The sequence below is a fragment of the Prunus mume genome, linkage group LG6 (genome assembly GCF_029339155.1).
Source record: "Prunus mume cultivar Tortuosa linkage group LG6, ASM2933915v1, whole genome shotgun sequence".
NCBI classification, from domain to species: Eukaryota; Viridiplantae; Streptophyta; class Magnoliopsida; order Rosales; family Rosaceae; genus Prunus; species Prunus mume.
In genome coordinates, this window is record NC_142703.1 from 16706511 (window position 1) to 16764007 (window position 57497).

Consider the following 57497-nt stretch of genomic DNA (forward strand, 5'->3'; position numbering starts at 1 on the left):
TCAAGGGAGTTGTTTTCTGGAAAATGTAAGAGAAAGATCAATACAATATGGAGGCCTAGTCGACCTACAAAATCTTCTTCTTTATGAGATTCTAAGAGGAAAGGAAATAAAGGTTACCAGTGCCGATAAAGGAATCAGTGTGATAAAGGAAAGGTTGAGTCGTAAAAAGGTCCTTGTAATTGTAGATGATGTGGATCATTTGGACCAGTTAAACAACTTAGTTGGAGGTTGTGATTGGTTTGGTTTGGGCAGTAGAATTATCATAACGACAAGAGATAAGCATTTTCTAAGTTCTCATCAAGTTAGTATTATATACGAGGCCAAGAAATTAAACTTTGGTGAATCTCTTGATCTCTTCATTAGTTGGAATGGTGGGAGAAATAAAAATTTGGATGATGATTATGTGAAAGCTGCAGAAACTGTGGTGAATCATGCTCAAGGTCTTCCTTTAGCTCTCAAGGTTTTAGGTTCTCATCTATGTGGTAGAAGTATAGATGAGTGGCATAATGCATTGGATGGGAATCTGCACTCGGACATTAAAAAAACTCTCAAAATAAGCTATGATGCATTGGAAGATTCGGTGCAAGAAGTTTTCCTTGACATAGCATGTTTCTTTAACGGTAGAAAGGTGAACCATGTGATACCGATCCTGGAAGGTTGTGACCTCAAGCCTGAGTATGCTATTAAAGTACTCGTAGACAAGGCCCTCATAAATATTGAACAAGACACAATTGAGATGCATGACTTGCTTGAAGAATTGGGTAGAGGAATAGTTTATCAAGAGTCACCAAATGAGCCTGGTGAATATAGCAGATTGTGGTTTCATGAGGATGTTTATCGTGTTCTAACAGAAGGAACAGTAAGTCTGTGTGTGATGTGTACACTTGCATTTTTATTTGCTAAAGAGCTTTGTATGTTAACACTAATGTTTTTTGATAACAGGGAACAAACAATATTAAAGGCATCATAGCAAAGTTTCCGACACCAAAAGACATATGCTTGAGTGGTGACAGCTTCTCAAAGATGAAAAACCTTCGACTTTTCATCAATGTGAATGCACGATTTTATGGTGATCACGTGGATTATCTATCTAATGAGTTGAGGTTTCTTCATTGGCCTGATTGTCCTCTACAAACTTTACCATCTACTTTCAATCCAAGTAAACTTGTTGAACTTTATATGCCTCGTAGCCGCTTGTCACAACTTGGGGAGGGATTCAAGGTAATTTAAATTATTTTCATCCCTTCGTATTTTCAAAAGTTTATTAAGTTTTTGGAGTTATGGCTTGCACTTGTTTATGCCTTATCGTTTGATCCTTCTTTTTCTTTTCTATTTTTGTCTTATATAGCGTTTGCAAAATTTGAAGTCCATGAATTTTGAGAGCTGTGAATTCCTAACACAAACCCCAGATATCTCTGGAATTCCAAACTTACAGTCCTTGAATCTAGACGACTGCACGAGTTTAGTTGTGGTTCATCCCTCTGTTGGATGTCATGATAAGCTTGTTGACTTGAGTCTTGTGAGATGCCATAACCTCACACTATTTCCAATAATCAAGTCAAAATCTCTAGAAGTTCTCAATCTTGAAGATTGCAGAAGACTGGAGACTTTCCCTGAAATTGGGGGAAAGATGGATTCCTTACGTTGCATGTTTCTATCTGGTAGTGGCGTCAAAGAGTTGCCTGCGTCAATTGCATATCTCATCAGTCTTGTATTTTTAGACCTAAGGAGTTGTGAAAATCTTACGAATCTGCCACCCAGCATTTATGAGTTGGAACATCTAAATGAAATTGATCTCCGAGGAAGTCGAAAGCTTGTTACATTTCCAAATAAAGTGGAGTCTGAAGATTATGTGTCTACATTGTGCGTACTTGATCTAACACTATGTGATTTCCTTGTAAATATTCCCGAATGCATTACGAAATTTGTCAATTTGCGGGAGCTTTTCTTGCATGGCTGCAAAAGGCTTCGAGATATTCCGGAACTTCCACCAAAAATTGTAAAGTTAGAGGCGAGTGATTGCGTATCATTGGAAAGGTTTTCATCATTGTCCAACATTCTGAAAGGTAAAAAAGACTCACAAATGATTGAGTTCGTGGACTTGTGTAATTGCCAGCGACTCTGTGGCAATCTGGCTCGTGACCTCACAAAGAAGCAAAACATTTTAGCAAAGGAGCAGATCACACTCTTCTTTGATCACCTTCTGTCTTCACAGAAACTTGGATTTCAGGTTGTATTTCCAGCAAGTTTTGAAGCTCTCTCGACGTTGTTCAGCTGTCATAAGGATGTGAAGGAGCGTGATGAAGCATGTGAATTTTTGATTGAAATCCCTCCAAACTTCAAATGCCAGAACCAAGGATTGGCTCTATACGCTGATGTTGAATACCTGCAAAATAAAAGACTAGTTTACGATCATTTTCGAGCAAAAATTTCCGTCAATCAACCAGGAATGCTACCTCATTTTATTCAGTTCGATGACATTTTCAGAAAGATAGGGTCAGGTCATGTTATAGGGTCAGGTCATGTGTGGCTGTGCTATATTCGATTCAGAGAAATGTCTTGCCGGGATGATCAGATTACCTGGCCGCAGTCGCCTGTTGTGTGTCGAGTTAATTTTCTGAATTTGACACAAGATTCGCTGCGTTGTAAAAGCTTCGGGGTCCACCTGGTAATGACACAGGATGAAGAAGACCTGTCTATATTTCCGGAAGATGGTGAGTCTGAATCCGATGACCTGGAAGACTTTAATGAGAGGTTTGATGGAGATAATTGTGTTGATCTATGTGAAGATGAGCAAGACTCGGAACATGACTACTTCAGCTGTGAAGATAATGAAGATGGCTACTTTTACTGAAGATGATGATGAAGAGGTGAATAGGTCGGAGACAGAGATTTGCAATGTTGGAATAAGACAAAAGAAAAGCTAAGATGCAATGGATACTATTGATGAATAGTAATATGTCAAATCGCCCACAATCTAAAGAAGAGAGTTCCGTGCGCCCACGGGGAAGCTTTTCATTCACTCAACAAAACTCATACCCCCACTCTCTAGTCTCTCTCTCTCTCTCTCTCTCTCTCTCTCTCTGTGTGGAATATTCCTAAAACTAAATCCTGTGTGCGAGCCTATAACCAACGGCTGTCTGTGACACACTGATTTTTCATCCAATCCAAGCCACATGAAAGGCAAAGCCCTCTTTCTCTCTCTCTCTCTTCTATATAACCCAACAAGCATAATAGCCAGCTCTCCTCATCATCCTTGATCAAACTCGAAGAGTCAAGACCAAGCCAGTTTTCATGTTTTCAAGTTCAAGCATGTCTGCAGTGGTGGAGGTTTGGATGAGCGAGTTGGCAAAGCTGAAAGACAAGGTAGGGGCTAAGAAGCGACTGGTGTTTTCATCAAAGGGAAAACAAGGAGAAGGTGATGATGAGGTTGAAAAACAACAGCAAGTGTTGAAAGAAGCAAGAAAAGAGAGCAGCAGAATGGCTCAGATTCAGAGGGACTTGGATTCCTCTAGGCTTTCAGAGGCCACAGTTCGTTTGCTTATGGACCGTTTTGTGCTTTGGTGACACCTTGTGAACATGTTTAACTTGTTGAAGGACCTTTGCTCGCTTCTTGGGCCGTGAAAAATGAGATTATTTTTTTCAGTAATTATATATAACTAGGTTGTTTTGATTAAAAAATCATTAGTGATCCATTAGATTGCCTCCATGTAATTAAGTTTTAGTAGATACATAAACTTATTACTAGCGTATTTGTTTTTTGTTTTTCCATTTTAATTATATTTTTGCAAGCTATTAGCGGATGAATGGTTCTTACATTTGGGATTATTGTTTTTCCAAAAGTTTAAATTATTGCCTCCAAGCTTTCCCTTAACAGGACAACCCATTAAACCATATATTATTTTTTAACAAACAAAAACAAAAACAAAATACACAAGTTGTTTTTATACAAATTTATAAATAAACCCAATCCTAGACATGTATTTATAAAAAAACCCAAGCACTATTTAAACATAGAAACACACCCAAAATCAACCCCAAAGTCAACTTTTTGGGTGTGTTTATAAATGAGTTTTAAGTGTGTGTAATGATGGGTTTTGGGTGTGTTTATAAAGTGTTTTGGGTGTTGGGTTTTTTTATAATTTCAACCTCCATTTTGGGTGTTTTAGTGAAACTACCAATGAGGGAGTTATATAACATTGGATACTCTAGACATAACATTGGTCGCAACAAAGTAAAGTACTGCAAATCGCAATAACATACACAGAGAAAACCAAAAAAAAAAAAAAAAAAAAACCCCCTCTTCAACTAAAAAGGAGGAATATTGATGCTATATAATTTTCCTTCTTTTGTACTTCATCAGCATATGTGGTATTCTTTCTTATCTCAGGGTTTTTCCTGTGTGGTTTCTCCGGGAAGGTTTTAACGAGGCCATGCGTTACATGCCCATTATTCCTCCTTTCTAATGGAATGAAATTTGCCCTTTCAAAAAAAAAAAAAAAAAAAAAAAAAAGGAAAAGGTATTGGTCATGCAACAATTGACTATAGCATCATGAAACAACAAGTTTGATTAAATCCTCCATCTTATTTTAGCCCTTGGCATCATTAATTAAAAAGTTACTATCTAGTAACAGCCTATTTGATCTTGTAATATATATTTGGTGGCAACCCAATTGAAACCACCCACCCCAAAACTTATTTGACATTCCACTATACGCTCACTATCTAGCCATTGACCATATAAAGACTTCATTCTGATACTCAACCAGTTTCTGCTCGAAGAAAAGATCAAATGAAGTCCCTCTCACTCTATGTGAATGGGTTCATGATATTATTTTTGAGAATTGCATTCATTCTTAATCAACAAAATATCGCTTTAATTACAATCCTATTTTTTAATTTGGTTATGTGTCTCATTACCTGCAAGCCCCAATTGTTAGATGAGATATATATATATATATATATATATATATATATATTAGGACATTTCCTATCGAGAGGGACGATAATATATTAAACTCGCATACACTATACGAATACTTTTCTATCTAATAGCATGACACATTATGAATTAACTGACTCGCCAATAACAAAATTTTGTGTTCTAACAATTATGGAGGTTATTTTTGACAATCCTGATCTATTTTAGTCATCTTCATCATCAATCGACCTTTTTTCTTTTTTTCCACACCCCAACTACTTGGTAAACAACCATGTTGCAACGAAAGTGTAGTGATGCTTCCTTTTTCTTTTTCTTTTTGTGGTTTGTCGTTGTTTCCTTTTGACCATTTTCTTATTCCCTTTGACTTCACATCCACTATGAAGATGACAGGAAACTACTTCACATCTGTGATGTATATTGATGCTTATTATAAGTGAAATCATGGTTTTTGTTATAAATAATTATTGTCTCATTAATTATACAATAAATAAGGACAATTTTTTTTTTGGGTAAGAAGTAAGGTATTAAGTATTTAAGGTTTCGAAAATTATCGATATTGATAAAAACTAGATTAAAAAAAAACAATGGAAATGATAAGAAAAACATGGGAATTTGTAATGGATTTATTTATTTATTTATAGCACAAGTGATTGGGGGAGGGTGGTTTACACAAATATTCATTGAGTGTCTGGGTGTCTTGAACTTTTACCCACATGAATGGAGGTGAAAGAGCTCAATCAACTGAGCTATATCCCATTGACTTTTGGCACAAAAGAATTGAGTGAAATGTGTTGCATAGTGAGTTTGAGTGATTTAAGATGATTATATTACAAGCTGACAAACAATGTGAATTATATAAGATTACCGAATTCAGGTCGTACTGAGACTATCGAATTTAGTTTATCATCCTATATTCGATAAACACCAAATTTTGGATCATATTGATTTTATTTCCTAATGAATATCCTAAGCACGTCCTATGTGCGTGTATCTAGTGGGGATTAAAATATGACAGCATTTCTCTTGTTTTTTTAATCAATTTTTTATTATAAAATTTTACTTAAATTCTGTAAATAATTAGGCCATTTTGTCGATAAAGGAATCAATATTATTTTTCAAAATGTTGTGGACAAGATCCTAAATATTAGGTCATATAATAAGAAAAAAGGAAAAGAAACAAAGTTTTGTCTTCTAACAAAATATTATTTTTAGAGGAGGTTATTTTATGCATCTTCATCATCTATGCATTTTGTCTTTTTTTCCTACACGCCGAACTACTACGTTACTTCTGAATTGCGAAACAACCGTACGTTGCAACGAAAGTGCAGTCTTCTTTTTTATTCATATTCGCCTTTTGACTTCTCATCCACTGTGAAAATGACAGAGGAAACTACTTCGCAGCAGATGGGATGGCCTAATTTTATTTTATTTTATTTTTAATACAAGCAATTGGCGGAGTAGAGTTCGCACAAATATTTATTGGTGTTTGGGATTTCGAGCTCGCATGAGTGAGGTGGAAGAGACTAAACAAACACCTAATATATATAAAAGGAGCATTTCCCGACATCGATATCTCATCCTTTTTTGCAATCAAATGGATTCAACCACTAATGAAGGTGCCTCTTCTTTCCGCCATTCACAGACATATGATGTCTTTCTTAGTTTTAGAGGTGAAGATACACGCAAGAATTTCACAGGCCATTTGTACAGCAATTTGGTTCAAAAGGGTATTAAAACCTTCATAGATGATGATCTAAGTAGAGGAGAAGAAATATCACTAGCGCTTCTCAAAGCAATTGAAGAGTCAATGGTTTCTATTGTTGTCTTCTCTGAAAACTACGCAGCCTCCAAGTGGTGCTTGGATGAACTCGTTAAGATTCTTGAGTGTAAAGAATCGAAGAACCAAATGGTTTTCCCAGTTTTCTACAAGGTGGATCCCTCAGATGTGAGAAACGAAAGAGGTAGTTTTGGTCAGGCACTTGCAGGCCATGAATCCAAACTCAGAGACAACATGGAGAAGGTCTTGAGGTGGAGGACGACTCTTACACGAGCAGCAAATTTGTCTGGGTGGTCTTTCTTGGACGGGTATGTGGCAAACTATTATAATTTAGTCACAATATTATCTCTTGCTGCAAGTCTTGGTGAATTTATATCCAACATAATTTGAATTATTAGTTCTGTTGTATATTGTTTTAAGAAGAGAAAAAAAATACTAAGAATAATATGAAGACATATAATTCTTTCTTAATGTGGAAAAAAAATCTCTTCCTTTGTTTTCCTTTTTTGTGAGTGTTTGTATCATTTGCCTTTTTTAGTGTTAGTTTAAAGGAAAAGAGATTTAGAGAATGGTTGGTAGTGTTTAGGACAATAGCTTAACTTGGAAAGAAAAACTTTATTTATTTATTTATTATTTATTAATTAAAATAGGAAAGGTACTAATGCTTTAATACTAGAGTTTGGCTGACGGAGAGAGTTTGACAGCTGTATTTTTTTTTTTGGCTTTTCTTGCTTGATTACATAAGTGGGCTTCCTAGAATATTTATAGAGTTGCTAAAGTCGGCACCTTCGGTTGGACAACTCGGTTGCAAAGTAATCGACTTTTCCAAAGTCATTTTCATCCACAATTTGTCTTCTTATTCTAGATTTTTCTAGTTATAATATATTATATAATTAGATTATTCTCAACTTCTCTCAATTTTTTTAGATTATTCTATATTATTCAAGACACAAGTGTGCATTAATTTTAACATTTAACCATATATAGCAAAACATCATTTCATTAAATATTTTGTATACTTCTAAATGGCAGGAACGAATCAAAGTTTATTCATAGCATTGTTGAAAGCATTTCCCTACAAGTATTAGATTGTACCCATTTGAATGTCGCAAAGTACCCAATTGGAATAAGGTCTCGTGTATGCGAGGTATATAAGCTTTTAGATATTGGGCAAAATGACATTTGCATGGTAGGGATATGGGGGACAGGTGGAATAGGTAAGACAACAATTGCTAAAGCTGTTTATAATTCAATTGCCCACAAGTTTGAAGCTAGTTGTTTTTTGAAAGATGTTAGAGAAAGATCAATACCATATGGAGGCCTAGTCGAACTACAAAATTGTCTTCTGTATGAGATTCTAAGGGGAAAGGAATTAAAGGTGACCGATGTTGATAAAGGAATCAATGTGATTAGGGATAGGTTGATGGCCAAAAAAATTCTCTTGATTCTTGATGATGTAAATGAACTGAACCAGTTAAACACATTAGTTGGAGGGTTTGATTGGTTTGGTTCAGGCAGCAGAATTATCATAACAACAAGAGATAAGCATTTGTTAACTGCGCATGAAGTCAATCGGATATACAAGGTCAAGGAATTAGATCCTCATGAAGCTCTTGAGCTCTTCAGCAGTTGGAATGGATTCTCAAGAAATAGACATTTGCATGATGAGTACGAGAAACTCGCACAAACTATCATACACTATGCTCAAGGCCTTCCATTAGCTCTAATGGTTTTTGGCTCACTTCTACGTGGCAAAAGTGTTGATCAATGGCAATCTGCATTAGATGGCTATAAAAGAGTTCCAAACAAAGAGATTCAGGAAATTCTCAAAATAAGTTATAATGCATTAGAAGAGCATGTGAAAAATGTTTTCCTGCACATCGCTTGTTTCTTTAGAGGGGAAAATAAAAACTATGTGATAAAAATACTAGAAATTTGTGACCTCAACCCTAAGTATAGTATTGTATTGCTCGTCGAAAAGGCCCTCATAAATATTGATGAGAGAGATTGTATTGGCATGCATCACTTGCTAGAAGAAATGGGTAAAGAAATAGTTCGCCAAGAGTCACCATCTGAGCCAGGCAAACGAAGTAGATTGTGGTTTTATGAGGATATTTGTCATGTTCTTGAAGAAAATACCGTAAGTACTAAGTAGATTATATACAGATATGAATATATATATACATAAATAATCAACTTGACAACAAAGAAATCTTATCGTTTGATACTTTTGCGCTTTCATACTAGGGGACGAGTAAAATTAAAGGCATCCTGATGAATTTTCCAGAAGAACATGAGATATCCTTGAGTTCTAATAGCTTCTCAAAGATGAAAAATCTTCAACTTTTCATAAATAGGAATGCACGATTTTCTGAAACTCGTGTGGATTATCTCCCCAACGAGTTGAGGTTGCTTGATTGGCCTAAATGTCCGTTGCAAACTTTTCCATCCAGTTTTAATCCAAAGAAACTTGTTGAAATCAATATGCCTCGTAGCAGCTTGTCACAACTTGGAGAAGGATTCAAGGTACGTGTTTTCAATTTCTTTTCATACATTGGTATTTTCAAGAGTTTATTTTATGAAGTTGTTGTTTACATATCTTTAAGTGAAGCTTATCGGTTGATCTTTTTCTTTTTCCTTTCCATAGAGGTTGCAGAATCTAAAATCTATGAGTTTGGAGGGATGCAAGTTCCTCACAGAAACCCCCAACTTTTCTGGATTCCCAAATTTAGAGGACTTGAATCTAAACTACTGTACAAGTTTAGTTGAGGTTCATCCTTCTGTTGGATTCCTTGATAAGCTTATTTGCTTGAGTATGAGAGGATGCCGTAAACTTACGAAACTTCCAGGAAGGGTTCACTTAAAATCTCTGGAATCTATAGATCTTAGTCATTGTGGAAGGCTAAAAAATTTCCCTGAGATTGTTGGAAAGATGGAATCATTGGGAGAGATGAACCTATCCGGCACTTCCATTGAAGAATTGCCTTCATCAATCAGACATCTCATTCGTCTCTATTCGTTAAAGTTAAGCAACTGCAAAAACTTCACAAATCTGCCATGCAGCATTTATGAGTTACAGAATCTTCAATTTGTTTATCTTCGTGGATGCCAGAAGCTTGTGAGATTTCCAAATAAGGTGATTCCAACCAACTCAAATGACATTGCTGGTTCTTTAACGCTTCCCAATCTTTTCCATTTATATATAGAAGGTGCCAATTTATCCGAAATCGATTTCCTTGGGACTCTTGATTGTTGGTCCAGATTAGGCGTACTTGATCTTTCAGGATCCAATTTTGTTAGACTTCCCGAATGGATTACCAAATTTGTCAACATGCAAGAACTGAACTTGGTTGGCTGCAAGAGGCTTGTAGAGATTCCAGATCTTCCACCAAACATATCTTCAGTAGATGTGAGTGGTTGCATATCATTGGAAAGATTTCCGAAATTGCCAAACATCTTGGAAGGCAAAGAGTTACAGAGGCATAGAAGGATGGACTTGTCTAATTGCTGGAGACTGCTCGACATTGCGGCTCACTTCTCTGATCACTTTCTGATCGCTTGTAAGCCATTGTCAGTCGGGGTCGTATTTCCAGGAAGTGAAGTTCCAATGTGGTTCAACTGTCGTAAGAATTTGAAGAAGCCCGTAAAGAACTGTGACATTTCCTTCGAAATCCCTCGAGACTTCAGATGGGAAAAGAAAGGATTGGCTATCTCTGTTGCTTTTGAAACGCCATTTAAATCCGGTTCTTTTTATGCCGTTATTCACGTCAATGAAGAAAAAATTTATGGTGTTATGTTTGAATTTGGTTCAACAATTTTTGAGTCAACTCACGTGTGGCTGCTCTATGTTCCGTTTTGTAAGATGGATGAGTATGTAAAGCTAAATCAGTCTACGTGGCCGCGACCGCCTTTTATTTGTCGAGCTAGTTTTTATCGAGATTATGATCCACTGTATTTTAAAAGCTGCGGAGTCCACCTGGTAGTGCCACAGGATGGTGGAGATATTCATTCGTCTCGTCTCGTCGGTGGCAGTGAGGAAGGAGGAGGATGATATTGGGGTCGATACTCAACACTAGTTAGAAGAAGAAGAAGTTCTGCCAGGAAGTCCAGAGGATAATATACTTTCAAAGTATTAGATTTTGTAAATTATTTTGTAACTCCTTGTGGCACCAACCTGGTTTACATGTAAGGGATGGAGCGTGTTTGATTTACGTTTTTTTTGGTTAGAAAAAAAAAAGAGAAAATAAGCTAGTGCAGTTCTTTTGTCCGTAATTAGTAAAATAATATGTTGCAAATTTTGAAGTGCTGTATGTACATAAAAGATCTCCTAAAAGAAGATATTTTCACTACAATCGAATTTTCCTTTTGGTCCCAATACATAAAGAGTGCTGCTATCCTCTCCCTGCCCTATTTACTCAGTCATCTTATCTTCTCATAATCTCATCTGACTTTTGCGTCGAGTTAATTTTCAGAATTGGACACAAGTTTCACTGCGTTTTAAAAGCTTGGGGATCCACCTGGTAATGCCACAGGATGATGAAGACCTGTCTATATTTATGGAAGATGGTGAGTCTGAATCCGATGACTTGGAAGATGCTAATGAGAGGTTTTGATGGAGATAATTGTATTGATCTATGTGAAGATGAGCAAGACTCAGAACTACTTCAGCTGTGAAGATAATGAAGATGATGATGAAATTATGAAAGAGGTGAATAGGTATTTCGGAGAAAGAGAAATGCAATGTTGGAATCAGACAAAAGAAAAACTAAGATGCAATGGTGTTAGATTGTAGGGGAAACAAAGTGATTTTATTAGATTTGGAGGAGAATAGTATATGGCTTGGTGTAGGCTAATTAGCTTTCTTAACATATTGACTTATTGGCCACCACACTTGATTTAAATTAGTTTAGGTTATTTGGCCCTTACACTTTGATTAGTGAGCTTATTGACTCCCTAACATGGCTAGCTTTGGGTAGCTCTTGGCTCCCTTATAGTTTGGGAGTTCTTTTTGTTGAACTCCTGTATGACTTGAGTTGGGTAGCTTTTTTGCTCCACCTCGTATGACCACATGTATGTCTATTTATTGACATGATCCACCGCCATACCTCGGTCCATCGACTTAGGAAGACTAACCCCAGCCACATATATGTGTGGCTTTCTCTAGACAGTTCTCCAAGTTGCATGTAGCTGCCGACTTCCCATCAAGCTTATGGCACTTTCTTCAAGCTTCTAGATTTTTCTATATTTTTTAGCACAAATGTGCATTACTTTCAACAAATAGAACTCTATCAAAAAAAAAAAAAACAGATGGAATAGTATTGATGAATGGTAATATGCCAAGTCTGTTAGAATTCATAGGTTTCAATGTTTTGGATGTTCGGGAGAAGGAAAAAATCATAGCAAACAGATGAATATGAGAACGTTGCTCTGGAAAAGAAAGCTGGAGATAACTGTTCATTCTATTTCACTATTCATGTGTATTCGTATAAGAGAGAGAAGTGAGCTACTTCTCTAACAGATTTTCACAAAGATTAAATCCTAGCCATTGCTTCTATCATCCTATAAGATGCTTACATTTGTCACTAGCTGTTACTAAAATCTTAGGCTAGAAAGAGAGTCCACTTGAACTATGATCCGATGGCTCTCATTACATCAGAAATTAAAAACTTATAAAATGAAATCAAAACCGACTTTGTGACTTTGGCTTCATGGTTTTCAGCTTAAGGGTTACACATCAACAAAGTCGCCCACAATCTAAAGAAGAGAGTTCCGTGTGCCCACGGGGAAGCTTTTCATTCACTAGTCAAAACTCTCATACCCCACTTATAGTCTCTCTCTCTCTCTTCCCAAGGAATGTTCCTAAAACTAAATCCTGTGTGCGAACCTATAACCAACGGCTGTCTGTGACACACTGATTTTTCATCCAAACTGTTTGTACAAATTTCCTCACGAGGATATTCGTCTAAGATTCCTTCGTCTTCTCCACTTCTCTTTCTCCCTGCAAAACAGATCGGGGTAAAGGACCACACCCGAGGGGGTGTTGGCCAAAGGCCCTCCGATGCCTAAGTTAGGTAGGGTATTTCAAGGAAAACCGGGTGGCCGGAGCCATGTGTGGTGGCCGGAGCCTTGTGTCAGAGAGAGAAAGAAAATGGTGGCTAGGGTTTGTGAGAAATAATTTCTGCAGAGTTTCGGTAGGAATTTAGACGTACCTTGACCTTTGTGCGTAGCCAAGTATTTATAATGGTCTCCGAGATTAGGGTTTCAGAGGAATAATTCCATAGATGGAAGGGAATTATTCCTCCCCTATTTGGAATTGATTTGATTAATTAGGGATTTGATTTATTATGGTAAATCAAATCCCTAATCGTGGTAGGTATCAGATCAAATCCTAATTTAATTAGGTAACTCCTCATTTAATTGGGAATTGGGGAAGGAATCAAATCAATTCCCAACTTAATTAGGTAATTCTCAATTTAATTGGGTAACTCCCAATTAAATTGAGTAACTCCAATTAGGTTGAGTAATTCCCAATTAGGTCAAATAATCCCCAAATGGAAGGAATTATTTGACCTAAGGTATGATTTAATTCGGTTCCCACAAATGCCCCCACTTACTGCATGGCACGTGGTGGCATGTAGGAGATGTGAATTGTTTGTTGGGCTGTCCAGCTGGGCTTCCTCCTTGGATTTGGGCTCTGAATGGAGGAGGCTTTTGACTTGCCAACCGGTCTTTGACTTGGGTTGTCCAACTATAATCGGGGAGGCAAGCTTTCTTTGTTGGAGCAGGTGGCGTTTGGGTCGGCTTATTTGTGGTTGATCCAAACTACTTCAATTCCTTCTTTTTGTGTCACGAACTAGGAACAGTATGAGTCAAGGCGATCATGTGTGGAGCACGGACATGTTAGAAGTCAGCGGCAGATGGGTAGGGGAGGTTGGCGACGGTCCGCTCATTCCTCTCACCTACTGTGATGGTAAGTTGCATCCCTTTGATCTGCTACAGCTGCCATGGAATTCTTTGCTATGTGTTTGACTGACTTCTGTCTCATGCTTGTAGAAAATGACATCCACAAGAAGCTCGATCTCGGCCCAGACATGACCAATGTTCATCAAGCTTTGAACGTCCTTGCCAGGTTCTGTGGATTGCGCTGGTTCTTGAGTGAACATCGGAAGGAGGTGATGGTCCGCCACCGAAGATATTGAAAGATGGGAGCTGCATGGCTCGGACCTAGATGATCCGCCAGTTGAGGGGGAGAAGTCCTCGACCAAGCTTCTCATTCTTCCATGAGCAAGTCTTCCGTAAGGGGTCTCGTTCTTTGGGAATGTCCCTATGGGAGTTGCTTCTTCATCTGCGAGGATCAAGCGCCTCGTCGGCGAGCGAAGAAGATCAATGACATGCGGGAGGTGCAGGACATTCTGCTCGGTATCCGCCGAATCGCCTAAAACCCATGATCTACCCCGTGAGGAGGCTGTTGAGAAGTAGGGTTTGAGCGCTTGTGCGATCTTAGGATCAAACGAGAGGACTATACATCTGTCTAGCAATCACGACTCGCGCAAAGCCACGAGCAGTCAAGCGCGGTGACTCAATGTTGCAAGTTACGGCCAAGAGAGCTAAAGAGTCGCTGCTCGAGCAAAGAGTCCTTAAGTTGCACGAACTGCCGATCCGAGTTGGTGATAGCTCCGCCGGTCAAGTTCGACACTCATGTTGAAGCCACGGAGGCATCCAAGCATGAGATTGTTGCTAATGCGTACAAGCTGGGATATTCGAATGCAGGAATAGTGTTTCTCCTTGTTGCCCTCTCGAACATGAAGACGGTAGCGCTTTATCTTGACTCGCCCCGCTCAAAGTGAGCAGAGCAATGTTGTGGATGCGATTGAAGAGCAGATAGCGGATGAAGCTGCAATGGAGGAAGACAACTCCCAAGGTGGCGTAGCTGATAAGGTTAGACCATATGCGAAGGAGCAGGCAGGTGAGGCCGTTAAGTAGATGGTGCTAGTTGGCTGCTTTGTTATGGAATTTTCAGTTGTCTTTCAAACTTCAATTCTCATTATATCTTGTAAGTGTACGTCCGGAGACATAGCACTTGAAAGAGATTCCATTGAATTTGTACTCGTGAAGTAGCTTGCCCACAATGGAGGTAAGGCTCGTCGCCTGTGTGCGTATGTCGGGGACATGACGCTTGAAAAGACTCCATGAAGTTTGTACTCGAAGAGTAGCTTGTCTTCAGTGAAGGTGAGACTTGTCGCCTACGAGCGCATGTCAGGGACACAATGCTCGAAATAAAAAGATTCCATTGAGTTTGTGCTTGCGGCATTTGTCCGCAATGGAGATGAGACTTATCGCTGCGAGCGTAAGTCGAGGATACAACGCTCGAAAATGACTCCATTGAGTTTGTGCTTCATGGAGCGGCTTATGCAATGGAGATGAGGCTTAGTCGCTGCGGCGTATGTCGAGGACACAACGCTCGAAAAGACTCCATTGAGTTTGTGCTTCGTGGAGCGAATTTTGTCGCAATGGAGATGAGGCTTATCGCTGCGGCGTATGTCGTGACACAACGCCGAAAAAGACTCCATTGAGTTTGTGCTTCGTGAAGCGTCTGCAATGGAGATGAGGCTTGTCGCTGCGAGCGTATGTCGGGACACAAAGCTCGAAAAGACTCCATTGAGTTTGTGCCGTGGAGCGCTTATGTCGCAATGGAGATGAGGCTTATCGCTGCGGCGTATATCGGGACACAACGCTCGAAAAGACTCCATTGAGTTTGTGCCGTGGAGCAGCTTGTCTACAATGGAGATGAGGCTTATCGCTGCGGCGTATGTCGAGACACAACGCTCAAAAGACTCCATTGAGTTTGTGCCGTGAAGCACATGCAATGGAGATGAGGCTTGTCGCTGCGAGCATATGTCATGGACACAACGCTCGAAAAGACTCCATTGAGTTTGTGCCGTGAAGCAGCTCGCAATGGAGATGAGGCTTGTCGCTGCGTATGTCAAGGACACAACGCTCAAAAGACTCCATTGAGTTTGTGCCGTGAAGCACCGTGCAATGGAGATGAGGCTTATCGCTGCGGCGTATGTCGTGACACAACGTCAAAAGACTCCATTGAGTTTATGCTTCGTGAAGCGACCGTCTACAATGGAGATGAGGCTTGCTCGCTGCGAGCGTATGTCGAGGACACAAAGCTCGAAAAAGACTCCATTGAGTTTGTGCTTCGTGAAGCAGCCTATCTACAATGGAGATGAGGCTTGCTGCCGCCATGTGTATGTTCGTAAGACATAATGCTCAAAAAAGTACTTCATTGAAAAGCTTGCTCTTGTATTGATGTTGGTGTGAATACATCGCTTTATTGAATAAAGGAAATTGACAACAAAGGTAACATCAAAAGTAGTTCGTCTTTAATGGAAGTACAGGAGGCTCGTCGCTGCTAGCAGCCAAGCCGTAAGCGAAGAGTTTCATGGATAGTATCTTCGAAGGTGGTGGACATTCCATTGTCTCGGAATTTCTCTTCCTTCTAAAGTATCAAGGGTGTAACTTCCTCTGCCCCCAGATCGGCTGATCACGTAGGGGCCTTCCCAGTTTGGCCTCATCTTCTTTGACCCTTGCCTTGGTGCTGTGATGAAAGTTTTTCTAAGCACAAGGTCTCAGTGTGCGATCTTGGCCTTCTTATTGTAGTAGGACGCGTCAAGCTGCTGGTAGGCGCAACTCGAACAATGGCCTTTTCTCGTTCTTCTTGAGCGGATCAAGGTTGACTTTCATCCGCTTGCGCTTTGGTCAAGACCGCCACCTCAATGCTCATGGAAGGGACTGTGATGTGTGGGGAATGATTGCTTCGTCCCATAAGCCGGGAAAATGGTGTCTCTCCGGTCGATCTCCTTTGGTCGTGCGATAAGCCCATAGGACTCCTGGCAATTCCATCGACCCATTTTCCTCTGCGCCTTCCAGTCTTTTCTTTAGGTAGTCTAGCACTATCTTGTTGGATGCCTCTGCTTGGCCATTGCCTTGCGGGTATCGGGGTGTTGACAAATGCTGTTTGATGCCATACTTCACAAAGAATGCGGTGATCTGCCTGCCCACGAATGTGTACCATTGTCGGTGACTATCGATTGCGGGCAACCGAATCTGCAAATAATATTCTTTCAGATGAACCGTTCCACATCAGCCTCTTTGGTAGAAGATAAAGCCTCGACCTCGATCCATTTGGTGAAGTAATCAGTGGCAACGATCATCATCTCTTTATTGGTAGGTGCCGTCGGCATAGGTCCCACCAAGTCAATAGCCCACTGCATGAATGGCTATGGACTATTCTGCGGATGGTATTCCTCAGCGGGCAGGCCAGAACCGGCTTGTAGCGTTGGCATCGATCACATCTTCGAGCATACTCCGTGGAGTCTTGGCGCATAGTAGGCCAGAAATAGCCGATGCTAAGAGCCTTCTGAGCAAGCGATCCGCCTCCAGCGTGATTCCCACATTCACCGTCGTGTATCTTGCAGAGAACCTCGAGCGTTTGTGGGTACTTGATGCAAGTGAGATGAGGCTCGGAGTATGATCTGCGGATAAGCATGTCGCTTTTCATGTAGTATCTTGCAGCCTTATGCTTGATTTTTCTGGCCTCGGACTTGTCCTCGGGCAGGTTTTCATTCACTAGATAGTCAAATGATGGGGTCTTGCCAGCTAGGATCCTCATCGATCTGCATCAGTCCGGCTGCTCTGTCTCTTCTATGCTAGGCTGGTCGAGGTGCTCAACCGGGATGGAGCATCCGAACTGGTATCCAGCCGATCCTAAGCTTGCGGTGCATCTGCGTGCGCGTTCTCTGCTCGGGGCACTTGCTGGATGGTGAAGGTGGGAAACGCCTTCAACAACTCTTAGACTTTGTCAAGGTACATGATCATCCTCGAGTGCTTCACCATATACTCTCCTAAGGCTTGACTTGTGATTAGCTGGGAATCTGAGTAGATGGCCAATTTTTTGATTGATAACTCCTTTGCCAAGCACAAGCCAGCGAGCAATGCCTCGTACTCTGCCTCGTTGTTTGAAGCCGGGAAGCCAAGCGTGATAGCTTGCTCTAGTAGGGTTCCATCCGAGGTGATGATGACGATGCTGCTCGCTCCTTTCAGTTCGACGCCCGTCTACGCGCAAGCGCCACATGTCTCGGGTTGGTCAAGTTCAATGGAGGTCTTGTCTGCACTCGAACTTTCCTTCTTTTTGACCACCTTCTCTTCTTCGGTGATGGTGTGAATTGCAACAAAGTCCGCTAAGGCTTGAGCTTTTATTGCAGTCTTCGGCGGTAGAGGAAGTCGTATTGGCTTAGCTCTATAGCCCACTTCATGAGTCGCTGAGAAGCATCGGGATGTGGAGGATTGATCTCAAAGGAAAGTCGGTCATGACGATGACTCGGTGAGCTTGGTAATAAGGTCGCAGCTTTCTCGCAGAAACCACAATGGCCAAAATGAGCTTCTCCAATTTGGGTGCGAGTCTCTGCATCGAGGAGAGTTTTTGACGTGTAGAATATCGGATATTGGGCCCCAAGTTCTTCTCGGATGAGAGCCGAATGACGGCCGAGTTGGACAACTGTACACGAACAAGTCTTCACCAGAGGCTGGCTTTGAGAGCGGGAGGTGAAGTAAGGTAGGTCTTTAGATTCTGAAAGCTTTGAAGACTGATCTGCACTTGTCGTAGATTTTGAGAGGAATCTGTTAGGGGCCGCTTGCTCTGCCGTCGGCTTTGTATTTCCTTCACTGTGAAAGCGACTTCATCTCGAGAATGGCTTTGATTTGGCGCGGTGTGCCTCGATACCTCGTTGCGTCACTAAGTACCCCAGAACCGGCCAGACGATACACCGAACGTGCATTTACTTGGATTCACTTCATGCGATATTGGCGGGCAGGCTGAGCGCCTCGGTGAGGTTTTTGAGGTGGTCTGCCCGCTTGGGGGCTTTAACGACATATCGTCGACATACACCTCCATGGTTCTGCCGATCTGCTCTTTGAAATTTTTATTCACGAGCCTTTGATAGGTTGCTCCGGCGTTCTTCACCCAAAGGGCATGACCTTGTGCAAGAGGTCTCTCTTTCGATGATGAAAGAGGTCTTCGCCTTGTCATCATCGTACATCATAATTTGATTATAGCGGAGTAAGCATCCATGAAGCTGAGCGGTGGTTGCGGAAGTTGAATCCACGAGCTGGTCGATTCTCGGCGTGGGAAGTTGTCTTTAGGGCACGCTTTGTTGAGGTCGGTGTAATCAACGCATACTCTCCATTTTCCCTTTTCTTGTTTTGCCACGAACAACGTTAGCCAGCCATTCCGAGTAAGAGACCTCTTCAATGAAACCGCAGCTTAGGAGCTTGTCGATCTCGGCTTCAATGATCGCGACCGCTCGGGAGCAAAGTTGCGTCTCTTCTGCACCACGGGCTTGCTAGCAAGGTTGACATGGAGTGATGGCAGATGATATTTGGGTCAATGCCAGGGCATGTCAAATGGTGAACACGCGAACATGTCTTTGTTGTTCGGAGGAAGATGGTCACTCCATCTTCTCGTCAGGCTTAAGCGCGAGTCGATCCGCGCTTTCTTATCAGCTAGTGAGGATCGAGGGTACTAACTCAACGTCTTCCTCAGGCTTCCAACCTTCTTCAAGTGAGCCTTCCGGGCGGATTCCCTCATCTCGATCCTTCTTGGTTGAATTCGCGCGAGCCGATCCGCGCCTCCTTCTCCGGGCCGATCGGGATCGGGGTACTAACTCAACGTCTTCCTCGGGCTTCCAACCTTCTTCAAGGGAGCCTTCCGGGCGATTCCTCGTCTCGATCCTTCTTGTTCGGATTCGCACGAGCCGATCTGCGCCTCTTTGTTTGGCTGGTCGATCGGGGTACTAACTCAACGCGTCTTCCTCGGGCTTCAACCTTCTTCAAGGGAGCCTTCCGGCGATTCCTCATCTCGATCCTTCTTGGTTGAATTCGCGCGAGCCGATCCGCGCCTCCTTCTCGGCCGATCGGGATCGGGGTACTAACTCAACGCCTTCCTCGGGCTTCCAACCTTCTTCAAGGAGCCTTAGGCGGATTCCTCTTCTCGATCCTTCTTGTTCGGATTCTAGCACGAGCCGATCTGCGCCTCTTTGTCCGGGCTGGTCGGATCGGGGTTACTAACTCAACGTCCTTCCTCGGGCTTCCAACCTTCTTCAAGGAGCCTTCCGCGGATTCCTCGTCTCGATCCTGGTTCCTTAATCGCTATTGTGAGGCGAACTTCCTTCCCTTTCGGGTTTGCTTGCGCTAAGAGCGCTTCTGCCTCGTTGGCGCTTGCATTCGGTGTGAACTGCGGTGCTTGCTCTTCTTGAGCCCTTGGGCGGTGCATCTCCTTGCCATGGCTTGGTCATTGTTGATCTGCCCGATCCCGCCCGAGGATGGGATAGCGGATCTTCGATGTAGAGCGGATGTGACGGCCTCGATCTTGCTGATCCACGGTCGGCCCAAGATTCATCGTAGAGGGAAACCTCGTCGATGACCATGAAGGTCTGTGAGCAGACCACTTGGGGTGAGTGGACATCCAAGTCGATAGTTCCAATAGTGATTGATGTGGCCCCATTGAAGCCGGTGAGCGATCTGGCAAGTTTGCTAATCTTGGGCTCAAACCCCATCTGTTGGATAACAGATAGTTGCAGGATGTTGGCTGCGCTTCCTTCATCTACATGAACTCGCTCGATCACAGCTTGTTCAATTTGGATGCAAATGACTAGGGCGTCATTATGTGGCAGGTCAAGCCCGATCAAGTCCTTCTTCCGGAAGCCGATGATAGGTGTATCCCCAACAGCTGGTACTCCCGTTGTGACTTGGGAGACATAAGTTGCCTGCACGATCTTTCTCTTGCGCTCCTTGGTGGTCAGCCCGGACTCTTGGGAGTCGGCTAGAATGGTGTTGATTCGAATGACCTTTTGGGGAGGTTCCTTGGCAGCTACATCACGATCCTCGATCTGCTGGATAGCCTTCTTTGCAACGAACTCTGTGCAATGGCTCTCTCGACCAGCTCCTCAAGGTGTCTTTTCCAAGCGTTGCAGTTGTTGGTGTAATGATCGTGCTCCCCATGGAATGCGCAGTGATTTGCTGGTGTCTCTTTTAGAGGGTCTCATTTCATGGGTGGTGGTCTCCTCACCCACGGCTTGTCCTTCACCCGAGCTAGGATCTGGTTGATTGGGATAGCGAATCGGTGAAGGTCCTGTTTCGAGCTTTCCTCTTGGGGCCGCGATCTGCGCTTATCTCGGGCTTTTGCTCGAACTTGTTGCTCTTTTGGCTTGCCTGCTTCGTCGGGTGGTCAACTTTCTTGCTAGCTTTCTTTGCGGCGATACGATCATCGTCCCAAAGTGCGTAGCGCTCTGCCGTCGCGAACACTTCGCCAATGTTTGACTTGGAGTTATGGCCAGCTCCCGGTATAGCTCGTGCTCGGTTGGCAAGCCCTTCTTGAAAGCTGAGGATGCAACTTGGTCGTTGCATCCTATGATGTTGGCCTTCTCAGCCTTAAACCGTCTCGGTAGTCTCGTAGAGACTCGTCTGGCTTCTTGCGCAGTTGAACAGGTGGTCTGCATGCTTTCTGACCATCTTGTAGGAGGTGTACTCCTTTGTGAAAATGATGGCGAACTCCTTGAAGTTGCCTATTGATGCGGACGGTAGAGTGTGGAACCAATCCTGAGCTACTCCTCGCAGAGTCATCGCGAACACTTTGCACATCAGGGCGTCGTCGCCTTGTACAGGATCATGGCGCTCTTGAAGTGCTTCAAATGGCTCTTAGGATCAGAGTCCCCCTTGAATGGAGTGATGGATGGCGTTGTAAACCGCTTCTGCGGCGGAGCTCGTTCCACCTCGTCGGTAAAGGGCGAGCAACAACTCGATCAATTTCCTTGCATAGGGCCTCCTTCGCGCTTCCTTTGAGTCGGAGACCTCGGAGTTGGTTATTTACTAGCTTTGCGACATCCTCTGCTCGCAGGGTTGGAGTCTCGGGCCGACGTCTTCGGTGCCTCGAGCGCGACCGCTAACTTCTTCCTCGGTTCCCAAGGGTCGATCCTTGGGTGCTCTGCCGTGAGGCGATTAGGAGATTGAGTTTGTGAGGATTCCTCTGCAGCTTGTCGCCGCGTGTTGGTCCTCGAGCGGGCTGGTAGCGTCGATCGTCATCCTCTGCTCGCAAGGAAGGTCGTTCAGGTCGACGCTCTTGGTGCCTCGGCGTGGTCGCTAACCTCTTCTCCAACTCCCAAGGGTCGATCCTTGGTTGCCTGCCGGTGGGGCGGGAGAGAAGGTTGAGTTTGGGAGGACCCCTCCACGCTTGTCGCCGCGACCGCTCACGAACTCGAGCTCCTTATGGACCTAAGCGAGCACGAACATTGGATTGTGGGCCTAGCCTCTCGAGCACATTGGTCTGGGTCCTAGCCTCGAACGGCTCGAGTACGGCTCGCGGTGTCTGCGCGTCTCGTCTGCACGATCTCGCTCTCTTCCTGCCGGTTTGCCTTTGTCGACTAGCCAGGACCTCTCGAACTGCTCGCCAAAGATGCTCGTGTGCCCTCCTCTCCTCGTCATGGGGTCCAAGGTTGGGGCCTTGATTCAAGTTGATCTGCCTGAGTAGCTGGCCAATCAGGTTGTTTTGATCATCGACCTTCTGTGTGAGTTGATCAACCCGCGAGTTAAGGTCCACCTGACTGCTCGGGTCAAGTAGAGTGGTGTGCATTGGGCCCAACGGCATGTGGGCTAGGGCTCCATTAGACGCGTACACAGGTGCATATGTCAAGTGTGATCGCAGAGGAGGGAGAGAATGGATCTGCTCCAAGGCCGGGACGACGTCGAGTAGCCGTGGGGCTGGTCCGTAGTTGAGTGGTGTGGCTGCTTTGTGCTCCAACGGCAGGACAGCGAGCGAGCAACTCCGATGTCGGTCTTGGCGATCGCAAGGCTGTGGAGGTCCTGGGTCATGTGGCGGCTTTTCTGCAATTCCAGCAGTTGAAGGCGGCTGCAAAGCACTAGAAGACAGCTGCAAGACGTTGGCAGCCATGATTCCGTGCGGTTGCATTGAGGTTTCCACCACAAAACCATGAGATGGGCCCATCGTGGTGGCGTTACTCTTCGAACGTCTTGTATCAACCATGGTTGTTTGAAAAAATGTGTGAAAGATGGATTTGGAGCACGCTTTGAATATATCTCGTGCTCTCAATGAAAGCACCAATTTGTTTGTACAAATTTCCTCACGAGGATATTCGTCTAAGATTCCTTCGTCTTCTCCACTTCTCTTTCTCCCTGCAAAACAGATCGGGGTAAAAGGACCACACCCGGGGGGTGTTGGCCAAAGGCCCTCCGATGCCTAAGTTAGGTAGGGTATTTCAAGGAAAACCGGGTGGCCGGAGCCATGTGTGGTGGCCGGAGCCTTGTGTCAGAGAGAGAAAGAAAGTGGTGGCTAGGGTTTGTGAGAAATAATTTCTGCAGAGTTTCAGTAGGAATTTAGACGTATCCTTGACCTTTGTGCGTAGCCAAGTATTTATAATGGTCTCCGAGATTAGGGTTTCAGAGGAATAATTCCATAGATGGAAGGGAATTATTCCTCCCCTATTTGGAATTGATTTGATTAATTAGGGATTTGATTTATTATGGTAAATCAAATCCCTAATCGTGGTAGGTATCAGATCAAATCCTAATTTAATTAGGTAACTCCTCATTTAATTGGGAATTGGGGAAGGAATCAAATCAATTCCCAACTTAATTAGGTAATTCTCAATTTAATTGGGTAACTCCCAATTAAATTGAGTAACTCCCAATTAGGTCAAATAATCCCCAAATGGAAGGAATTATTTGACCTATGGTATGATTTAATTCGGTTCCCACACAAACCAATGGCAAGACCCTCTTTTTCTTTCTCTTATATAAACCCAACAGCCATAAAAGGCTCTCTCCTCACCATAAGCTTCCATTAAACCCAAGAAATTGTAAAACTATACACATTTCAGATTTTCAAGTTCAAGCATGTCTGCAGTGGTGGATGTTTGGATGAGCGAGTTGGCAAAGCTGAAAGACAAGGTAGGGGCTAAGAAGCGGTTGGTATTTTCATCAAAGGCCAAACAAGGAGAAGGTGATGATGAGGTTGAAGAACAACAAGAAGTGTTGAAAGAAGCAAGAAAAGAGAGCAGCAGAATGGCTCAGATTCAGAGGGACTTGGATTCCTCCGCGCTTTCAGAGGCCACAGTTCGTTTGCTTATGGACCGTTTTGTGCCTTGGTAACACCTTGTAAACCTATTTAATTAGTCTAATCTTGCATATATAATCTTGCATGTTTAATTAGGCTCTGGCCATAAAAAATGAGTAATTATATATAACTAAGGCTGTTTGGATTCAAAAGTCATTACGGATCCATTAGCTTGTCTCCATGTAATTAAGTTTTAGTAGATGCATAAACTTATGACTAGTGTATTTGTTTTTGGTTTTTCCATTTTAATTATATTTTTGCAAGCTATTAACGGATGAATGGTTCTTACATTTGGATTTAAAGAAATTACATATAAACCAAAAGTTTAATTATTGCTTCAAGGCCCTAAACAGGACCAAGCATTAAACCATAAACTATTTTTAACAAACAAACAAAAATAAAATACATAAAGTTGTTTTTTATTTATAATATTTTCTTTTGACCGGAAATTATTGGGCTCACCAGAACCTAGGCAAAGTGAGACAAATACGTGTGATAAAGGGTGTAAAGTGAGACAAAATGAGTTTCCAGGGCAATGTGAGACTCAAATGCACTTTTAGGGGTATATCAAAAAATAAGCCTTTTTTATTATTATTTATATACATTTCAAGGTGTATATGGTAAGCTTCTCTACATCTAAACCTCAACTAAAATAATCCAATTCATCCTCAATTCAATTCGATTACAGATTAGTTCACATGCCATAAATAAATGAAATTTTTTATAAAGAAAAACTTGAAAGTTTGGCCTTCAGAAAAAAAATTTATACATATCAATTGTGGCCCAAATAACTAAAGAATTGGCCCATATCAATTTTGGTCCAAACAAAAAGTTATACATATCGTCCACTTTTCTTTATTTTTTAAAGATTTTGGATCCGTTCCGGGAAGGTCGTTTACCTCTAGGCCATTGGCTTATTTTATTTTAGGTAAACAACAAATTCAATTGATGTCAACGCCTGCGAAGTTGCACCCAAGGTAGCAGGAAACTGCTTCGCAAAGACGATGATCAAACTCTTTGACTATTTATCAGTACCATTTCCAACCCTTTCAGCCTGTTTAGTTAAACTTTCAACAAAATGGATTCAAACACCACTCAATTATTAGGAGCTCCTTCCCCACCTTCCTCGTCTTCCACCAATTCATGGACACACGATGTCTTTCTCAGCTTTAGAGGTAAGGACACATGCTACAACTTCACAGATCATCTACACAAAAATTTGGTCCAGAAAGGCATCAGAACCTTCATCGATGATGAGCTACCAAGAGGAGAAGAAATTGTTAGGTTGCAGTTAGAATTATTGTTAGTATGTTACTGCTTGGTTAATAAATCCCTATTGTTTAGGGAGTATTTGTTTGTTTTGACTTAGTCTGTTACCACATAATAGGTTTTTAAACGTGGGCTGTTCTTTCATTCTTAGGTTACTCTTTGTAAGGCTATTTAAACAGCCGTCACTGCTATTATCAATTTATCAGTTTTTCTTCTAAATACTTGACATTAGAAAAGCTCTTGTTTCCAACAATTGGTATCAAAGCTTCCTTCTAGGGAGCCTGATTTGAAATCAGAAGAAGCAGCAGTCTTCTAGGTGTGAATATGACATCAGAGAACAACTATGTGCAGCCAGCGATTCCTAAGTTTGATGGGCACTACGATCACTGGTCTATGCTCATGGAAAACTTCTTGCGATCAAAGGAGTATTGGGGTCTGGTGGAGAATGGGATCCCTGCAGCAGCAGGAGAAGCAGATCTCACAGAAGGACAGAGGAAAGCCGTTGAAGATCAGAAGCTGAAGGATCTGAAAGCCAAGAACTATCTGTTTCAAGAAATTGACCGTTCAATCCTAGAGACAATTCTGAACAAAGACACATCAAAGAATATCTGGGATTCTTTGAAACAGAAGTATCAAGGCACCACAGGGGTCAAGCGAGCACAGCTACAAGCTCTTCGTAAAGAGTTTGAGATTCTTCACATGAAGGCAGGAGAATCTGTGAATGAATACTTCGCCAGGACTCTCACCATAGCTAACAAAATGAGGCTACATGGTGAAAAATTGGGAGATGTGTTAGTCATTGAAAAGATTTTGAGGTCAATGACTTCTAAGTTTGATTATGTTGTTTGCTCCATTGAAGAGTCACATGATTTAGACTCTATGTCCATTGACGAGTTACAAAGTAGTCTACTGATGCATGAGCAACGTATGAATGATCACGTCATAGAAGAACAAGCATTGAAGGTAACGTATGATGAGTCCTCTGGAGGAAGAGGTCGTGGACATGGAAGTTTTAAAGGAAGAGGTCGAGGGAGAGGCATGAGCTTTGACAAATCCACAGTGGAATGTTACCACTGCCATAAACTAGGACATTTTCAATATGAATGCCGGCAAGGAAAAAGGAGCAAATTTTGTAGAGCCTGAAGAAGAGATATTGCTGATGGCTTATGTAGATGATAAAAAGAAGAACATGGAAGATTTGTGGTATCTTGACTCCGGTTGCAGTAATCATATGTGCGGGAAGAAGGAATGTTTCTTAGTTTTGGATGCAAGCTTCAGAGACTCAGTAAAGCTTAGAAACAACTCAAGCATGGCAGTATATGGGAAAGGCAATATAAGGACGCAAGTGAATGGGATTGATCAAATTATCACTGGAGTGTTTTATGTGTCGGAGCTAAATAATAATTTGCTGAGTATTGGACAACTTCTACAGAAGGGACTTACAATTGTATTTCAATGTGGAAAGTGCAAGATCTTTCATCCTGAAAGAGGCTTGCTTATGGAGTCCGGAATGTCATCCAACATGATGTTTGTTCTACTTGCTGAATCTCAGCCAAGAGAGTCTACGTGTTTCAATACAGTCACAAAGGACCAAACACATCTTTGGCATTGTAGGTATGGACACTTGAATTTCCAAGGCTTGAAAACCCTCCAGCAGAAGCAGATGGTGAAAGGATTATCCCAACTCAAGACTCCTTCCAAATTATGTAAAGATTGTTTGGTGGGCAAATAGCACAGGGATTCATTCCCAACAATGAGCACTTGGAGGGCCTCTCAAATACTTCAACTCGTTCATGCTGATATCTGTGGGCCAATCATGCCAATCTCAAATAGCAAGAAAAGGTACATGATCAATTTTATTGATGATTTCAGTCACAAGACATGGATTTATTTTCTGGTAGAAAAATTAGAAGCTTTTAGTACTTTCAAAAGCTATAAAAATCGTGTTGAAAAGGAAACAGGTTCAAGTATAAGGGGGCTGCGAACAGATAGAGGTAGTGAATTTACATCACAAGAGTTCAACAATTTTTGCAATGACAGTGGGATACGCAGACAATTGACGGCATCATATACTCCACAACAGAATGGAGTTGCAGAGAGGAAAAATAGAACCATAATGAACATGGTTTGCAGCATGCTCTCAGAGAAGAAAATTCCCAAAATTTTCTTGCCATAAGCAATTAACTGGACTGTACATGTGTTGAATAAAAGCCCAACTTTTGCTGTCAAAAATCAAACTCCTGAAGAAGCCTGGAGTGGAGTTAAACCGACAGTGGATTATTTCAAGGTTTTTAGGTGTGTCTCTCATGTACATGTACCTGATAGTAAAAGAACAAAGTTGGATGATAAAAGCATAAGGTGTGTCTTGCTTGGTGTCCGTGAGGAGTCTAAAGCATACAGATTGTATGATCCAGTCTCTCAGAAAATACTTGTAAGCAGAGATGTTGTGTTTGAAGAGGATAAAATTTGAGATTGGGACAAAAGACATGAAGAAGTGATATTAGCTTATTTGGAGTGGGGTAACAATGAAAAAAGAGCAACCAGAGTCACTGAAACTGAAGAAGAAGGTGTTGCGGACTTTAATAATGAAGGTGCTGCTGACTTTAATAATGCCACAGGAGAAGAAATGGGAAATTCTTCTTCAGATGAACTAGTTGAAGAAAATCCTCTCAATTTCAATGAAGGGAGAAATAGAAGACCACCAGTCTGAATGGAAGATTATGAAACAGGAGGGAGTCTCTCTGAAGAAGATGTGTGGCTCATTTTATCATGCTTGCAGCTGTTGATCCAATTCATTTCGAAGATGCAGTGAAAAGTGAAAAATGGAGAAAAGCCCTGGATTCAGAAATCAAAGCAATAGAAAAGAATGATACATGGGAATTGAAGGAGTTACCTGCTGGGGAAAGAAGATTGGAGTGAAGTGGGTATATAAAATGAAGCTTAATGAGAAAGGAGAAGTAGACAAGTATAAGGCAAGGCTCGTAGCAAAAGGATATTCTCTACAACATGGGATAGACTATACAGAAGTGTTTGCACCTGTGGCACGGTTGGATACGATCCGTCTTGTAATAGCACTTGCAGCTCAAAGACAATGGACAATCGACCAGCTGGACGTGAAGTCTGCCTTCCTGCATGAGGAATTAAATGAGGAAGTGTTTGTTGAGCAGCCTCAAGGTTATGTGCGCAAGGGCAATGAAAAGAAAGTCTATAGGCTCAAAAAGGCTTTATACGGGCTTATGCAAGCTCCACGAGCTTGGTATAGTCGTATAAAGGCTTATTTCATGAAGGAAGGATTTGAAAGATGTCATTATGAACACACTTTGTTCACAAAGACAGCAAAGGAAGGTAAAATTCTAATTGTGAGTCTTTATGTTGATAATCTCATATTTACTGGCAATGATGAATCTATGTTTGCTGAGTTTAAGAGATCAATGAAGCTTGAGTTTGACATGACTGATCTTGGGAAGATGAGGTATTTTCTTGGTATCGAAGTTATGCAAAGAACTGATGGAATATTCATTAGCCAAAAGAAATATGCTTTGGAGGTGCTTGAAAAGTTTGGAATGAATAAAAGCAATCCGGTTCTTAATCCCATTGTCCCAAGTTGCAAACTTTTGAGAGATGAAGATGGAGTAAAAGTAGACAACACCATCTACAAACAAATTGTGCGACGCCTCATGTATTTAACTGCTACTAGACCAGACATGATGTTTGTGGTAAGTCTTATTAGCAGGTATATGAGTAATCCTACTGAGCTTCACATGGAGGCAGCAAAGAGAATTTTAAGATATGTAAGAGGAACAACTGATTTTTGGGGTGTTCTACAAGAAGGGAGGAAAATGAGAGTTGAATGTTTACACAGATTGTGACTATGCTAGAGACCAAGAAGACAGGAAGAGCACCTCAGGTTACGTTTTCTTATTCAGATTCAGGAGCTATGTCCTGGTCATCAAAGAAACAGCCGATAGTAACTCTATCTACCACTGAGGCAGAGTTCATTGTTGCTACCTCTTATGCATGTCAGGTAGTATGGTTGAGAAGGATTTTTGAGATGCTTGGTGAAAAGCAAGATAGGCCTACAATTGTTCACTGTGATAGTAGCTCAGCAATTGAACTTGCAAAGAATCCAGTGATGCATGGACGCAGCAAGCATATAAACGTTCGTTTCCATTTTCTTTGTGATCTTATAAAGGCAGGAACTGTGGAAATGGTGCATTGCAACAGTCAAGAACAAATTGCAGATGTGATGACAAAACCTCTCAAGTTGGATGCGTTTGTGAAGCTGCGAAGTATGTTAGGTGTTTGTCCAGAACCTTGTGTAAACTGATTGGAAGCTGCATTCAGTTTAAGGGAGGAATTGTTAGGTTGCAGTTAGAATTATTGTTAGTGTGTTACTGCTTGGTTAATAAATCCCTATTGTTTAGGGAGTATTTGTTTGTTTTGACTTAGTCTGTTACCACGTAATAGGTTTGTTAAATGTGGGTTGTTCTTTCATTCTTAGGTTACTCTTTGTAAGGCTATTTAAACAATCGTCACTGCTATTATCAATTCATCAGTTTTTCTTCTAAATACTTGCCATCAGAAAAGCTCTTGTTTCCAACAGTAAATATCACAAGCACTTCTCCAACCCAAAGCCACCTTCACCACCACCACTCCAACCTTACCCAACATCACCCACCCAGAACCAACCCTTACCATCCTCCCACCACACAACTTCTCAAGACACCCCACCTCTCCCTCTTTCCTCTCTCTTCTCCCAAGCCCGACATCCCACCCACCCAAGACCTCCCTTCCTTGATGATTGCAAAGAATAAGGGGCTAAGGAAGGGGAGGTCGTGGGTGGGTGGGTGAATGTCGGGGCTAGGCTTAGGAGAAGAGAGAGGAACAGAGAGAGAGGTGAAGGTGTCTTGAGAAATTGTGTGGTGGGAGGGTGATAAGGGTTGGTTGTTGGGTAGGTGATGTTGGGTAAGGTTGGAGTGGTGGTGGTGAAGGTGTCCTTGGGTTGGAGTAGTGGTGGTGGTCTGATGGTGTGAAGTTAGGGGAAGGGGAGAGGACGACAAAGGGAGAGCAATGGAGAAGAAGAGATTGTTTTTAATATTAATTTTTTTCCATTTTTTCCATTTTTTTATATTAACAAGTAATTACATTATTTAATTATAATTTTTTATTAATATTTTAGTCTACTTAAGTAGAAAAAGTGGGGCCTACATCTCACACATCATCCCTTATGGTAAAAAGATTAAAACAATCATGCCACGTCATCAAAATTGACGGAATTATTAATGGAGATAACGGTATGGGGCAAATTGGAACACCAAACCTTGGTCAAGGGGGTTAAGTGGATCATTTTAACTTTCGGGGGATAAAGTGAGATTTGACCAAAGTTTCAAGGGATACTACAGTAAATAAGCCAAAATAAAAATAAAAAGTTCAAGTGATATTAGCACAAACCTAAAAGTTCATATGGCATTTATGCAGATTTTCCTTTCTTTTTGTATTCCTTTCCTATTTCTTTTTGTATTCCTTTCCTATTTCTTTTTGTATTGGGTTGGGATATCTTATTTCACTTGTACTGGGATTCGTAAGTACATAAACTATATAAAGATTCTGTAGCTTTACCCCAAAATCTCCAAAACGCTCAAGACATACGCACTTCCCAACTCCCAAAATCTCTCTGCAATCGATCTGCCCATCAATCCGTCCGTCTTAATTTCACCACGAGACCTGGTGATACTACTTCTACCAACAGAAAACGAAGCTTCAACACTACAATATATCTCAATCTCTTGGACCACTCTGTGAGTCCCACTTACAAAGATTTTAAAAAAAAACATCGCCATTGAAACTTATATATATCAAAACCCACCACCATGTTCAATCTTGATGATCTCTCTGATTTCGTATTGGTTGAAATCCTTTGTCGACTCCCCCGTGAATATGCAGTTCAATGCACGTGTGTGTCGAAGCGTTGGTATAGTCTCGTTTATAATCCTTATTTTCTTGGCCGATTTCTACGTCAACAAAATGATAACCAAACGCCCATTCCACGCCCTAGACTAATCTTCACAAATCCAGAGCACAGAAGAGAATTCTTCACAAATCCAAAGTGCACAAGCAAGTTCTTTTCCATGTCCAAGCAGCCTCCAGAGCCCGAAAAACTCAAGTTCTCTTTGAGATGCCTCCCTTGTTTTCAAGGGCCTGTCAAGACAGAAGAGGGTGAACCAATGGTGGTAGGAACATATAACGACTTAGTTTTATGTTGTGCAACCATGCGTTTTCAACGTGATTACTACCTTTGCAATGCATACACCAAGCAGTGGGAAGCTCTTCCTTCTCCTCCTCAATGCCACGAGGAAGTAGGTGTTGGATTCATCTGTGATCCCTACTATAAGGAATGCAAGGAAGATGCTGACCAAAGAAAAGAAGAAACTAGTACTAGTAAAGCATCATTCCAGCTTAATACTGAGTATAGGTACAGGGTTGTGCGTATAATTCCTGAATTTCCAGGGGGTTCCGTCCAATTCAAAGCAGAGATTTTCTCTTCTGAGACTGGTAAATGGACAGAAACAATTTTGTTATGCCCAAGAAACTTCTATCTGGATGTAAGACATGAAGGCGTTGCTTACAATGGAATGCTGTACTGGATGAGCAGTAGTGCTGGCTCTATTATTGGTTTGGATCCCTATTCAAACATCAATGTTGCTAAAAAATATAATTGTCGTTTCATTGATAAGCCTGAAGATGATCAGGTCCCTGTCACTGCAACATTTGATCTCCTAAGTGTGTGTAGAGTTGGAGGAGGAGGAGAGCGTCTGCGAATGTGCCAGTTCAGCGGAAATAATGACGATGGAGTCGTGGATCAGCTGAGTGTTTGGGAGTTGAAAGATGATCAGGTTGATAACGATAGCAATTGGCTTTTAGTACGCAGAATTTCCCTGAACGGGATGTTTTCACAAAATCCAGTGATCAGGAAATGGAGAGATCAGGGCTGCTGGCACGATGAGATAATGTTGCTTGCTTTCGACCCAAATGATGATGATATCTTGTATGTAGATTTTATTGGACACGTTGTCATGTTCAACATTAACGGTGAAGGATGGATAATGCGTTATTTGAACACTCCGCTTAATTATGGTACAATTCAGAATCACCGTAGGAGAGCTGTCTACCCATTTGCGATCCCATGGTGGCCGACACCAGTTACTACTAGACAAAAACAGAGCTTCAACGCGTATCATTGGGATTTTTAGGTTGCTTGATTTCTTGAGAAGATTTAAATTATATTTATATATTTTTTTAGGATAAGTTATCAATCAGGATATTATTTTCCTGATATGAATTTAATTAGTTTTCTTATTAGTTAAGTTTTATGAATATTCTGGAACTTAGGGTTTCCTACGGTTTTAGGATTTCTTGGTTTTCTATTTAAGCCAACTCATGGCATTGTCTTAATCAGTTTTATCATATTATTAATTAAGGATAGAGATTTTCTCTATTTTCTGGTAGATTCTAGTTGTTGATGGATTTCAATTTATCTTTTTGGGACATTTGTCGATCCGCAAACCTGTGTTTCCGCGCTGCATCCGGTCCTTTCTACAACAATGAAAATTGAGTCTCTTGCACAAGGTTTCTGTGCTAACATTTCAACACATTCCAACAGTTGAAATGTAAACAGTACTATCTAAGATTAACAACTAATTACAGTAAGCACAGAAAGATTTAGGATGGGTAACATATATACCTTCTTCCATTAATAAAAGTGATGAGAACTAAAATTTCATGAGAGTATAAGAGCTATAGGCGAGATTCTTAATCACCGCCTTGCCCCAACTTGAGCCTCAAGGCACCCCTAAGTCTTGCCTTTTAAAACTCTGTCAAGACTAAGTATTGGAAATGAAATTGCTATACCCTGATTTCAAGTAACTTATTGATCAATTAACATCACAGAGATATTTCCCTTACCTATGTTTCCCTTTATGGCAACGCATTATCCAATTTCAGCATTTATTGTTTAAGTATCTTATAACTTTCATCCATAACCATGTGCTAATACATAGTGTTGATGACTAGTCCCAGTTATAAACAGTCAGAAATTTCTATCCACATAGCACGTCAATAATAAATTTAATCAGCCCATTTTACATTAATTCTGCGATGAGGACACTAAATATTCTCTGTTCTTTTTTCTTTGCTAGATCTGCCATGGTAACATCCACCACAAATAAGGAGAAAACTGATCAATTTTGACTTCTTTTTTTCTCATATCTTCAATTTTTTTTCTTTTAGATTTCAGGTCTGCTCAGGGAAGGTCTTTTTCAACTATTCAACACCCCCAACTACCACGTCTGCTGCTGAATTGGTAAACGGCCCTTGGCTTATATTATTGTTTATGTGTTTGCTTTTTTCCTTGATCTTATTCAGTTGACTTTTCACATTCTTGTGAAAGGTAGCAGGAAACTCCTTGGCTGCTTTGCATTATATGATGAAGCCCAGCAAGAGCAAAGAGGCCTAACATCTCATCCTGTTTAGTTATCTGGCGTGCACACAAACCTTTACTCGTGTTGTTTAGTTATGGATTCAACGACCACTCAAGGAGCCTCTTTCTCTCATGTTACTCACTCATGGACATATGATGTCTTTCTGAGTTTTCGGGGTGAGGATACACGCAACAATTTTACCGGCCATTTGCACAGAAATTTGATTCAAAGGGGTATCAAAACCTTCATAGATTATGAGCTTAGAAGAGGAGAAGAAGTATCACCAGCACTTCTCAAAGCTATTGAAGAGTCAAGGATTTCTATCATTGTTTTCTCTGAAAACTACGCAACTTCAACGTGGTGCTTGGATGAACTCGTTAAGATTCTCGAGTGTAAAGAATTGAAGCAACAAATGGTTTGGCCAATTTTTTATAAGGTGGATCCATCAGATGTACGAAACCAGAGAGGTAGTTTTGGAAAGGCACTTGCCAAACATGAACGCAAGTTCAAAGATAACAAGGAGAAGGTAAAGATATGGAGGGCAGCACTTACCAAAGCAGCAAATTTGTCTGGGTGGTCGCTCTTGGACGGGTATCTTTCTTACTACAATATAGCTTACTAGCTTTTGTCTATATTTGAGGGTTATCTATCTTCTGATTGAGCTTTTTCATATAAAAACCGATAAGTTTTAAGTGTAGGATCCAAAAGCTGTATATTGATCTCTACAAATATATATATATATACTTTTTTTTTGGGGGGTTATAATAGGATTTGAACCTAGCCCCTATACTACTTTTTGACCCCATTCCAATGCTACTTGAGCTGCTTCTTGTATAGACTATTACATGTGGAAAAATATGTACTCTGATATATACATCGATGTGTTTCATGATTTTCAATAACATGATACTTTTTTATCAATGAGGAAGAGGGATTTGAAAATGAAAGTTAAGACATATGTGGTGTCAATAAAAATAAATAAATAAGGTACTCACATATGTTTCCGCACACATAACAAAGATCAATTCATTAACTGTATATGCTTTTAAATTTGCAGCCATGAATCTAATTTTATAGTTGCCATTGTTGAAGAAATTTCTGTACAAGTATCAACCCAGAACATCTTGAATGTGGCGAAGTACCCCGTGGGAATAGAGTCTCGTCTGCAAGATATTCATAAGCTTTTAGGTGTTGGGGCAAATGATGTTCGCATGGTTGGGGTATGGGGGATCGGTGGAATAGGTAAGACAACAATTGCTAAAGCTGTTTTCAATTCAATTTCCTCTAAGTTTGAAGCCAGCTGTTTTTTAGCAAATGTTAAAGACTATCCAATGCCATATGGAGGCCTCGTCCAACTACAAAAGATTCTTCTTCTTGAGATTCTAGGAGAAAAAGAATTGAATTTGAACAGTGTTGATAGAGGAGTAAATGTGATAAAGGAAAGGTTGAAACATAAAAGAGTTCTCTTAATTCTTGATGATGTGAATCATTTGGACCAGTTGAACAAACTTGCAGGAGGGCTTGATTGGTTTGGTTTCGGCAGCCGAATTATCATAACGACAAGAGATAAACATTTGCTAACTGCTCATCAAGTTAATTTTATATACAAGGTCAAGGAATTAGATAGTTCTGAAGCTCTTAAGCTCTTCATCAGTTGGAATGGCTTCACAAGAAATAGCAATTCGGAGGATGATTATATGAAACTCACAAAAACTGTAGTAGACTACGCCCAAGGCCTTCCGTTAGCTCTTATGGTTTTAGGTTCACATCTTTGTGGTCGAAGTTTAAATCAATGGAAAACTATGTTAGAAAGTCAACCAAGATTTCCTATTGAAGAGATTCATGAAGTTCTGAAAATAAGCTACAATGCACTAGAATATCCGGTGAAAGAAGTTTTCCTTGACATTGCATGTTTCTTTAAAGGTAAAGGTAAGAACTATGTGATAAACATGCTAGAAGGGTGTGATCTCAACCCTATCTATGGTATTGAAGTACTCATAGAAAAGGCTCTCCTATATGTTGATCATGTAAATAGAATTTGCATGCATGACTTGGTCGAAGAAATGGGTAGAGAAATAGTTCGTCACGAATCGCCAAATGAGCCTGGAAAGCGTAGCAGATTGTGGTTTCACAAAGATGTTTACCGTGTTCTAACTGAAAATACAGTAAGTAGAATATACATATACCTATATATATGTAAGTTTTATTTAAATCCCATTGTAGAATTTGGGGATTCATGTTTATAAATTTAATAAGGAACTTGCTTTGCCAATACTCGCTTTTTCATACTAGGGAACAGACACTATTCAAAAAATTATGGTAAACTTGCCGGAACCATATGAGATACGCCTGAGTGCTAAAAGCTTCACAAAGATGAAAAATCTTCAACTTTTCATAAACTGTAACGCACACTTCTCTGGAGAAGTTGGTTATCTATCCAATGATTTGAGATTCCTTGATTGGCCTGAATGTCCATTAAAAGCTTTGCCTTCCAGCTTTAATCCAAAGAAACTTGTTGAGCTCAAACTGCGTGACAGTCGTATCGAACAACTGGGGAATGGATTCAAGGTATTTTAAATGTTACCTATCCGTTGTTATTTTCAGAAGTTTAGTTTGTGCATGTTGTAAATTTCTTTAAAGCTTATCATGTGACGCTTTCTTCTTTTTTATTTTTTTGATGTTACAGGGTCTGGCAACGTTAAAACATATAAGTTTTCAAAGTTGCGAGTTCCTAACAAAAATCCCCGACTTCTCTGGACTCTCAAGCTTAGTGGAGTTGGATCTAAACTTCTGTACAAGTTTAGTTGAGGTGCATTCATCTGTTGGATTCCTTGATAAGCTTGCCATATTGAGACTTGTTGATTGTTTTAATCTCACTAGGTTTCCAAGAGGAGTCAAGTTGAAATCTCTGACACTTATTATTCTTAATGATTGCAAAAAGCTCGAGTATTTCCCCGAAATTTTGGCAAAGATGGAATGCACAACAAGAATGAATCTATCCGGCACTGCCATCAAAGAGTTGCCTTCATCAATTAGATATCTCGTTAATCTTCAAGACTTAGAGTTATATCAATGTGAAAACCTTAGCCATCTACCGAGCAGCATTTATGAGTTGCAACATCTGCAGCGATTTTATTTAATGGATTGTCCAAAACTTGTTACATTTCCAAATAAGATGAAGCCTGAAAATGAGTGTGAAGGCAATTTAGCTCTTCCAGAGCTACGTTTACTCGATATGGGAGGATGTAATTTATCAGAAAGTGCTTTTCTTGGTAATCTTGATTGTCTACCGACCTTAGAAATCCTAGACCTTTCAGGAGGCAATTTTGTTAGTCTTCCCGAATGCATTAGCAAATTTTTCAACTTGTCGCGACTTAACCTATATGATTGCAAGAGGCTTCGAGAAATTCCAGAACTTCCACAAAAGTTAAGGCATGTAGGGTTAGGTGGTTGCATATCGTTGGAGGGTGATTTTCTTCGTACTCCTGGTTGTCTTTCCACATTGGAAAGTATAGACCTTTCAGGAGGCAACTTTGTTAGTCTTCCCGAATCCATTTGCAAATTTGTCAAGTTGAAGCATCTTTCCCTGGCTGGTTGTAAGAGGCTTGAAGAAATTCCAGAACTTCCACCAAAAGTGAAACATGTACGGGCCAGTGGTTGCATATCACTGGAAAGATTTTCAAAACTGTGGAACATTTTGGAACGTAAAGAATCGAAAATGATTAAGAGCCTCAACTTATCAAATTGCCGGAGACTCTGTGACAATCTGGCTTATATGGTAGAGAATAAATACACTTCAGTGAATGATCACGCGGCTCTGTTCTCTCTCTGTCTCTCTTCTCAGCAATCTAAATTTGGAGTTATATTTCCAGGAAGTGAAGTTCCGAGGTGGTTCAGCAGTCGTACGGATTTGTCGGAGCCAAGTGGTAAATGTGAAGTTTGTGTTGAAATCCCTGAAATGTTGGAGAACAATGGATTGGCCCTCTGGGCTACTTTTCATCAGAACACGCAAAATAAATCTTATGATGAGTCCATCTTTTTTGAAGCCGAAATTTGCATCAATGAAGAATGCATTGGTAAAGCTAAAACAACTTTTTATGGTTCATTAGAGATAGAGGCAGCTCATGCGTGGCTCTACTATATTCCAGACCTTTCAAGGATAGAGACGTGGGGACATTGGATGGATGATGAGTCGCTGCCTTGCATGTGTCGAGTCAATTTTACTTGTGAAAGTTCACTGGCCTTTAAAAGTGCCGGGGTCCACCGGATCCTTCGGGACGAAGACAGTATACATTCTGATTAGTTTTTCCCTGTACTGGACAAATAGGTCATTGTTTTTCCTCCTCCGGAAGGAGAATCACAATTTGACACATATGCAAAAATAATTCGTCAAAAAGAAAAATTTATGCACACATGTCAAACTGTGATTGATATGAAAGTATATGAGTTCCTCCTACAGGATAATGAGGCAAAGTATTTTCGGAAACAAATACGTACATACTTCCCAACTAACAGGTGAGGACCTCTAAGTTGTTTCTGAGAAAGCAGCTCATAAAAAGTTTTATGGGTTTGCCTCTCTTTCTTTATCATCCATTCATCCTCATGATTATGTTTCTAGGTTTTAAATAGTTATATTCCAAATTAGTTGCTCGTAACTAACTATGTTTGATGTGTTCTGGTTTTGCAGCATGCACTACTGAAGAAAATGTGGAAGCAGAAGGCATGCTGCAGCTGCTTCAATACTCCATTTTCGATGAGGAAGTTGAACTGTTTCTTTTTTCTCAAGATACGATGGTTTTTGTTTGTGGGTTGTTTCTTTATTGTAGATTGAGCTGAGCCTTGTTAGTATAATTTTTCTATGGGAGAGTTTTTGCTTTTCTATCTTGCTCCATATTCTTTCAGTTACCACAACCATGCACATACTGTATTATGTAATTTTAGGCAATAACATATGGTGTTTTATTACATGAACTTCATGGTGAGCACTTGGGGGAAACTAAAGACGACTTATCAACCCATTTGGGCATTTGGTTTTCTTCAATACTTGTAGTTGTGCAGGCAGACTTTTGCTTTTTCAAACAAATAAAATTTCAGACAGCCTATTGGAAAGATATTATTCTTATTCATTTGCTAATCCGCCGTGTCAACTTCCGCATAAGTTATGAGAAGCAATACCAACAAAAAAATAGAAAATAATCTGAACTCTATTTTCTTCTTATATATCTGTGTTCCGGAGTGCATGTATACAAACAATTTGAACAAATGTAATGGATGCAGGCCTTACAAGCCACATTTACTCACATTTACGCAGAAGAACTTGCATCCATGCTAGCAGATGATAACTCATTAACTAATCTGGGTACCTCTTCGTCCCACTTTTGAATCTCACGAGCATATTTGAGAGCTTCATCTACAGTGTCAGGCTCTAATGCCGTAACCAGTGAAACAAACAACTTTCTATCTGTTAAAGAACGAAAGAGTCTTTTGAACTTCATTGCAACATACTGAAAGGCTCGGTGAGCCAATGTGGTGTTATTACTGTTATTATTGCTGCTGCTGGGATTTTGGCTGGTCACTGGATTGAAGTCATGAAACCATTCACATCGACTGAGAGGGACTTCGTCGATCTTTTCTTCGAACAGATCAAACTTGTTGAGTATCAGGAGGAAGTCTTTGTGGTCAAGGGCCGGATGAGTAACAATATTTTCAAAGAGCTGCTTACTTGCCATCATCTTGTTCATTGAAATGCCATTAGAATCTACAGACAACTCATCGTAGTCTGTCAATGCAACACAAAATAGGACCATATCAACATCTTCAAACATCTCCACCAACTTGCAGTTTCCTCCAAGGCTGCTATGATGCACTCTAATGAGTTGGTATCTGCAAAGAAAAGCATGCCAATGCATGTTAAAAGGCACTTTGATACCCTGTTTGTCAACACATGAAATAAGAATGTTTCAGTTTTTTTTAGATAAACAGAATGCTCGTCATTATTTCAATAATTAAGAGACTGGAAAAAAAGGACCATTTAAAACTTTGAAATTTTGAATTCAATACCATATCTTGGAAATTTCTTGTGCTTTCAAGTAACTTAATGATCAATTGGCCTCGAACAGATATTTTCCTTGCCGCTGTTTCCCTTCATTAGCAAATTATATAATCCAATTTCACTACTTATGATGCAAGTATTTTATAAGTTTCATTTTCAAATAATACTTTTGTTGATGACTAGTCCCAGTTATAAATGATCTACGACTGCACATCCATTTCTATCCATTGGGCAATGCACGTCAAAAATAAATTTAATCAGCAACAACATTAAGCAATAGATTTGGCCAAAATCACGCTCAATGAAGAATAATTAAAGCATGTATTGCTCAAACATCATTTAATTCAGGCATGAATCAGGAACCCTAACCTTAAAGAAGGGTCATGCTGATAGGGAGGATCCAAATTGCTATTTCCTTCTGACATGGGAAATGCAAATTCCATGCTAGTAAGGCTGTTGGATGAAGTGATTCCTTCAGCATACAAGATGTCAATGTTTGAGAGCTCATAATCTGTCCTTGAAATCTCAACAGCCTGCAAAGAAAGGTATATAAATTGATTAACAAGGGTATATTATCCAATATTATCCACATTCCATATTCGTATCTAAATTTATCCACAAGATCAAACGAACATTCTGAGCATCTGGCGCATCAAATAATTGAAAACTCAAATACTTAAAGCTAAGAGAGATTAAACTTAAACAAACAAAAAATACGAGAACAAGCACTTTGAGAATGTGAATTGGCTAAAACTAGAGAGGACAGGGACCACAGAGCGTGATCTCACCCGATTAAGAAAATAAGTGGCTGGTCTGGGTAGCATTTCTATTTCATTCCTCCGGTCATATGTGGCCTGAATAGCAGGATCCTTCCACAACTCCTCAATGAATGGTGCATATTCACGAGTAGCTGCTGGAAATATGGCTTCTAAATTACCGGATACCATAGCTTTGATGAGCCAATCTGCAAAAGATTTCAGTCTTGGGCCAATGGAATATTTTGTTTTATTGTTAAGCCGGCTTGCATTCCCTGTCGTTAAGTAACAAACTTCAGACATGACTCCATAATGAAAAAACTGATAGCAATAATTTATACAAAAGGTAAGCATCATACTTGCTGTTTCATATGTTATTTGTAAGCAAAATGGTAAGGTGATAATCAACTAATAGAAAGATATATCAACTTGATAGGAAATCGAAAGATCAGTAACCCACAAGAAGCACCAAAAGTATTCAAAAGAAGCAAGCTGTGATACAAAGATACCATAATGAAATTCTAACTGAAAGCTTTAACGCAACCCATGTAGTCCTTCAAATAAAGTCCAATTACCCGATTAATATCAGTGAAAACAAATATGTTTTTCCTTTATAATTAATTTATAGGTGATAACGCTTTTTATTAAAGCACTATTAGATAGATAACTGAGAAACCATGGGTGGAAGGTTTAGACACTCAATGGTCAGAAACAAATTGGATGAACAATTCACGAATCAAATAAAGAATCACACAGCTGAGATGAAAAAGTATGAAGCCATAAACCTGGGAAGATCATACAGAAGATAAGAATTGTATAAATTTGTCCCACGGTAGATTATTTACATAGTTTGTGAGGCAGAAAAAATCAATGCTGGCCTTTTTTTCCACGTGCTTGGTAAATTTCTACACACTTGAGAAAAGTTAACTTACTAAGATCTTGCAAAGGGTGCCTCATCTTTCTTTTATGTTTAATACAAATGTATGTTTCCTATCTGAACAAAAAGAAAATCTAAGATCTCATCTATTTTAATTGAAAAAACTAATTTATCTAAAGTTAGAGATGAACAGGACAACTGACTTTAGTGGATGAATTGCTATCCGTACACAATTGTTACATATTGATGTAAAAAAAGACCAGATTATGTAAACATAATGTAGTGAATAAAACAAGGTATCAGTTTTTATTGTACCCGAAGGGCCACGTTCATCTAGAAGCTGTCCTTTTCCTTTGCTCTTCTCAAGCAAACATTCTTCTTCAAACCATTCACGCCCCTCAAGCAGTATACCAAGATAACTGTACAATCTGCTTTGGATCATGAACTTTATATTTTGCAGCTCATCTTCAGAGAAAGGAACATTATACAGAAGCTTGGCCTAAAATAAGCAAGTACTTAGTGTCACAAAAATTCCAGGCAGTATTCAGAATAAATTTATTGGAATGAAGTGTTTCTAAAAGTAACATTCCTAGTAGCACTGTTTTACATTGAACAAATACACAACCACTTACTAAGAAATGTTTAAGTTAGTATCACAATGTCCTTCCAATAGTTTATTGAACACAATATAAAAGTACACAAATATAGAACATTGGATCCTATTACAAATGTGGAATGACTTACTTGATATAGGCTTTCATGATAAGATTGCTCCAGCAAAAGGAAAACGAAGTTATGTTTAGTTATCTATGTCCATATTTGCACTTGATAGTTATAAAAAATTCTAAATAGAATGTGCTGCTGCTGATACGGTGCACTAAGAAAAACACATGTATAGTAATGCATTAAGAAAAATCCACACAAAGGCATGTGTTTGTACGTTTCTGTATGCACCTTCAACTTTTTACAGGTATACACATTTACTGAAAATTAATCAGCAACAAGTTTCTTGAAAACTTCAAGTCATGCCAATGCTGATTTGGCTGTCAAGTTTTGATGTTGATTACTATCATCTAATGTTTTCCACAACAAATAATTTTGTAAGACCCTGAAGCTATGTAATAGAAATGCACCAATTAGGTTACAAATTTTACTGTACTAAGAGATGTGTAATCGTGTAATTCCCTCCACCAATGTCTTACCTGTTTAAATATAGTGCTTGTGCCAGATTTGCGATACCCAACTAGAACAAGTTTGCTAGGCATTTTCTCTTCAACGGAGTTCTGGGTGTTCACTTCATCCACAGAAACATTTGCACAATCAGAAGGAACTGGCAGCGACAAGACGTTACAAACCAGCTTTATACTAGTCTGTAAAGAAGTAACTTGACAGTTAAGGGATGCTTGATGCATAAGATTGATAGGAAAGACACGCAAGTAATTGCATATACACATGCATGCATACCTTGTCCCATATTTTTCCTTTTACTTTATTCATTCCCTCTTCCTGATAGGACCCATCTGCATTCACCCAGTAATGAAGATTTCCTTCACATGGGACTCCTGCCAACTGCATACGTTCAACAGATGGCATCAATATAATGTGTTTTTCCAAAGTTTATAATACCAACGAACTTGAACAAGTCTAGTACAAAAACCTGCAGTATGAAGGCCTCTAATTTAGTAATCTCCCGACCGTTTATCAATATGTTTGTATCCCCTTTACTAGCATCTCGCCTTATGTGTCCTCCAACATTCAGCTGGGGGCTAATAATTTGGCAAGGCTTATGCCCTTCCTGTTCAATTAAAGCAGGACAATTATCTCAGTGCAGTGCAAGTTGCACAACAATATAGAGGTCTAATATTAACAAGCTGAAACAAACAAATATTTCGAGCTGAGTTCAATTTTTACCTTTCCCCAAAACCCAGATACATTATCATACCAATAACATCCTGGTTTTAGCTTTTTGGGTGGGTTTCTGCAACCTTGCAATCGAACAAGCTCTTCTGGTGAAAGAGGTTCGTCGTTCACAAAAATAAGATTTCCTGGAAGTTGATTTGGTTGGCAAGATATCTCGGCTTCCATTATCAGTTCAACTTCCAATTTAGTGAGAAGCCGCTTGAGCATCCTAGAACACTTTCCCAGCTTCTTTCGCCTTGACTCATCAATCCCAAAACCAATGCAAGTAACACATTTCCTTCCTTCTGGCATTGACCCCATTGCTCTCAGCACACAATTAAAACAATACTTTGCACCACAAACAATGCAAACCTCCTTGTCAGTGAATCTGTTTCCTTTCCCACATCGAAAGCACGAGCCTTTAGTCCCATTCCTCTCAACCCTTGGCCTCACCTGCACATTTTCATCCCTATCAGAAAGTTCAAATTCTTCTTCCTGAACTATGTCATTCGAATCAGGATCGCGAAAAGTCACAGTTGATGGCCTTTTAACATGGTGAGGCGTTTCATCCCCGCCAGCTTCCTCTCTACCAGAGAAAACCTCAGAGTAAAGACTCCGTGAGCTTGAACCAGACTCTGACGATCCCCAATTACCAGGGCTCATATAACTTTGAAAGCCTTGAGCTTCTTGACCATCATCAGGTAATTCCAACACATCCTCCAAGCTTCCAGAGAGCCTACAAGAGAAACCCAATTTCCCAGAGCTTCCAAGTTTATCTGATAAAGTAGAGACATCCTTTTCTCCATTCTTATATTCCAGTGCAACAGGGGCCACTGAATTGGAAGAAAAAATGGCCTTTTCTGGCTTTGCTTCACTTTCAAGTTTTGCCTCTTCTCTGGGTTTCTTGTTAGAAGGGTTGGATTTTGCAATCGGTTGAATCACTGGGAGTGATAAATTGTGCAATAGAGAGGCTGAAGAAACTGGAGCAGCAGTGGGGATTTGGTCAAGATCAACAGGAACTGCATTTGGGATATCATAAGCCAAAGGAGGACCACGGTACTCTATTGCAAATGAGTATTCCAATTCTGTGCTAAAGTCTTCATGGTCATCACGATCACCGTGAACAGCACTTGAAGCCATAGCATGACTCAGTTTTCTCATAATAGCAGCCATATCAGAGTTATGGAAAAAATCAGCAGAAAGCAGGCAATTTCAATACCATAACCGTTGATATCAAAAACCCATGAAGATTAAGCATTGACCTTGCAAACCCATGAAGCAAAACGATGATTCAACAAAACCGATGAAGAAAAATTGAAAATTTTCACAAACCCATCGAGGAAAAGCTCTGGAATTTTGAGCTGAAACACCCCAACCTCCTCCGCCTTGCCCCAAACAAACAAACAAAACATAAACAATACGGGGACTCTTTGGTGAAAGTCACGGGTGTGGAGACACGGACTCGGGCGAAGACCAATAAGTTGACTTCCCATGTTCTCCACGCGATGATGAGAGGAAGCTGCTGACGAATTTCTCACAACAAGAGAAGCAAATCACCACACTCAAAACCCATGCGACTGAGTCTTAGGTTGAAGGGGTTATGATTCTCTGTAGCTATCTATAGGAAGTAAATCTGCTACCTCTCTTGTTTCATTCCCGAACGACGTCGTTCGCGTCGTCCCTGTGAGTAAAACATGATTCCGTACAGTCACATGTCGACTTTTGGTAGTCTCTTTGACTCTTGAAGCAATGAGCTCCGGCCGGCTGCAATTTTCTGGGTCAACTAATCATCACGTCGGATTTTCTCAACGAGTTTAATATAACATTTTTTTGTCTCTGCATTTTCGTTTGATCAATTCGTCTAACTCTATAAAATATAACTGAATATTACTCGTGGTTGATTTAGTCATATGAAGAATTATTATGTAAAAATCAGTCCCATGGAGAAGGTAAATTCTATTTTTAAAACAAAGAGTTTTCTTTGGACGCATTAATTTTCCAATTTTACCCTTCAATTATTTAACTGTTTCATATAAGCCGCATGAACCCCTCCCCAATCGCTTGTACTATAATATATATATATATATGTGTATACATACAAGTGGTGTTTGAAATTAGGGAATCAAAACAAAACTAACTTCGTGTGTAGGAAAGAATAGAAAGGAACAAGTTGGATAACTTTCAACTAGTGGGAAGGTAAGTAGGGGGGATTCTAAATGCAATATGCATCTAAAAGTTTGGTCTTCCAAAAAGACAAAAACAAAAGGACAACCAACGGTCAAAACATATTTAAAAGTTCCTAATTTTGCATGGTTAAAAATCAAAGAACTTATTAGAACCGTTTCTTTGTTTAGAGAAAACAACGTCTCCGATGTTCCAACCATTGGGGGTCTCTTTCAGACGAAGTTGGACTGTTATTGGTAATTTTGTGTATTTAGGGTGTAACACCCCGACTCCAAGTAAATTTCCAATTTAAAGTATTTAATCTAATTAAATGCGAACATACGGAATTACCCTTGGGGCGGGGTAGTTCGATCATTTTCTTAATCCAGAGAGGGAGTTTGGGGCAGTGTTTGATATTTATTTTGAATTGATCGCTTTGAGGTGAGTCCGTGGACATGTGGTAGACTCGATTCGGAATGGTAATGAGGTTTCGGCGATCAAGTTTCCTTCGGTGGCAAAACCGTAATTAATTTGAGAAGGGATGGGGTTAAAAATCAGATTATTTTTTTTGTTTTTTTATCTCTCTCTCTCTCTCTCTCTCTCTCTCTCTCGCGTGCTCGCGTCACCGAGATGGAAATCACCGCCCCGCCGCCACATCCGCCACCTCTCGAGACGGTCCTGCTCGACTCGTAGTGAAGTCCCTGACCGACCAATTTCCCACGGAAAACTCAAAAATCGACGGCGGATCGCTCAATCGGGATTTCTCGATCGTTGTGCCGCCACTCCAACCGCCCATTTCCGGTGATTGAGGTGAGGTTTCTTCCTCTTTTTATCTGTTCTAGCCGCCTATTGCTTAGGATGGAAACGATTTTGAGGTTTTGGAAGTTATTTTCGAATTAGGTTCTTGGCCGGTTTTCAATTCGAAATTCCGGCCAGTTCCTGGTGGTTTTGGGCTTGGCCGTAGTTGAATGAAGTGCTTCCCTAGTTGAGTAGGATCTGTAGCCGGGAGGGTGACTTGTGATTTGGAAATTTTCCGTCGTCGGAATTTCTCTGCACACCCGCTTGCTGCCAGCGAGTGTGGCGGCGCGTGGGCAAGTGTGGTGGAGCTGCAAACTGTTCCAATGTGATCTTTACGTTGTTGCGAGTGCGTAGGATTTTGCGGATCTCGATTCCGAGGTCGTTTGACAATCGAACGGGTTATCGCATATTGTGCGTTATTCGGGTTCAATATGTTCCGACCGTTGGATCGTTTTCAAATTGAAATATGTTCCTTTAGATACCCTTAGGATCGTGTAGGATTCGACGGATCATAAAACGGAGTCCCGGATACTCCGAAAATGCCAACCCTAGGGTGAGGGTTTCAGAATCGTCCAATCGTGCGATCGTGAGCGATCTAACCGTCCGTTTCGACCAAACTTACAGGACGTGTATCCTAGATCTCGTAAAACCTATAGGAACTCCCGGGAAGCTAGGGTTTTATTTTAAAGTTCTGTTTTGAAGCGCTTGATATTCATCGCATTTTCGTATTCAATCGTACTCACCCAACATACGCAGAGGCGGGACCCTCTAAGGGTCAAGCTGTGTGGGACTACTTGTGAGTGAACTTTTCTTTTGAACCTTAGTATGATTTTATTCATGAAAATATAGCATATTGTTTTATTATGTCTATTAATTATTTATATACGCTCGAATGGAAATTCGAGGTTTTCATAAAACTTATTATGATATTTGAATTTTGAGAAGCTATATTTACATGCGTCTATGCATGGGGTACGTGGTGGTTAATATGAGCTATGGAAAGGTAATGTTTGATCTGTTAATTGGAGTGCGTTAAGCACTAATTCATGTACCTCCCCTGATCTAAATTTGGTTACGGATATTGAATACTTTTGAAATTATTAGAACTCAGAACATCCTTGAGGGGATGTTGCTATGGACCCTGGATTTGAGGTAGTCTACGCGCGTAGGACTGGTATTTCAGTGTACAAGTTTTGACTGTGTCGGCTGTATGCGTCTGGCTGAGAGTTAGTCCCCCAGTTGGACGGCTCATTTCCTAGACACATGGTGAATTGAGGAATGGCTCTGCCATGTGGACTAGTCAAACAGTCCCCCGGTTGAATTGTTTCCCCGGTACAATTAAATGTTGGTTATATTTATATACTATTGTTATTATTATTATTATTATTATGTTATATCATATTATTATTATGTATGTATTTGTATATATGAATATATATATATATATGAATGAATGTTCTTTCGTTTTATTTCTCGGTAAGGATACTTCCTCGAGTACGCTTCACGAGAGTCTGCTCTCGGGACTCTTAAGTTGAGTAGTGGATTTCGTGAAGCATTATTCACGGATTACGGATTTGAGATCCGGTATATATGTGTTAGTATATCTTTATATACTGTTTATGATGGTTTTGTTATGTTTATGGTTTCATTGCATGTTTTAATAAAGGTGGGGGTTATACTACTTTGATTTCACTTGAACTGAATTTGATTTATGTCCACTCACAACTTTCTTTTTGCGCACCAAGAGCGATCGAGCGTTGCAGCCGGACAGTGCATCTTGGAACTCGAGTCTTCGTAGAGACTCTTGGTACTTTTTCCTTTCGCTAAACTACTTGGTTGTATTTTGAATTCGTAGATATGCTCAGACGCTGAGGGTTTAAATTTTGTGAGGCCCAGAGGCCTTGTTTGTAAATTATTTTATTGCTTGTAAAGCATGATGCCAGTTGGTTGTATTTAATCTGTAGAATTTTGAATATGTTGAAGTTTGAAATGTTCAATTTACATGGGAGACTCGCCAAATTTTTGGTAGAAAGTCTCGATCTTTAGTAAGTGGGCCCAAAGATCGGGTTGATGTCGAATTAGGCGGGTCCGTCCCAGATTCCGAGGAATTTCAGGGCGGGTCTTGTCATAGGGGCCGTTTGTTATACAAGCTTGGCTTGGTTTGATTTTGACTAAATTTAGTATCATATTTGTTTCATCTAATCCTAGTCTTAGATGAAATTGCTAATACCGGACCCACCAAAAACACCTAAGGACTGCTAAACTCATGTCAAAATGAAAGATTAACTAGTCTCATACTTACCAATGTATAAGATAATGTAATATATATTTTTTCGCTGCATTTTCGTTTGATCAATTCGTCCAACTCTATAAAATATAAATGAATATTATTCAATATAACTAGTGGTTGATTTAGTCATATGAAGAATTATTATGTAAACTATTTTTAAAACAAAGAGTTTTCTTTGGACGCATAAATTTTCCAATTTTACCCTGTAATTATTTAACTGTTTTGTACAAGTAGTGTAAACTTCCTTCCCAATCACTTGTACTATAAAAATAAAAAATACAAGCGGTGTTTGAAAAGAGGGAATCGAAACAAAAACAAAAAAAACAAAAAAAAAACCAACGGTCAAAAAAATTTAGGGACATTTTGGAAAAAGCAAAAGGAGAGAGAAAAATTTTAAAAGAAGCAAAAATGGACAAAAATGCCCTTATTTATTTTTAGATTTCCTAAGGAATCCAATACATTTGCATGTCTTTGATTTGAAAGTTGAGTGGTTTTTTTGTCTTTTTTGAAAAAGTTTTGGCTTTTTCCAAAAGTGAAAATTTTTTTATGTCTAAAACCTAAAAAACCTAAAAATTTAAAACTTTCTAATTTTGCGTTAGAACCGTTCTTTGTTTAGAGAAAACAACGTCCCCGATATTCCAACCATTGGGGGTCTGTTGTAGACAAAGTTGGACTGTTATTGGTAATTTTGTGTATTTAGGGTTTAGGTGTGTATTGATCAAATTTTTGGGTGCCTGTGGAATAGCCTAAATCTCCAACCCATCACCTTTTTTTCTTTTTTTTGGTTGAAGTCCAACCCATCACCTTGTAAGCCCAACACCAGTTTTTCTCTTCTAATCCATGGTTGTTCTACAGCCTTGAAGCCCATTCATTCAGCCCCCTCCTAAGGCATGGTTTTTTTTTCGTTTTTTTCTTTTTTTTCTTTTTTTAAAGGCCCTCCTATGAACTATGAGCTATGCAATTAGAAGTGAACATCTCTTATTCTCATTAATGAGAAACTAAATTGTAGCCAGATTGCAAACCGTTGTAGGTACATGCTAATCCTTTTCCTCATATATGTTTTTCTAATCCTTCGTTTTGATATTAGGTCTTTAGGGATCCCTATAGGATTCCGTTTGTAACTTTTTGTTTTGTCTTTAAAAAAAAAAAAAAACAAGGTAGGTACATTTTATATCCTTCGAAGATAATTTGTTTGATAGAATCCTTGTCTCACAACCAACAAATTAGTTTGAGAGAAATAACATTTTTAGTCATTCGAGCTCGAGTTCGAATTCTGATTCAAATTCAAATTCGAGTTCGAGTTCATACAGATTTTGCGTTCACTGGGGTAGGGTTCGCAATACTTATGTATATAACCATTTTTCCTGTGTTGAGGGGTTTTCCAACTTTTGAGAATGATATTTTAGACTTTATAGCAACAACCGGGTGGGGACTTTTCAAGTTCTGGGTTAACTTTCGGTCGCATATGCATGTTCAAGACTTTCAAGTCAAGAGATTCTAATTACAAATATAAATGTAGAAATGGGCTTTGCTTTCTCTTCAAGAAACTTCAGGACTAGTGTGAAATGGTGCTCGATATACTATTCACCAGTTTCAAATATTGGACCATACAATACAAAGAAAATTGTCCATATATTTCAAACTTTCCCTTTTCTACATTGCTTGTATATCTATATATTCTCACTCTTAGTACAGCTTGCTTGCATTGCTTGTGTTTCATTTATTCTAGGTACCAAGAAAAGAAAAATAACGAACTTACAATAAGCGAGCAAATGACTCACTACTAAAATGTTATGGGTTCGAGTCTTAGCATTCGTGTAGTGTGTGTGAGTTTAATGTATTATCGCCCTTCTCAATAAGAAATATTCTGGAAAAAAATAAAATAATAAAATAAGAGAACAAATAATCATGGGCTCAATTTTCTTTCATTTAATTGTCCATAACTTTGATAAAACCTCACACAACAAGAAACCAAAATATTTACATCTCAATAACACATACCCAAAACAAGCAAATGGCTAATTGGGTTTGTAATATGCTAAGAAATAAAAATGAAAAAACCAAAGAAAGAACACATAGGCTATGTGACATATATGACCATAATTAAGAAGGAAAACAAATGTTCTTCTGGCAAAATATGGTCGGTCCATTTGCATTTGCTTCATAATATTGAATTAGGTCATGCAGGACTCTATACATATAGGCTTTTGGGGATCTTGTCTTGTACTTCTTTTTCGGCATTCATCTCATATTGTCATATTCATAGTAATCTGCAAGTTATTTACTAGCCCTTCATGCCAAGGCTTCTCTTGAAAGCAAAACCAGGTGGTCCTCCACGGACCACTCATCACCTGGTCTGGCTTGGGCGGTGCCCCTCTCCTTCGTCTGAACATTTTTGGCACCTTACTGTAGGGGCCACCAGAGAACAGACGGCGAGTGTACTGCACGATCTCATTCAAGGAGCGTCGGCTTTAAGTATACTCTCTACGACCTTTATGCTTTCAAGGCTTTCCCAATTTTTTAATAGTGACTAGGGTGGTCTTGTTGTTATTGCTGGTGCCCGAATAAGCATCCTTCTCCAACGCCATAACCTGACTCAAGTTCGGCGCGTCCTCCGACACGCGCCAAACCTTCACCGACCTATCCAAGCTCCCGCTGTACACCACCCACCGCTGATCCACCTTATCCTCCGTCCCGTAATCTTCCACCACTGTCAAGCACTTGACGGGTCCAGTGTGACCCGTCAAGACAGACAGACACGAGTGTGCCCCGCCTTCCTCCCTTCTCCACACGCAGATGTTCTTGTCCGCCGATCCGCTGAACACCAAGTTCCCAGCCGTGGACAAGCACAGCACGGCCAGTTTATGGCCGCGCAGAACCCCACCGTGGGACAAGTGCTTCTCCCAATCCCAATAATTCACCAACCCATCCGACGACCCACAGTAGACGACCGCCGCTTCCTGGTTCATGGCCAATGCCGTCACAGCGTTCTCCTGCTTCAGCAACGTCTGAACCAACACGTGCGTCGTTCCTTTCCCTTGCAACTCCCTCCTCCAAACCTTCACCGTCCCGTCCGCGGACCCGGTGAACACCAACGACTCGAAACCCACAACGACGCTATTGACAGCGTCTTCGTGAGCCGCCACCGATTCCAAGCACTTGGAATCGGCAATTCTCCAGACCTTGAAAGTCTTGTCCCACGAACCAGTATAAAGAAGGCCTTGATCTTCGTTCATGCTCATGCACGACACCGCGTCGAAGTGTCTGATCCGGACGACATTTCTATGCCGCCGGACCTCCACGTAGTTCTTCGGGTTCATTGAGCTCCGAATAAAATCTTTCAAAGTCGGCAAGCTTCCAACCCGTCTGTGATTACTCGGGTTTTTAGTGGACACTTTCCAGACTCGGATCTTGCCATCCTGATGTCCCGTAAATATCTTCTCACCCGATATCACAATCGCTTTGATCAACCCGCTCTTGGATTTGAAACCCGTGAATTCCTTCAAGTTCTTCCAGACCCGGATGTTCTTGCTATCCGACCCGGTGTAGAGCAAGTCTCCATTGACAGCCAGGGAGTATATGTGGCCTTCTTCCCGAACTAAGGACCCGATGAGTCCGTTCACAGGGAAATTCTCCTCGAGTGGATTCAAGGGCGACGGGGTTATCCACGGGGACTTGTTGTATGGCGACGCGGACGCCTGGTTCCACGGGGACATGGCGTAGGGAGATGCCTCTGCGCTGCTACCATGTGTACTGGCGTCGTACATAGGGCTGGTCGCCGAGGCACTGCTACGACGTGTAGGGTAATCGTTGTTGTTGTTGTTGATGTCGCTGTTGGGATCTTGGTGGTTCCCGGCGTTTGCCGGAGACGGCAGGGAGGGGTCGGAGGAATGCAAGAAGGCTTCGAATCTCGGTCTGTGGTGGAGAGCATTTCGTTCTGCTACCATTGTACCTCCTCTTTCGTTTCTCATTTACAATTGATGAGAGGAGAAGGGCAAGCTAAATGTGAAAAGAAAAAAAAAAAAGGATAATGAGAAAATTGAGAGGATTTTGACGGAAAGTGAGAGAAAATTTAGGAAATTTTTGTTTCAGAGATTTGGAAAGTTTGAGAGGACTGAGGGAGTATATATAAATAGGAGGGGATGAAAGAGTGGTGGGTGTGGGTTGGTGCCACGTGTTGGGATGAGACGTGGTTGTTTTGAACCGGGAAACCGGGTGTGCCGGTAATTATAACGAAAAAACTGATTTTTGTTGTGAATGAATTTGTTTTCCTTCCAGAGATTAATTTGATGCCCACACGTATTTTTGGAGAAAAAGACGAAACGGGTTTTTTTGGAGGATACGTGTGGATTATTGTTACATGCGGATATATGATGAAAGCGTATTTTCAGACTCGGTTCTTTTGACTTCTCAGCTGCGTTGAAGATTTGACCTTTCAGTTGGTCAAGAATTTACGTTTCGTTTTCTTTGCGTTGACACGACATCGTTTTTGCTGTGTTCATGAATGTTGGCTCTCTCCTCAGTTCTCTTCACATGCACACATGCAAATCGGTTTTCATGGATTAAATTCGCCTAACAGTAATGGCGGTTTGAAGATGAAAGGGTAAAATTTCGCAATTTGGACGGCAGTTGGAATTGCAGTTTAGGTGCATATCGTTTTTAATATTGCACTGCGATTACCAAACTCGTTTAATTTAGACCTTACTATTTTTAACGAGTATTACTATCTTTTCCATCGATTTATGAAATTTAATAAAAAATTCAAGACTAACATGTGAATGAATTCGAGTGGAAAATAAATAAATGAAAAGTGAGACTGTATAATTTCTCTAATTCTAGAAGAAGTAACACGAAAGGTTTTGTTTTCAATTTTAAGTACTATATTATAATATTTATATGCACATAGTGGCAAACAAGAAATATAGTGAAAAGAACTTGCATGATCATCAGAAAAAAAAAATCCTTAGCCATAGAAAAGTACAAATTGAATGATCATCAAGAATTCCAGTAATTTGCTTTAGAGGTGGCCATTAAGAACGGACCCTACTACCATTATCTCCCTTCCAGTACTTACTTACACACTATTTACTATTTATTGGTTGACAATCAAATCATCCAAATTAAAAGGCCCCTGCTAGCCGTTTTATTTGATCAATTCATATTTTCTATAAGATGGTTAACCGTCCTTGTGGATAACTAATTTTGTGTCTCATCAATCATCCAATCAATCGATGTTTGTTGATCAGCAATGCAAAAACTTGTTATTGTAACAGTTAAGATCAAATTATGTTTTAAGTACCTTTAATTCTTATAAGCTTCGTTCTCAAATTACTCATCTCGTGCGAACCATTTAATTTAGTCGAACTCGATTTCATTTTTATCGGAAGAGGTTATGAGTTTAAGTTTCGCGAACGAAAAAATTGTCGAATAAAAATGAAAAACTAATGTACCACATGTTCAATATAGTGCACAAATTGTTTGTTTGTTTCCAAGTCGTAAAGGTTGGTGAACCGTATACATGCTTGGTTCCATATAAGCTCCAAACCCTGTCAGGCCTTTGGCCTAACTACATTTAACAACACCGTGGCGCGCCAAAACCGCTTCATGGTTCACCTTTTTAGCGTGCCAATTTGTCAACGGCTCAATGAAAATGGGTCGTCACCTGTGAGCGAAGTATTGGTGAAGCCTGAAAGAGACCGGCAGCCACGTACCAGTTTATTTAGCACACCCAAGCAAGACCAAAAAGTTATACCTAAATAAATCAAAATTATTTGTCGTATATATTCCACGTCATCCGATAAAATTAGGTCTGCCAATTGGCCGTCTTTTAGGCCGACACACGTCCTTGGGGGATTAGGTCACGCTTCATGAGCATGACGGATTAAGCCAAATGTCAGCTGGGTTTTACTGACAAGGGGTTCTAAGAAGCTGGAAATGGCTTCGAGTTTAATTGACACTTGCCCTCCTATGTTGTTTACGTATTTGAGGCCAGCAATCCGAATGATTGACAGATTAAAATAATCTTGAATTAAGTGAAAGAAGAGTAGAATTGTATACTTAATTATGCAATTACGAAACTTTGAACGAGTTCAATTCACGATGTAACAAACAACTCATCGATGTTTTTGTTTAGAGATATGATTTCCTCACTTCTCTTTTCTCTACTTACACTTTTTTTTGTTTTTTAATATTTTTTAATCAATTTTATTCTTTCTCTTTCCTATTATACCTTTACTCTACATTAATTTTATTTTACTTCACTTGTATATTAGTTCTTTTTTTTTAATACTTAATTTTCCAACTTGCACTCCATTTTTAGTATTTTTTTTTTCCTTTAATCGAGTAAGAAATTAAGTTTTTTTTTTCCCTTTAATACTGAAAATGGAGTGGAAGTTGAAAAATTAAGTACAAAGAAAAAGAAATAATATAAAAGTGAAGTAAAAAAGAAACCAATGTAGGGTAAGGATAGAATAGGAAAAAGAAAGAATAAAATTAATTAAAAATTATTTAAAAAAGCAAAATGGAGTGCAAGTGGAGAAAAGAGGAATGAGGAAATCAGCTGCTTTTGTTTAACGAGTTATTTAGTTTTGTTTTTGATATGAGGTGCCTTTGATGTTATTCAAGATATTTCTTTTACGGGATATGTACGGTATAGTTGTCCTTAGTATGTCATCAAAATCTAAATTTTGTGATTTTTCAATATCCAGAAGAGTTGCTGCTTGGTGGGAAAAGAAGCTTTTCTTGCATGTTACTTATTCAATGTATTATTACAATGTGGATAGCAAGGTAGGTAAGAATATAATTTGTTTATAGCAGCTTTTTTGGATAATTTGAACAATAATTTTATCACCGAGCTGACTTTTTAGTGCAACCTCACGAAAAGTCCGAAAACTGCATTTATGGAAACTAGGTCAGCTGCATGCGCATGATAATATAAATACTCGTATTTTTTTTAGGCCCGCAAAAGGTGTACTTCACTGCTTTTCTTTTCGTGACAAGCAGTGGCGTAACCAGGAATTCTCTCAAAGAGGGTCAACATTATTAGTCTAGAAAAATTGTGAATAGTAACATAATATATTTTTTATTGTATATTTTAATTGTTATCTTTCAAAATCATAACCCGCATCGCATAATAAATTACAAAGAAATAATTTGACATGAATCAAATCATAAAGCATTGCTCAAAAGAGAACTGAATAGCTATTGAGAGATTTACTTGATTGATGGCCGATTCAATAACAAAAACTGTAAGAGAACTCAATAAATGAAAGAATAGAAAGATTGAAGTTAAAAAGGAAGGAAGTAAAGATAAATATAGGAAAAAATATAGAAGTAAAGAATAACAATTAACTAGAGTTAGAAAGTTAGAAGGGTCATCTATAAAAGAAACCCAATAAAATCAAATATAACACATAACAAATGCATTTGTTGCATAAATTGGAGGAGGGTCAGCTGACCCTTGTGGGCCTTAGCTAGCTCCGCCACTAGTGACAAGTTTAAATTCTAGAATCGTGTACAAATTTTTAGACCAACGATATTATGGCGACCATAATGTAGTATATAAATGTAGCTATTTGTATGGAAGGAAACAAGATTTTTTATTTTTTTTGGGGTTACGTTGGAGGAAAGAAACCTCACTGGAGTTCAATCCTGGGTGCATATCATATGGAGTCAAGCTAAAGTACTTACAAAAATGGTCTCGTTTAGAAAAGATTTCACAATATTTAAATAGGTTTTAATTAATTAATTAATTTATATGGATTTTATACATCTTGGTTGTTCGTCTTACATAATTGACAAGGTTGTCTGTTGTGTGATTAGAACATGAATACGTGGTTATGTTGGACCAACTTGTGATTCATAGCTACAATGTTGAACTTGTTGCCATCCCATTCTTGTTTCTCTATTTCTTTGTTATTTTTATCTTTTTTTTTTTATTGTCAATGATGGCTTTCGCATGTTAATTTCAACTCTATTTCTAGTAAATTATTAATTTAAAGCATCTGTTCTCCTTCTATAATTTTATTTTATTTTTATCGAAAAGACGCAATTTTATAAACTTGATAACTAATGAACTTTTTTTTTTTGTGGTTGGGAGCCTAACAATTGGAAAACTTCATAAAATAGTACGTGTCAACTACCCAAAGGGTTGCCAACTGCCACGTCGGCATTTTTTTACCAAACAATAAGGAAGAAAAGAAAAAAAAAAAGAATAAAGTCAAATTGATAAAAAAAAATATATTTTTTTTAAAAAAAGTTAGCAGCTCTTTCTAATTATTATTAAAAAAGTATATATTGTGAAAGTGGAAGTTCCTTAATAAATTAATTAAACCTTAAACTTACTTGGTTTGAGGCTTGCCTCCAAATCATCAAACAGTTTGCAAAACGGTGAACAAAATCCTCTGCCTCAATTGTTTAGGTTATCAAATTTTTTACTGAAGTATTAATTTATGAATTTTGTGGTTAGGGCCGAAAAATTGGAACTTTATAAGAAAAAATACGTGTCAACTATTCAAAGGGATTATCTCATTCGGATACGTATGACAAACTGCCATGTGGCGCTTTTGTTGTACGGAATGGAAAAAGAAAGAAAATAAAAATAAAAAAGGGGAAAAGATCTTGTAGATTAATTATGTGGCACTAAAAAGAAGAAAAAATATTGTAGATTAATGTAGAAGATTAAATTAGTAATGGGAGTCAATGGCAACTGAGAAAGTGAAAGTTCCTTACTAAACAAACCTTTAATCTAATAATAATTTTTTAATTTGGGAATTGCCACCAAATCATAAACACGTTTGCAGAACGATCAACATAATCCCTTGCCTCAGTTTTCTAGGTTATCAGAATTTATAAGCAATAGGATTAAAAATTCTTGTTGCTAATCACGTTTGCAGAAATAAGATTTGATCTTGTTGCTAATCACCAAACACGTTCCCAGATCTTAAGATCATTAGTTTAGTATTAAAATCGATAAAAAGTTCAGATATTATCATGTGGCTGCATAAAC

At 39.8% G+C, this 57497-nt stretch overlaps 7 protein-coding genes across 8 annotated transcripts in view; 4 read left to right on the forward strand and 3 right to left on the reverse strand.

Moving 5' to 3' along the window:
* Positions 1-3202, forward strand: part of LOC103335477 (TMV resistance protein N-like) — a 9885-nt gene extending 6683 nt beyond the window's left edge. The window contains exons 2-4 of the mRNA XM_008238487.3: positions 1-859; positions 943-1221; positions 1349-3202. The exon at positions 1-859 is cut by the window's left edge and continues 234 nt beyond it. Coding sequence (XP_008236709.2) covers positions 1-859; positions 943-1221; positions 1349-2854 — 2644 coding nt within the window. The 3' untranslated portion in view covers positions 2855-3202. The remainder of the gene's footprint in view (positions 860-942; positions 1222-1348) is intronic.
* Positions 3203-6398: 3196 nt separating this feature from the next.
* Positions 6399-11071, forward strand: LOC103335476 (TMV resistance protein N-like). Its single transcript, XM_089053893.1, has 4 exons — positions 6399-7027; positions 7752-8859; positions 8967-9245; positions 9367-11071. The coding sequence occupies exons 1-4, from the start codon at positions 6447-6449 to the stop codon at positions 10768-10770; spliced, it is 3372 nt and encodes a 1123-aa protein (XP_088910019.1). The 5' UTR covers positions 6399-6446; the 3' UTR covers positions 10771-11071.
* A 5434-nt stretch (positions 11072-16505) lies between these two features.
* Positions 16506-17397, reverse strand: LOC148916266 (uncharacterized). Its single transcript, XM_089055087.1, has 2 exons — positions 17053-17397; positions 16506-16832 (listed from the first exon to the last, which is right to left on the reverse strand). Exons 1-2 carry the CDS (start codon positions 17395-17397, stop codon positions 16506-16508), a joined length of 672 nt encoding a protein of 223 aa, XP_088911213.1.
* A 13524-nt stretch (positions 17398-30921) lies between these two features.
* Positions 30922-32608, forward strand: LOC148916267 (F-box protein At5g49610-like). Its single transcript, XM_089053896.1, has one exon. The coding sequence runs from the start codon at positions 31050-31052 to the stop codon at positions 32427-32429; it is 1380 nt and encodes a 459-aa protein (XP_088910022.1). The 5' UTR covers positions 30922-31049; the 3' UTR covers positions 32430-32608.
* Positions 32609-33624: 1016 nt separating this feature from the next.
* Positions 33625-38691, forward strand: LOC103335521 (TMV resistance protein N-like). Its single transcript, XM_089053892.1, has 5 exons — positions 33625-34247; positions 34714-35821; positions 35949-36224; positions 36343-38171; positions 38344-38691. The coding sequence occupies exons 1-4, from the start codon at positions 33751-33753 to the stop codon at positions 37957-37959; spliced, it is 3498 nt and encodes a 1165-aa protein (XP_088910018.1). The 5' UTR covers positions 33625-33750; the 3' UTR covers positions 37960-38171; positions 38344-38691.
* A 151-nt stretch (positions 38692-38842) lies between these two features.
* On the reverse strand, positions 38843-44840 carry LOC103335487 (extra-large guanine nucleotide-binding protein 1-like). Of its 2 annotated transcripts, none has more exons than XM_008238498.2 (8): positions 43252-44817; positions 42998-43135; positions 42805-42909; positions 42543-42710; positions 41656-41839; positions 40497-40738; positions 40078-40241; positions 38843-39539 (listed from the first exon to the last, which is right to left on the reverse strand). In XM_008238498.2, the coding sequence occupies exons 1-8, from the start codon at positions 44410-44412 to the stop codon at positions 38960-38962; spliced, it is 2742 nt and encodes a 913-aa protein (XP_008236720.1). In that variant the 5' UTR covers positions 44413-44817; the 3' UTR covers positions 38843-38959. The 2 variants fall into 2 exon arrangements, with proteins under 2 accessions (XP_008236720.1, XP_088910020.1); XM_089053894.1 differs by having other exon boundaries at positions 39291-39586; positions 43252-44840.
* A 5553-nt stretch (positions 44841-50393) lies between these two features.
* Positions 50394-52587, reverse strand: LOC103335488 (protein JINGUBANG). The gene has a single exon (XM_008238500.3). It carries the CDS (start codon positions 52459-52461, stop codon positions 50992-50994), a length of 1470 nt encoding a protein of 489 aa, XP_008236722.2. The 5' UTR covers positions 52462-52587; the 3' UTR covers positions 50394-50991.
* Positions 52588-57497: the final 4910 nt, after the last annotated feature.

Excerpts from the sequence above, each read along its gene's own strand:
- LOC148916266 (XM_089055087.1), bottom strand. The coding sequence starts at position 17,397 with ATGAGGATCCTAGCTGGCAAGACCCCATCATTTGACTATCTAGTGAAT. Across the intron at positions 16,833-17,052 it reads GATGCCAACGCTACAAGCCG|ATTCGGTTGCCCGCAATCGA; the intron begins GTTCTGGCCTGC and ends TATTATTTGCAG.
- LOC103335476 (XM_089053893.1), top strand. The coding sequence starts at position 6,447 with ATGAGTGAGGTGGAAGAGACTAAACAAACACCTAATATATATAAAAGG. Across the intron at positions 7,028-7,751 it reads GGGTGGTCTTTCTTGGACGG|GAACGAATCAAAGTTTATTC; the intron begins GTATGTGGCAAA and ends TCTAAATGGCAG. Across the intron at positions 9,246-9,366 it reads AACTTGGAGAAGGATTCAAG|AGGTTGCAGAATCTAAAATC; the intron begins GTACGTGTTTTC and ends TCCTTTCCATAG.
- LOC148916267 (XM_089053896.1), top strand. The coding sequence starts at position 31,050 with ATGTTCAATCTTGATGATCTCTCTGATTTCGTATTGGTTGAAATCCTT.
- LOC103335521 (XM_089053892.1), top strand. The coding sequence starts at position 33,751 with ATGGATTCAACGACCACTCAAGGAGCCTCTTTCTCTCATGTTACTCAC. Across the intron at positions 35,822-35,948 it reads GTGTTCTAACTGAAAATACA|GGAACAGACACTATTCAAAA; the intron begins GTAAGTAGAATA and ends TTTTCATACTAG. Across the intron at positions 36,225-36,342 it reads AACTGGGGAATGGATTCAAG|GGTCTGGCAACGTTAAAACA; the intron begins GTATTTTAAATG and ends TTGATGTTACAG.
- LOC103335487 (XM_008238498.2), bottom strand. The coding sequence starts at position 44,412 with ATGGCTGCTATTATGAGAAAACTGAGTCATGCTATGGCTTCAAGTGCT. Across the intron at positions 42,910-42,997 it reads TAGAGGCCTTCATACTGCAG|TTGGCAGGAGTCCCATGTGA; the intron begins GTTTTTGTACTA and ends GAACGTATGCAG. Across the intron at positions 40,739-41,655 it reads AGATGAACGTGGCCCTTCGG|GGAATGCAAGCCGGCTTAAC; the intron begins GTACAATAAAAA and ends ACTTAACGACAG.
- LOC103335488 (XM_008238500.3), bottom strand. The coding sequence starts at position 52,461 with ATGAGAAACGAAAGAGGAGGTACAATGGTAGCAGAACGAAATGCTCTC.